Source organism: Ambystoma mexicanum, chromosome 7q (genome assembly GCF_040938575.1).
Source record: "Ambystoma mexicanum isolate Mex_15411 chromosome 7q, UKY_AmexF1_1, whole genome shotgun sequence".
In the NCBI taxonomy this organism is placed as follows: domain Eukaryota; kingdom Metazoa; phylum Chordata; class Amphibia; order Caudata; family Ambystomatidae; genus Ambystoma; species Ambystoma mexicanum.
The window spans coordinates 436,600,717-436,672,805 of NC_090941.1; positions in this window are offsets into that span (position 1 = coordinate 436,600,717).

Below are 72,089 nucleotides of genomic sequence, written 5' to 3' on the forward strand. Positions count from 1 at the left end.
GGAGGTGGGGAGGGAAGAAGGGAGACACGGGGCATGAACGGGGGGTGGGGGAAGAAGGGAGACACGGGGCATGAGCAAGGGGTGGGGGAAGAAGGGAGACACGGGGCATGAGTGGGGGGTGGGGGGAAGAAGGGAGGCACGGGGTATGAACGGGGGGTGGGGGGAAGAAGGGAGACACGGGGCATGAGCGGGGGGTGGGGGTGTAAGAAGGGAGACACGGGGCAGGAGCGGGGGTGGGGGGGAAGAAAGAAGACACAGGGCATGAGCGGGGGTGGGAGGGAAGAAGGGAGACACGGGGCATGAGTGGGGGTGGGGGAAAGAAGGGAGACACGGGGCATGAGTGGGGGGTGGGGGGGAGAAGGGAGACACGGGGCATGAGCAGGGGGTGGGGAGGGGAAAGAAGGAAGACACAGGGCATGAGCGGGGGTGGGGGGAAGAAGGGAGACACAGGGCATGAGCAGGGGGTGGGAGTAAGATGGGAAACACGGGGCATGAGCAGGGGTGAGGGGGAAAGGAATGAGACACGGGGCATGAGCGGGGGGTTGGGGGAACACAACAGTGACACGGGGCATGAGTGGGGGGTGGGGGGAAACAGGGCACACACGTGGCATGAGCAAAGGGGTGGGGGGAACAGGGCACACACGGGGCATGAGCGGGGGGTCGGGGGGGAACAGGGCACACACGGGGCATGAGCGGGGGGTGCGGGGAACGGGAGGAACACACAGAGCATCAGCGGGGGGTGGGGAGAACAGGGGAGACACAGGGCATGAGGGGGGTGGGAGGGAACAGGGCACACACGGGGCATGAGCGGATGAGCAGGGGGTGGGGGTGGGTAAGGAGGGAGACACGGGACATGAGCAGGGGGTGGGGGGGAAAGGAGGGAGACACAAGACATGAGCGGGGGTGGGGAGGACAGAGGAGACAGACAAAAACACAGACATGAGTTTGTGTGCAGGCGGCAGATCTAGCTCCTCGGCCCTCCGCTGGCCAACGTGTGCCAATGGCGTGAGCGGGGGCTGGAGGAACAGGGGAGACACGGAGCATGAGCGGGGTGGGGGAAGAAGGGAGACACAGGGCATGAACGGGGGGTGGGGGGAAGAAGGGAGACACAGGGCATGAGCGGGGGGTGGGGGAAAGATGGGTGACACCTGGCATGAGCGGGGGTTGGGGGGAAAGGAGGGAGACACGGGGCATGAGCAGGGGGTGGGGGGAACGCAAGGGAGACACGAGGCATGAGCGGGGCTGGGGGGGAAACAGGGCACCCACGGGGCATGAGAGGGGGGTGGGGGGAACAGGGCACACACGGGGCATGAGCGGGGGGGTGGGGGGAACAGGGCACACACGGGTCATGAGCGGGGGGTGCGAAGAACGGGAGGAACACATGGAGCATCAACGGGGGTGGGGGGAACAGGGGAGACACAGGGCATGAGCTGGGGAATTGGGGAGGAAACAGGGCACACATGGGGCATGAGTGGGGGGTGAGGGGGAAAGGAGGGAGACACAGGGCATGAGCAGGGGTGGGGGGAAGGGGAGAGACACACGGGGCATGAGCGGAAGATGGGGGAAGGGGAGAGACACACGGGGCATGAGCGGGGGGTGGGCGGAAGGGGAGAGACACACGGGGCATGAGCGGGGGTGGGAGGAAGGGGAGAGACACACGGGGCATGAGCGGAGGTTTGGGGGACAGAGGAGACAGACATAAGCACGGACATGAGTTCATGTGCAGGCGACAGATCCCACTCCTCGGCCCTCCGCTGGCCACCTTGTGCTGATGGCGTGAGTGGGGGCTGGAGGAACAGGGGAGACACGGGGCATGAGCAAGGGGTGGGGGGGAGAAGGGAGACATGGGGCATGAGCAGGGGGTGGGGGGAAGAAGGGAGACACTGGGCATGAGCGGGGGGTGGGGAGAAGAAGGGAGACACGGGGCATGAACGGGGGTGGGGGGAAGAAGGGAGACACGGGGCATGAGCGGGGGGTGGGGCCCACACCCCCGATCATGCCCCGTGTCTGCCCTGTTCCAACAGGACAGACACGGGCATGAGCGGGGTGGGGGGAAGAAGGGAGACATGGGGCATGAACGGGGGTGGGGGAGGAAGAAAGGAGACACAGGGCATGAGCAGGGGGTGGGGGGGAAGAAGGAAGACACAGGGCATGAACGGGGGGTAGGGAGGAAGAAGGAATACACGGGGCATGAGCAGGGGGTGGGGCGAAGAAGGAAGACATGGGGCATGAGCGGGGGTGGGGGGAAGAAGGGAGACGCGGGGGTGGGGAGAGAAAGAAGGGAGACATGGGGCATGAGCGGGGTGGGGGGAAGAAGGGAGACACAGGGCATGAGCGGGGGTGGGGGTAAGAAGGGAGACACGGGGCATGAGCGGGGGGTGGGGTTGAAGAAGGGAGACACGGGGCATGAGCGGGGGGTGGGGGAAAGATGGGAGACACGGGGCATCAGCAGGTGGTGTGGGGGAAGAAGGGAGACATGGGGCATGAGCCGGGGACGGGGGGGAGGGGAGAGACACACGGGGCATGAGCGGGTGGTGGGGTGAGGGGAGAGACACACGGGCATGAGCAGGGGTTGGGGGAGGGGAGAGACACACGGGGCATGAGCGGGGGTGGGGGGAGGGGAGAGACACACGGGGCATGAGCAGGGGGTGGGTGGGAAGGGGAGAGAGACACGGGGCATGAGCAGGGGGTGGGGGGAAGGGGAGAGACACACGGGCATGAGCAGGGGGTGGAGGGAAGGGGAGAGACACACAGGGCATGAGCGGGGGTGGGGGAAGGGGAGACAGACAAAAACACAGACATGAGTTTGTGTGCAGGTGGCAGATCCCGCTCCTCGGCCCTCCGCTGGCCACCGTGTGCCGATGGCGTGAGCGGGGGCTGGAGGAACAGGGGAATCATGGAGAATGAGCAGGGGGTGGGGGGAAGGGGAGAGACACACGGGGCATGAGTGGGGGTGGGGGGAAGGGGAGAGACACACGGGGCATGAGCAGGGGGTGGGGGGACAGAGGAGACAGACAAAAACACGGACATGAGTTTGTGTGCAGGCGGCAGATCCCGCTCCTCGGCCCTCCGCTGGCCACCATGTGCCGATGACGTGAGCGGGGGCTGGAGGAACAGGGGAGACACGGAGCATGAGTGGGGGTGGGGCAGAATAGGGCAGACACGGGGCATGAGTGGGGGGTGGGGGGAACAGGAGACAGACACGGGCATCAGATGGGGTGGGAGACTTACTGTACAAGCTGCAGATCCCGCTCCTGCTGACCTGACAAAACCTAAAGCCTCTCATGCGAGAAAGAAAGATGGCGGGCATCTCTGAAGCCACGACGTACTGCACGCTTTCAACGCATCCAATGAGAGAGCATGTCAGATGTCCACGGACATCACGCATCCCGCTTGCCCAATCCCTGTCCTGTCCGCGGAGCGAACAGGGAAGTGTGTCCGCGAAGCGAACACAGATATCACAAATTTTTTTTGACCTACTTTTTGGTCATTATTTAAAAAACTACTGGACGGATTTTCACCAAATTTGCAAAAGCACACTTTCGGGACCAAGCCCCCGCTCCTGCCGCAAATTTGGTGCAAATCCGTCCAGCGGTTTGGGCTGTAGGCATGCGCAAAGTTTTTTCCCATTATGTCTATGGGAAAAAACAAAAGTTTTGGGACTCCCCCCATAACTTTGCCCCCCTGGACCAAACCTCACCAAACTTTGCAACAAAATTCAGAGTGGGCTATATACTTTTCTTCCAAAGTTTGGTGAGGAATCATCCAGGGGGAGCAAAGTTATAAGCCGCCCAAAAAGTGCTCTTCCTATGGAAACAGCAACTTAACATAATGGGAAAAAACTTTGCGCACGCCTACAGCCCAAACCGCTGTTCGGATTTCCACCAAATTTACGGCAGGAGTGGGGGCTTGGTCCCGAAAGCGTACTTTTGCAAATTTGGTGTAAATCCGTCCAGTAGTTTTTTTTTAAAATGACCAAAATGTAAGGCAAAACAATTAGTGATATCTCCATTCGCTCTGCGGACAGACTTCCCTGTTCGCTCCGCGGACAGCACCCCAATTGGCCAAGCGCCTTGCGTGATTTCCGCGGACATGCGACATGTTCGCTGATTGGACGGCGTGGTGCGTGAAGCGCATCAGATTTTTTGTGGCACCCGCCATCTTGCATTCGCCGACGACCGTGGACAGCGCAGTGGTACTTGGATTAAAAATTGTATTTAGTGGAGTGTGTTGGTGTGTAAGAGTGTTTGGGGAGGGTTGGGGAGTATGACATAATTTCAATGTTTTGTTTTTTTTATGTGCTAGACGCTTTTGTTGTGTTCGATTTGTCTGCGGAGAACAAGGCTGTTCTGAAATGTTCTATTATAAACTTAAATGTTGGTACATAAACAAAATGGGGGTGTACTGAGGACGCTGTCCGTATTGTACTCTGGCAAGTTGAATGTGTTCTAAGAACACTTGCGGTGCTGAAATGTTTGGAATTAAACAAAATGGGGGTGTTCTGAGAACGCTGTTCGTATTGTTCGTTTACAATTTCCTTTGGGCCTTACCAGACTTTTTGTCCACTAAACAAACTATAAATCAGGCTGCTGTGCGCCGACATTATGTGATAATCCTATCACTTGCCCCATCGACCTGCTGACCTGTTTTTGCGACACTAAATCATATCTCCCGCCCCTAAGCCTGACATTATCAAAGCATTCATATTCCCCGTCTCTCTCCGTGACATTACAGGGTGCGTTGCCAAATGCGCCCAGTCGTCTCCAGTCCTACGCGACTTTACACAGAACCCGGAAAACAACACACATCATCTCACAACACAGCGCGCCACAATTCAGTATATGAAACTGTGATTTAAAAGCAAACAGCAAGATTGTACATTTCGTAAAGTACATTTATTTGACATCAAATGTTTAGAGAATATTCAGCGATTTGCATTTGTCTTTGCTGTCGATCCGCAAAAGTTCATCTTGACTCACGCGCTGTTCCTTTGCGCTACACAGGGTGTTGGTTTATGATAAAAGAAGCACTATGGGCGCACTGATAATCGGAAGGCTGTTCCAACAACGAGGCATTATGGATTATAAAATACTAGCATGTTAAAAATGGCAATACACGTTTAAGAAGCGACAACAGAACAACCAAATCATTGTTGGGTTTATTTAAATACTAGTGCATTTGCATGTGAATGTATGCATATGGATGTAATGAGTTTGCATCTGTGCATTCGCAAACTTTCATTACAAAAAAGGGGTGAGCTCAATGAGCGGCTATAACAACCATGCCGTCGGCAATCACCCATCATGCACCTGGTGAATTATGCAAATTAGGTTATGACGTCATTTAGCTACTTCTAGCTACTTTTATGACGGCCAATAGCTACTTTTCTTACTAAGGAGTTGCCAACACTGCTCCTACGCGACTTCATACAGAATCCAGAAAACAACAAAGATCATCTCGCAACACAGCGCGCCACAATTCGGAATATGAAACTGCGATTTACAAGCAAAGAGCAAGATTGTACATTTCGTAAAGTACATTTATTTGACATCAAATGTTTAGAGAATATTCAGCGATTTGCATTTGTCTTTGCTGTCGATCTGCAAAAGTTCATCTTGTGTCACGCGCTGTTCCTTTGCGTTACACAGGTTTTTGGTTTATGATAAAAGAAGGACTGTGGTCGCACTGATAATCGGAAGGCTGTTCCAACAACGAGGCATTAGACCACCATAACGGTTGGTATGTTGCTTCTAGCCGCTAGTACCGCATAAGGGCATATTTGTCCTTGGCGATTGTCCCATAAAATGGTGAGGGTCATGAAGTTGTTTACTCGGAGCTGCATTTGGCAGTTAAAAAATGCGTCGGCGGGGGTCTGAAAATCGTGGCATTGACAGTAGGGAAGGATGTACCTGGGGGATTGGGGGGATGGGGGCCCCACCCCCTCGCTCATGCCCCGTGTCTCCCTACTTTCCCCCCACCCCCCGCTCATGCACCGTGTCTCCCTTCTTCCCCCATCCCCCGCTCATGCCCTGTGTCTCCCTTCTTTCCCCCCACCCCCGCTCATGCACCGTGTCTCCCTTCTTCCCGCCACCCCCGCTCATGCCCTGTGTCTCCCTCCTTTCCCCCCACCCTCCGCTCATGCCCCATGTCTCCCTTCTTTCGACCCACCTCCCGCTCATGCACTGTGTCTCCCTTCTTCCCCCATCCCCCGCTCATGCCCTGTGTCTCCCTTCTCCCCCCAACCCCTACTCATGCCCTGTGTCTCCCTCCTGTACCCCCCCACCCCCTGCTAATGCCCCGTGTCTCCCTACTGTACCCCCACCCCCCGCTCATGCCCTGTGTCTCCCTTCTTTCCACCCCCCACCCCCTGCTCATGACCCGTGTCTTCCCTCTCCCCCACCACCCGCTCATGCCCTGTGTCTCCCTTCTTTCCTCCCCACCCCCCGCTCAGGCACCGTGTCTCCCTTCTTCCCCCCCACCCCCCGCTCATGCCCTGTGTCTCCCTTCTTTCCCCCTTACCCCCTGCTCATGCCCCGTGTCTCCCTTCTTCCCCCCACCCCCCCGCTCATGCACCGCTTCTCCCTTCTTTCCCCCCACCCCCCGCTCATGCCCTGTGTCTCCCTTCTCCCCCCCAACACCTGCCCATGCCCTGTGTCTCCCTTCTTCCTCCCCCACCCCCGCTCATGCCCCGTGTCTCCCTCCTGTACCCCCCCACCCCCGGTCATGCCCCGTGTCTCCCTCCTGTACCCCCCACCCCCCGCTCATGCCATGTGTCTTCCTTTCTCCCCACTCCCCACTCATGCCCCGTGTCTCCCTTCTTCCCCCCCACCCCCCTCTCATGCCCGTGTCAGCACTGTTGGAACAGGGCAGACACGGGGCATGAGCGGGGTTGGGGGCCCCACCTTGCCCGGTGTCTCCCTTATTTCCCCCCACCCCCTGCTCATGCCCCGTGTCTCCCTTCTTTACACCCCCCGCTCATGCCCCGTGTCTCCCTTCTTTCCCTCCCACCCCCGCTCATGCCCCGTGTCTCCCTTCTTCCCCCACCCCCGCTGATGCCCCGTGTCTCCCTTCTTTCCCCTCTACCCCCCGCTCATGACCCGTGTCTCCCTTCTTTCCCCCCACCCCCCGCTCATGCCCCATGTCTTCCTTTTGCCCACCCCCCGCGCATGCCCCGTGTCTCCCTCGTGTTACCCCCCACCCCCGCTCATGCCCAGTGTCTCCCTCGTGTTACCCCCCACTCATGCCCCGTGTCTCTCTCCTGGTCTTCCCGACCCCCCGCCGATGCCCTGTTGTGTTCTCTTTCTACACCCCGCCTTCCCTTTCCATGGTGTCCATCTTGGTAAAAGATTTTCCTTCCTACACCGGGACGCCTGCCTGCGGCGTCCCGGTTTGGGAAGAAAAATCTTTTTTTTACCACCCCGGGTTCCCACTTTGAGAACCTAGGATGCTAGTGGTCTTCGTCCATTGAAAAGGACGTTATGGTTACGTTGCACTAATAAAAAACTATGAAATTTGAAATTCAGTTAAATAAAATGTGTTAAAGTGACTTTATGGTTAAGTTGCACTCATAAAAACCTATGAAATTCAGTAAAATAACTTTGTTAAAGGGACGTTATGGTTAAGTTGCACTACTAAAAACCTATGAAATTAAGTAAAAACACTTAGTTAAAGGGACGTTATGGTTAAGTTGCGCTACTAAAAACCTATGAAATTCAGTAAAAAAATGTTGTTAAGTAAATGCACATGTGATGTCATCAGTGATGTCATCAATGACATTGTTGATGTCATATTTGATGTCCTGGGTGTTAGTGTTAGCAGTGCACGGTGGCGCGAGTTATGGTTGCTTATCTTACCATAACTGCCGAATTTCTGTGGTTTTTCGGTTTTACTTTGAACCATAACGTCCCTTTAACAAAGTTTTTTTACTGAATTTGATAGGTTTTTAGTAGTGCAACTTAACCATAACGTCCCTTTTAACACATTTTATTCATTGAATTTCATAGGTTTTTATTAGCGCAACTTAACCAAAACGTCCCGTTAACAAAGTGTTTTTACTGAATTTCATAGGTTTTTAGTAGCGCAAGTTAACCATAAACTCCCTTTAACAAACTTTTTTCATTAGCACGCAGACAATATACAAAGATGGAGTGTAAAAAGCAATTTCTCAGGGATGGCTTTACACAGAATGTTGCAAAGTAAGAATTTATGCTCGTTCACAGTTAAGGTCAGCTACTTTCATTTTTTGCTCGCGGGCCGGAGTGGCCCACAACTCGCACTATAAGGTTCTATTGTTTTTTGACCTTGACAGACAGAGATCGTGCCAAAAGACTTCTTTTGAAGGAGGGGTGCAAAAATGTAAGAGACGATAACGATGAAATTTCTGAAACGAAACCGCTTTTATATATTATATCACTATGAGAAAGATCGTTGGCACAGACGGAGTCGTATTTAGGGACTGAATTATGCGTAGACAATGGAAAATGCCAATATAATGTAAGTAGCCCTTTAAATTATTTTATACCGGAATATAAAAACAATAGCGTGGCATTAAAGCCCGGTTAAATTGTATTTGTTCGTTCAATGTGGCATATTGTTTTGTACCGTGCACTATCACCGCCGAAGTGGTCCGCTGGCGCTCAGACGGCTCTGAAAAAGGCAGAGGAGAGAGGGGGGGGTTAGTGGGAATAAGTTAACAAACTCTGTTGCACTATCATCGCTAGCAAATAGTTTCACGCCCTAATAAATAAAATGAATATTTTTAATGAAGATCGGCTTGTGAGACTAAAACAGATACATCCTTCCCTACTTTCAATGTCATGATTTTCAGACCCCGGCCGACGCATTTTTCAACTGCCAGGTGCAGCTCCGTTATGGTGGTCTAATGCCTCGTTGTTGGAACAGCCTTCCGATTATCAGTGCGACCATAGTGCTTCTTTTATCATAAACCAACACCCTGTGTAGCACAAGGGAACAGCGCGTGAGTCAAGATGAACTTTTGCGGATCGACAGCAAAGACAAATGCAAATCGCTGAATATTCTCTAAACATTTGATGTCAAATAAATGTACTTTACGAAATGTACAATCTTGCTGTTTGCTTTTAAATCACAGTTTCATATTCCGAATTGTGGCACGCTGTGTTGTGAAATGATCTGTGTTGTTTTCCGGATTCTGTATGAAGTTGCGTAGGAGCAGTGTTGGCAACTCCTTAATAAGAAAAGTAACTATTGGCCGTCATAAAAGTAGCTAGAAGTAGCTAAATGACGTCATAACCTAATTTGCATAATTCACCAGGTGCATGATGGGTGATTGCCGAGGGCATGGTTGTTATAGCCTCTCATTGAGCTCACCCCTTTTTTGTAATGAAAGTCGCGAATGCACAGATGCAAACTCATTACATCCATATGCATACATTCACATGCAAATGCACTACTATTTAAATAAACCCCACAAAGATTACGTTGTTCTGTTGACGCTTCTTAAACGTGTACTGCCACTTTTAATATGCTAGTATTTTATAATCCATAATCCTTGTTGTTGGAACAGCCTTCCAATAATCAGTTAGGTTATGAATTGTTTGTGCTACTACGTGTGCTTTTTTGCTAAATTCACTTTCCCTGTATATACCTATATTGGTATGTGTTCTTGTCTCTTTGTGTTTTGTCTATAGTAATGCAATTATGTAATACATGGGTTTTATTAGCTACTTATTACATATTTCACAGTACACAAAAATCTATTAAGAAAACGATTATCATTTCATTATTCAACATATTAACATTACGAATATTATACCTTCATCTTGTACGCTGCACAAAATGCTATGTTTCTGCATTAGTAGCTTAGTATACTAGATAGAACCCCATAATAGAATGCTATTTATATCAATGCATCGTTCAATGCACTAATTAGGGTATGATATTTATTGCAATGATCCTTGACACTTTTTTCACAACATTATAATAAGAATCCCTTGTACACATATTTCATGAAAAGTACATACACATGTGATGTCATCAGTGATGTCATCAATGACATTTGTGATGTCATATTTGATGTCGTGGGTGTTAGTCTTAGCAGTGCACGGTGGTGGCGTGAGTTATGGTTGTTTAGCTTACCATAACTGGCGAATTTCAAGGGTTTTTCGGTTTTACTTGGAACCATAACGTCCCTTTAACAAAGTTTTGTCACTGAATTTCATAGGTTTTTAGTAGCGCAACTTAACCATAACGTCCATTTAACAAAGTTTCTTTACTTAATATATTACATGGACGTGGTAGTTATGGTTAAGTTTGTGTTTCCATAGGAAGAGCATTTTTTGGGTGGCTTATAACTTCGCTCCCTCTGGACGAATCCTCACCAAACTTTGCAAAAAAAAGTATATGGCCCACTCTGCAAAATTTGGAGAGGTTTGGTCCAGGGGGGGCAAAGTTATAGGGGGGTCCCAAAACTTTTGTTTTTTCCCAGACATAATGGGAAAAAACCTTGCTCACGCCTACAGCCCAAACCGCTGGACAGATTTACACCATATGTGTGGCAGGGGCAGCGACTTGGTCCCGAAAGCGTGCTTTTGTTAATTTGGTGTAAATCCGTCCAGTAGTTTTCTTTAAAATGACCAAAACGTAAGGTGCAAAAATTTGTGTTATCGATGTCCGCTTCACAGACACACTTCCCTGTTCGCTCTGACGGACAAGATACCGATTGGCTAAGGGACTGCTGTAATGACCGCGGACACATGATGTCTTTGCCGATTGGCTGCAGTGAGACGTGTTCTGCGTCAGATTGTTTGGATGCGCCCGACATCTTGGATCCGCCGACAGCGCAGCGGCCACCAGCAGGCAACATGCTATTTCGAAAACTATTTTGTTGTGTGAGAGTGCTTGGGGAGGTTCAGACAGTAAGAGATGGGTGAAAAACTGTATTTTTTCAGGTGGTAGGTATTAATGATGTATTCCCTATGCCCGCCTTGTTTGGGATGTTTGTTAGTACAGAAAATGAGGGGTCTCATAAGGGTAGTATTTCAGTCCATGCTGTGCGCAGGCAACTTGAAATTGTTCTAACAACACGCATGGTGTTAGCGAACATTGAAATTGAGTACATGCTGTAATGAAATTATGTTTTCCCTATGAGTGTACTATTCATTTGTACGCCGCCATGGGTGTGACATGCTGCGTTTGTTGTGGCCAAGGCATACAGCCATGGGTGTGACATGCTGTGGTGTTTGTGGCCAGGGTATATTGTCTTAGATGTATGGCGTAGAAGTCCATACTTCTAAGACTGTACGCCCTGGCCACTACCACTGCCGCATGTCACAGCAATGGATACACCTGTAGTATTGCTTATCGATCAGATGGTTGTGGGGAGTGTGTAGAGTCTTGGGCACTGGAGGTATAAGCCACTGCACACACAAACATTGTAATATCTGGGGACATGCAGCTAAGAGTGTAGCCTCTGGCCACAACCACTGAAGCATACCGCACTTATAGATACACCCATACTACCGGACATCACTCAGGTGGTTGTGGGGAGGGCCTGCAGTCTTGGGTGCATGTTGGTTGTGGGCAGGTTTCCTGCCACCAAATTCATACGGTAAAGTGGAAGTTGGTGCTCAATGTACGGCGAGCAATGCCTGCATCTGTGTTGCAGATTAATATTGAAGTCGGACTGGCGTCCTATGTTTTGAAATCTGAGGCGGCCACCTGGAGTCTTTGATGGGGATTTTCATCTGTTGTTGCAAAGTGAGAATGTATGTGCCTTCTGAGTGAAGGTCAGTTAATTTGCTTTTTTGGTTGCAAGCTCAGTAGGCCCACGCATTCAAGTGAATTCATAAGGGGGTATTGTTTTTTGACATTGAGCAAAAGTGAAACTTTAAAAGCTACGCAATGAATCAAAGTTTGAAAAAAAATACTATTTGATAAGGTTATCATTTAAAAACGCTTGTAAGGAACATGAAATCAGTTCACGAATATTCTTTGATGCAAAGAGTTTGCTGTGTGACTTTGCCAAAAATAATGGAGGCTGTGAAGATGATATAAGTTTAATGTTGACGACTGTCCACTAATTGTGACAATGTAACTGAAGTATTATATTTTTGTGGAGTTGTAATTTTCCTCCAATACCAGATAAGGTACAATGTTTGCGTTTGCAAGCTAAGAATAGAGTCACGGTTGGCGAACGTTATTTCTTTTTCTTTGAAATGTTATAATGCCCACATAGCTTTATATGTATCAGTTTGCACGTTCTTTTGGTCTTGTTACAGTTTGCACGTTCTTTTGGTCTTGTGTAACATTACGACATGTCATTTTTTCTTGCTTGTCCATTCATGCTGCATCCATAACCGAATTACCATGTCACTTTGTAGTTGTCCTTTTTTTAACCCTTAAGGCGAGTGCTGTTTATCTGCGTTTGTAGGATGTCATTACATGTCCCCATGGTGAACTCTAATACTTCTTTAAAATGTCATGTTTGGCCACTTACATTTGTGTAGTATTTTCCACAATCTTTGTGTCTGTTTTGGAAATTTTTCCTAAACGTTGGGTATTGACACACATTTTGTCTTCCGTTTTCCGTCTAGCCACATTTTGCCATACTGTGAGTGCCACGGTTTACAGATGTCTGGTGACGGCTTCTTTCCACACGAGATGCAACTGCTGGTGATCGGGTGCCTGTCCATTATAATGTTATGGGATGACAGGCCAGGGCCGCTCTTTCCCTACGCTGAACTAGTGACAAGGAGCGACTTATTATTATTTATGGTGGTGTAAAGCAACAGTGATGCCGCCGTGTTGGAATTACCTGTGCAAACAAATGGAGTGCTTCAACAGAAACGCATACTTTGCGTATATGTAATTAACTGCATGTGTCTCTCCATGAAAATTTTCACTGTTGGCCCTTGGAGTCATTGCTACAAATTATTTGCAAATGCAATTTGTCTGTTCATCTCTGACATGTTGTTAAATAAAAGTACTTTCCAAATTCTAAAATGTAACTGTTTTCTTTTAAAATCACGTGCATCATTTTGAAATGTAAAGTACCACGTTATACCTCGCTGTATATTTATTTACAGGTTCTGTGTAACGGTAAATACTGTTGCTTTTTATTTGCTGTCATGGAAAGCGAAGAGGGGCTATTTATAGAACAACCGCCTTTCCTTTCGATGGTGGCCATCTTGAAAAAAAGATTTTGTGTATCCAGAAATCCTATTTTTCCATAGTAAACGTTAATACTTTGCACATCTATACTCTTCCATATTCTAAAATGTTACTGTTTTGTTTTAAAATCATGTGTATCACTTCAAAATGCAATGTAGCACGTTATACGTCACTGTATGTTTATTTACAGGTTCTGCGTCACGGTACATACTGTTGCTTTTTCCTTGCTGTCATGGAAAGCGAAGAGGGGCTATGTATGGAACAACCGCCTTTCCTTTCGATGGTGGCGATCTTGAAAAAGGATTTTGTTTAACCAGAAATCCCTTTTTTCCGTAGCACATGCTAATGGTTTGCACATCTATACTATCATTGGCAAATCTTATTGCGTCTATGTCCTGTACTGTGAAAGGTGGTTCTTAACGCAAGATTTACTTTGTTAACGGATGGCTTTCTTTTTTGGTAGGACAGCTGATAAGGCCATTTGCGAACGGAAATTAGAAAACACGTACCAAACAGTGATATGGGGGAGTGGGTAGGTGGTGCAAAAATATTGTGTGTTTGGTATTTCTAAGGTTGGGGCAGTGTTTGTCATGCTCCTTTATTACAGTAGTGCTGTTGTTTCTTGGGGAGGATGGATGGCCTTAGCTGATGTCATTTTCAGATAACTAAAACTTTTGCTGAAAGTATGCAATGTGCACTACATTGTTAAGGGATAACAGCCAATACATGTTGGCGCTGTGCAAGGCACAAGTTGCAGGTGGATGTTCCTATATCAATATGAAATCTGTTTGCACATTGTCCACAGTACAAACATCTTACTGCTAAGTGCTTACGGATTCTGGGACATGTTACCGTGCTGTACACCAGCATATTGTCAAGTGGTATTCTCTGCAAGATGTTTAAATAAGTCAGAAATTGCTTTACAATACAGTTACGTGGCACTACTGTAAACTGATCATCTTTAGAAAAAAAACTTTGCAAGAGGGACGGTATGGTTAAGTTGCTCTGCTGAAAACCTGCGAAATTCAGTAAAAAAACAAATTTGTTAAAGGGACGTTATGGTTAAGTTGCCCTACCAAAGTCCTGTGCACTTCACTAAAAAAACTTTTCAAACGTGCCATTATGGTTCAAAGCAAAACCGAAAAACCCCTGAAATTCACCAGTTATGGTAGGCTAAGCGACCATAACTGCCCGTACCACTGTCTTCTGCTAACACTAACACGCAGGACATGAAAGATGGCATCACAAATGTCATTAATATCATCACTGATGACATCACATGTTATGGTAAGCTAAGCAACCATAACTCGTGCCACAACCGTGCACTGCTAAGACTAACACCCAGGAAATCAAAGATGACATCAAAAATGCCATTGATGACATCACTGATGACATCACATGTCTAGCTCCCTCTTTTTTTGTTCACTGACATATCTAAGCCAGGTGGCTTTCTTCACTGTCCGTGAGGAATTAAAAAAGTAAAAAGTACTATATTTTTAGACCTTACCCTTCTCATATGTTCTTACAAAACTTTCCTTAGGATACAGTTACATCATATGATACATATGCACGGGAGAAGAAGGAATCCTGAAACACAAGAATCTTTTCTGTGCATGAAGTTAATTAGTGTGGTTATGAACACTTTCTGGTAATACTGAAGTTTTTTTTTGCTTACTATACATTCCCTGTAAATGCTTCTATTTGTATGCATTGTGGTCTCTTTATGTTTTGTGTGTAATAGTACAATTATGCAGTAAGGGAAGCATTCGCGGATATTTATGTTTCACAGAATGCAAAATTCTGCAATGGAAGAATTTATCAATTTAGTATCCAACATGGGAAGATTTCGAATATTGCACCTTGATAGCGCATGCTGCAGACAATGCCTACGTTTCTTCATGAGTGCGTTAATATAATGAAAGAACTCAGTAATGCAATGGCATTTTTTTGCAATGGATTGCTTAAGGAATTATTTGACATATGAAAGTTCTTCAATGATCTGTGATACATTTCTGCCAATATTGTAATGACAATCCCTTGTGGAGGCTGTGCATGAAAACTAAATGCATATGTGATATCATCAGTGATGTCATCAATGACATTTGTGATGTCATCTTTGATTTCCTGGGAGTTAGTCTTAGCAGTGCATGGTGGTGGCGCGAGCTATGGTTGATTAGCTTACCATAACATGTGATGTCATCAGTGATGTCATTAATGACATTTGTGATGCCAACTTTCATGTCCTGGGTGTTAGTGTTAGCAGAGGACAGTGGTGCGGGCAGTTATGGTCGCTTAGCCTACAATAACTGGCGAATTTCAGGGTTTTTTCGGTTTCACTTTGAACCATAATGGCACGTTTGAAAAGTTTTTTTAGTGAAGGTCACAGGTTTTTGGTAGGGCAACTTAACCATAACGCCCCCTTTACAAAGTCTTTTTTTTAGTGAATATATATATATATATTCAGTAAAAAAATCTTTGTTAAAGGGACGTTATGGTTAAGTTGCCTGACTAAAAACCTATGAAATGCAGTAAAAAAACTTTGCTAAAGGAATGTTAGGGTTCCAAGTAAAACCGAAAAACCCCTGAAATTTGCCAGTTATGGTAAGTTAAACAACCATAACTCACGCCACCACTGGAGAGCGGTCGCCGGTGGCCTGAGGGGATCAGCAGGCCTGGAAAGCCCTGCCTGGGCCTCCGTGAGTTCTGTGCTTTGTGTTTTTTGAACAGGAAGAAAAAGAAAGTAGAATTGTTTGTTCGCGCTCCTAGCGCGGTGTTTTTGGCCTCCTCCTGCTCCCCCCTCCCACTTCCTGGTCTTCCTCTCCCTCCCCGCCTCCCTGCCCGCCCACACCCCCCCCCCTCCTCTCCCTCTGCCTATAACCTCCCCCCTTCTGGGCAGCCCTCTGCCCGGCAGCCCCTGCGGCTAAGGGCCCCAGGCCAAGGGCGACTGTGTGTCTGCAGGTGTCCGCAGGGGACGCCAGGCGCCAGTTCCACCTGTTCTCCGGCCCACCCCTCCTCACCTTGCTCACCTCATCCGCATGATGCCTCGCCCCCCTATTCCATTTTATTGTTAAACTAGGGTGCTTTTCTCCCCTCGCAGGATTCTCAAACTTAGGTGGCCTTGACCTACTACGCATTACTGTTTGCTCTGCATTGTGGTAAACTAGTGCCCTCCACTCACTTCCTGTCTGCATACTCGTGTCATCCGCCTCCCCTCCTTCTCCATGGTGCTCTCTATCTCGCCTATCTACTCTAACTGCTTCTCTATTGACTATCCTGCTCTCCTCACTAAATCTGGTAGGAAAAAGTTTAAAAAGGACATCCTGGTCTCCAACCCAGGCCTCCCTATCGCTGACACCTACACGAGCGCCTGCTCCAGGGAAACTCTTACTGACATTCTCTTTTTCGTGCCTTCACCTGACCTATGGACCCCTCACATGGTCGCTGTGCTCTCTCCTTTCTCCTCCTCTCCCATTAATGGTGGCACCCGTTGGGATGTCCTCTTGGCCCCTTTCCACTCCTCTAAGGCCATCATTAATGTCTATGCTAACGGGACCGTCTTGGTCCAAGGCCCGCAGGCCAACCTTCACCTCTTTGATAGACGCTTCCCACGCCTCATCAACTTCCTCTCCGCTCCCGCTGTCCCCCCTCCTCTGTCCTCGGCTACCTTGCCTCTCCCCTCCCTCCCTGCCCCTTCTCTTGCTCCCTCTTCAACTCCTTCTCTAACACCTCCGCAGGGCGTACCTCTGATCTGTACCCCTCCCCGGAAGTTTTTCAAGGGTGGCAACCTTCTCCACATTGCCACTCTAAATTCTCGCTCTGCCATCAAGCACTCCTCTGATATCTGTCGCCTTCTTGAGGAACTGGACCTCGACGTCCTCGGTCTCACTGAGACATGGTTCACTGCCAGCTCTGCCACCAGCTTCGACACACTCCTACCTGACGGCTACAAGATCCTCTCCATGCCTAGGCCAAACCGCTCAGGGGGTGGTGTTGCCCTTATCTTCCCTGAGTGGATTCCTGCCACTGTCACTCCTACGCAGACCTACTCCTCTTTTGAATGTCTTGTCTGCCGACTCTCTCTCTCTCCTAGCCATTCCCTTACCGTGGCTACTATCTATCGGCCACCTGGTCAAATTTCATCCTTCCTCTCTGAGTGGGCTGACCTCTCCTCCTCACTCCTGTCCTCAACCACCCAACTCCTCTTTCTCGGTGACTTCAACATCCACCTCGATGCCTCCTGTCCCCCCACTGGTCTCTTTCGCGAACTCTGCAACTCTCTCTCACTCTCTATCCTCCCCTCTGGGCCTACTCACTCTGCAGGGCACACTCTGGATGCTCTGATCTCTTCTGACCTTCCCCTCTCCCTCCCTCTCTCCACTCCTCTCTCCTGGAGTGATCACTTTCTCCTATCCTCCCACCTCTCCCTCCCTACCCCACAGGCAAAGCCACCCTCGTCATTGCCACCCACCTTCTCGGTCATCCGACCCATGAAGCGCGTGTCAGTTGAGGCTTTCGCTGCTACCTTCTCGCCCCCTCCTCCCCCCTCGGCTGACTCCCACCCTGACACAGCCCTCTCCATCCTCTATTCCTCTATATCTGATACTCTCGATATCCTTGCCCCCGTCATGAGAATCCGCCTGAAGCCCAAAGCCAAATGTAACTCCTGGTATGACTCGGATCTCGTCACCCTAAAACGCAAGTGCAGGGTGGCAGAGAGGAAATGGCGTGCTTCATGCTCATCCTCTGACAAACTGGCCTGCCGCCTGCTCCAAAGGCAATACCGGCTCTCCGTTCTCACCAAGAAGAGAGCCCTTATCCAAGCCCGCATCTCTGAGGCATCTAACAACTCGGCCGAACTCTTTAAAATCTGCAAGGAGCTGGCCAACCCTGCTGCAGTCTCTACCTCTCCTGTCCCCTCCCAGGCCCTCTGCACCGCACTGGCCTCGCACTTCATCTCAAAAACTCAGGACATCCTGTCCTCGCTCTCCTCCTCTCTCCTCCCTCCCTCTCTTCCCGGCCCTTCCTCTTGCTCTCTTGCAGCCTCCCCTCCGCCCTCCTTCTCTGCTTTTCCACCTTTTTCTGCTGATGAGGTTTCCAGACAAGTCCGATCTATGAAAGCCTCGTCTAAACAGGTTCACCCCTGTTCCTCCAAAACCATCAAGGACCACATCGACTCCCTGGCTCCTGCCTTGGCTGCCTTTTGCAACCACTCATTCGCCTCTGGAGTCTTCCCATCCCCCCTCAAGCACTCCCTTGTGCACCCCCTCCTCAAGAAACCCTCCTCCGACCCCTCCTGCCCGGCCAACTATCGCCCAATCTCCATCACTCCCTTCCTGGGCAAGCTCCTGGAGAAACTGGCCATCTCCCAGCTTAACCTCCATGCTGAATCTGTTGGTAATCTTCATGACCATCAATCCGGCTTCAGAGCGGCCCGAAGCACGGAAACTGCTCTCCTGAACATCCGTGAGGACCTGCTCCTGAACCTCGATTCCAACACTCCCTGTGTTCTCATTCTGCTCGATCTCTCCTCTGCCTTTGACACTGTCAACCATGCCATCCTGCTCAACCGTCTCCGTGATAACCTGGGTATCACTGGTCAGGCTCTGGCATGGCTGACCTCTTTCCTTTCCGGTCGACCCTCCCAGGTCCAAATGGGCTCCTTCCTCTCTGACATCTTTTTCTCCACCTGTGGTGTCCCCCAGGGATCCAACCTCTCTCCCTGGCTTTTCAACCAGTATCTGGCACTCCTTGCCCACCGCATCGCCGCTCTCTGCCCCTACTTCCAGTGCTATGCGGACGATACCCAGCTCATTTTCAGGCTACCCTCGGCCTCCTCCTCTCCTTCCCTCATCTCCGACTGTCTGTCTGCTATCCAGGAATGGTGTGCCGCCAATGACCTCTGCCTTAACGCCAGTAAGACTGAGATTCTACTCATCGGCACACCCACTCCCTCCTTCCCTGCAGCTCTCTGGCCGGCCTCCCTTGGCCCCCTTCCTGCCCCTACCTGCAAGGCTAAAAACCTTGGGGTCATCTTCGACTCCACACTCTCCTTCTCTCCTCATATATCTGACGTCTCTAAGAAGTCACACTACCAGCTGCACCTCCTCAGAGGTATTCTTCCCTTCCTCTCCTTCCCCCAGAAGCTCACTGTCTCCCGAGCCCTGGTTCTCTCAAGGCTGGACTACTGTAACAGCCTCTATCTTAATCTGCCTGCCTCCACTCTCCGCCCTCTGCAACTTATCCAGAACAGAACTGCGAGACTTGTCCTTGGCCTCAAGCCCAGGGACCGTATCTCTCCAGGACTGAAATCTCTTCACTGGCTCCCAGTGGCTGCGAGGATTAAGTTCAAAACCCTCTGCATTGTCCACAAGGCCTTCTGGGGCCTGGGGCCTAAATACCTTCAACTCTCTCTTCCTAAATATCTTCCTTCACGAGCCCTTCGCTCATCCTTCTCCAACTCCCTCATGGTCAGCCGCTTCTCGAAGCAACGAGCTGGGGGTAGATCTCTCTCCGCAGCAGGGGCCTCCCTCTGGAACAGCCTTCCTGCCTCCCTGAAACTTGAGGAGAACCATCTCCGGTTCCGGAAGCACCTCAAAACCTTCCTCTTCGCTTCTGCCTTCTCTCTCCCTCTCCCCTGCTAAACCTGCTTAACTCCCCACTGAATTCTGCACTAAACCTGCATCTGAGCCACTCTCAGCGACCTCGGTCCAGGTCCCAGCCACTCTCCACTTGCACTGCCTCCCTGGCTCCCCCTGCACTGTGGGACTGTCACTGCATCCCTACAGCCCCCTTCCCAGCACTTGCTCTGCACTTACCTCGCACTTTGCCACCAGCTGGCCCTTTTATTTATTATTTATTATTTATTTATTTTTACGCTACTTACCTTGTACCGCACTTCCCCCCCACCTCCTCCCCCTGCACTTTCTCCTTTTCCCCTTACCTCTGCACTTGCGCGATCTGAATGACACCTGGCCTAGTAGGATCGTTTGTCTGTCTTCCCCTTGTTTCCCTCCCTCCCTGCCTCGTCGCGCCTTGAAACACTTGTGTATAGGCGCGTTACAAATATCATATCATATCACTGTGCACTTCTAAGACTAACACCCAGGACATCAAAGATGACATCACAAATGTCAGGGGTTTTTCGGATTTACTTGGAACCCTAACATCCTTTTAGCAAAGTTTTTTTTACTGAATTTCATAGATTTTTTGTGGCACAATTTAACCATAACGTCCCTTTAACAAAGTTTTTTTACTGAATTTCATAGGTTTTTCGTAGCACAATTTAACCATAGTGTCCCTTTAACAAAGTTTTTTTACTAACTTTCATAGGTTTTTAGTAGTACAGCTTAATAATAATATCCCTGACTTTATATACATGTAACATAGAACATACTGAACCCCCGCTACTGAATTTTATGACTCTTCGTATGTCCGCAGACAGACACGGACAACAGCAGCACTACCCAGAAAGTCAGGGGGTATCTTAAATTGTTATATCATAACATATGAACACTGCACAAGTTCACAAACCAGCACACATACACATTATATGTAGTAATAAATAAGAAGTGTAACCTATATATGTAACACACGAACCATTAATTTAAATACAATATGTTCTAAAATGGAATATACCAAAAGAAGAAAGACAGGCTTCCAAAACAATTACCTCACAGAAACTTCACAACTAGGATCAACAGCAGAGCTACAAACCAGCAAGAACACAACTTACCAGAAGCTAGTAATTGAACTTCATTTTAATCATACATTTCTAAAATTTCTGTATTAGATACAAAAAAAGTGATATAATTTTCTTTTCTCACAGAAATGTCCAGTACTTTGGAGTGGCTTGAGGTGAATTTCCCATGTGAGGAAATGTCTGAAGATAGTGAACCTAATGCTAGACACTTTTCTATATAAACCAATTAATAAGTATTACTTTATATACACTTAACATATAAATCTTTTTTTGTACAGCCCAATCAAGCATTGAAAATAGTACACCAAAAGAAATATTGCATAAGACTCTCCAGCGCATGCAAGAAAAAATTGACATGATCATGGCAAATTTCAACAATTTGAAAAACTTTGTGGAGGATCACTTGAAAGAAAAAAACTAGATACCATTGCCCCACATGTACCTGTCCCCTCTCACCATATCCCAGTCAATTATCCCCAAAACCTCTCCATGAACAAAAACGTTTTGATGAGACTTCCATCCCTTCTTCACCTCACATATATCCTCTTGAAACCCCCAATTCTCCTGTGTTTGTCTCAGTTTCTGCTTCACCTTCTCTTTCATAAATTTTACATCCATATATAATAAAGTAAAATTATTATATGTGTCCTAATTCATTTCTTGTTTTTTTTCTTTTTTTAAAAGAAGTTGAGGTGTCTGTGGACAGCGCGGGTGTCCGTAATGTCCATAATTAAATGAAAATGGGGGCGTCCTAAGGACCCTATACCTGTCCGTACTGTTCACAGGCAAGTTGAAACTGTTCTAAGAACAAACAAGGTGTCCGGGATGTCCGCAATTAACCAAAATGGAGATGTTCTAAGAACATTATGCCTGTCCGTAATGTTCGCAAGCAAGTCCAAACTGTTCTAAGAACACATTCGGTGTCCGGGATGTCCGGAATCAAACGAAAATGGCGGTGTCCTAAGGACACCACACCTGTCCGTACTGTTCACAGGCAAGTTGAAACTGTTCTTAGAACACACGAGGTGTCCGCAATGTCCGTAATTAATCAAAATGGAGGTGTCCTAAGGACGCTATACCTGTCCGTACTGTTCGAAGGCAAGTTGAAACTGTTCTAAGAACACACTCGGTATCCGGGATGTCCAATTAACCAAAATGTAGGTGTTCTAAGAACACTATACCTGTCCATACTGCCTAAAGAACATCTACGCACATGCGCACCACACCCGTAAGTTCTCTGAACATTGCGCCTATCCGTTAGTGTTCGCGTCACTTGTGTCACTCTTTTAATTAATTTCAGGACCCGAACACTGTCCGTAGAACACACGCGTGCATGCGCACAACCGTTCCCGTGCATCTGATGCCCTGCGAACACCTCTTCTGTTCGCGGACATTTTCGCGGCGCCATCATGTGACTGCACCCATGCTGAGCATGTGTCCTGAATTGTGGACACTGTCCGGGTCCCTGAACATTTTAAAAGTACCTTTTCGGGCAATCCACAGTATTTTATACTAAAAATGCACCATAGCACATGTCCCAGACAATAACCCTGAGTTTCCACATATTTCTTAGAACTTTTGAGCCCTTTTGGGGTGTTTGTTCTGTCCACGGACAGCACAGCTGTCCACGAACACTGTACCAGCACCCCTATAAAAGGCCACACCCCAGAGTTCATCCTCATTGTGTTTCTGGCTACCTTACAGAACACAGTGCATTTTGCTGCCAATTTTTGAAAATGTTCTTCTGAATCCTGATGGCATCCATGGCTCCTCTACTGCCACCTTGTGCTACATCTGCCTCAGCACCACCCCCACCCCCTCCACCACCACCACCTCCCCAAGGGCCTGAAGAGGGGAACAGGTGCGAGGATGCAGAGGAGGACAAAGAGCATGATGAGAATGAGGTAGTGGAAGTCCCTAATACCAGCACTCACCGTGATTCTTGGGTGTGGCGGTTATTAACCATTCATGGTAACGTATCCAAGGCACGTGCAAAGTCACCTGCAACAAGTGCAAAATGATACTGAGGCCTGGTTTGTACAGCTTTGGTGCGACTACTATGAAGCATCACCTAAAGTCATTCCAAGGTAGGGCCATTCGTAAGGTTGTACCTTGCAACGAGCGTAGTAGGTTGAGTTCCTCTACTTAATCCTCTGTTTCCACTCCTCTCACCACAAGAGACACTCCTGTGGGAGAGTGCATTCCTTCAGCTGCCTCACAGGCCATTCACAATGCTGATGACCCTTACCTTTCAAGGGTCACAGTTTTGTGTATGTACTGCGACGCAGTACTCTTGAGGGGGGAGAGACTTCGAAGTGCCTTTGAGGCTCTGGTCTCAGAGCACGAGAAGACCTTCTCACTACCTAAGTAAGGCCCACCCTACATCTTCCTCTCTCCACCCACCCTTTCTTATCCCTGTGGTTGGTGTCCCCCCTTACCCTCCTTTCCCCTCCTCTACTAATGTGTTGTGTGTAAAAAAAAACAAAAAATACAAAACAACAAAAAATAAAAAAGGCTCTTTTCAGAGCCACCTTTCACAGTCAAAATATAGAAGTGGGAAATAAATTGAGCAGGCTACTGATTTTTTTTTTTAGAAGTCCGCGGACAGTTCACAAACATCCAAAAAAATTGGAGTGTTGCCCTATCAAAATGATTGCACTTTTATCTGGGAGGAAGTCGTGGCTCTGAAAAGAGCCTTTTGTGGTTTTTTTTGTATTTAAAAAAAATTAAAAAATCAACACCTACTGCAAAAAAAATGGCTGTAATTTCACAAAAGGACGCAATGCATCTTGTACTTTTCTCAGAAAAATCTTATTACCAGCATAAGTAAGATGGACTCCATCTCTACCAAAAATGTTTGTGCTACGAAGCATAATATTTTCATTGTGAAAAGAGGACATGCCAACATCTCTTAGAAAGGCACACACAGCCTTATTGACATTACGCCTCGCTTTCTCCATTTGTGGACCAAATGAAGAAGAACGCAGCCATATTTGTCTTTGCGCAATAGGAGAAAAAATTACTTGGGAATTTGGAAACATATTCATGACCTTCCCAAGTTCTTCTTTCATCACAAATTGCAAAGCAATTCCTGACACATGTCCCAAACTGTTCCCTCCACAATGAATTAGAATTATGTCTGGATGATGCTCTGTCTGCAAACTAGCACAGAGAGGTAGAAAGTCTAGCGACTTCATTCCGCGTACTCCATGCCAGTGCACTTCCACAAGAGGGAATCCAAGATCTACAGCTACACCACAGTGTTGTGCATGCACCTCCAACCAATGTATCCATGAGTCTCACAAAATCCAGACAGTCTGTTTTCTGAAACACACAGCCATAGCTAACTGTTCTTCTCTCAGGAAAAAAACCTTCTGACAAACTGTCTTCTTACACAACACACCCACCAAATTTTACTGACCAATCAATTCCTCTGCTCATTCTCATTTGCATGCCTCTCCACCCCAAAATCCCTATATGTGATTTGCGGTGTCTGCGGATTTCCGTTATGTCCACAGAAATATCGTAACCTAGACAGTCCTTCTACCATTTCCACTTCACTCTCTGTGCCATTCCCTCATTGGATACAGGTAAACAGTCACACAACCATCCACCAATCACATTCAAGACCTCTACATCTAACTGCATCATCAGAGTTCAGCACTTCAAATGTACTGTAGATTACTCTGAGTACAAGTCTCATATCATTGGAAAGCACCTACTACAAAAACTACTGTACAAGTCTCCAAGATTTCTACTTGCAGCTGCATGCATATCCACATGCATGAATACAAACTAAAGGTATGCATTGTTTCTGCACAGTACAAATACAAATCTTATGAATGCATATAAACAGAGTAACTGTCACCTAATCTGTATAACCTATAAAATAAACTTACTGTCATGTTTCCCATCTACTATAATCAACTGTCACTTCCAAACCTGTCTGCTATCTAAACAATTTTTTACACACACAGCTATCGACAAAAATAACACACAGTCAGTACAAGGTCAAGCACCTTCAATCACCAGTCAAGCACCAGATAAACACTTCAATCAAGCACCAGATAAACACTAACATTGAAAAACTCCCAACTGCTGTACTGCAGTAACACCACTACCTGTACATCATATCCTTCTGATTTATTACCCACACATTCACAAATGCATACATTCCATGCTTTTCTGTAAAGTATCTGCCATTTACCTTACACAAAATTGCAAAATAAATATATCATTATTTCTTCTGTCTCCTAACATCCAATAACACAGCCTTAAGAAACCAAGCATGTTTCATACACTTTCTATTCTATTTATTTGCATAGCATGTTGAACTCCATAATGTAAATAAAATATGAAGGCTGAACATAGTCAAAGGAAACTACATCCTATATACACACAGAATTACTAACTTCTTTCCTTTAAAATTACAGTGAAGAGCACTCTCCTGAAAAGCAGCAGAATGTGAAGTACAAACAACAACTCAGAAGAAACCTCTACAGGGTAATTCATAGAATTTCGCACAAAAGTGGCACACGTGGCTGGCACACAGTGTCCCCGTGCGATACACTGCGCCAGCCACGTGCGATAAAATCCTTTTCATCGCACAGCTTATTCATGGATTTTAGCCTCAAAAACCAGCCGTGGCGCAGAGTGGTGCAGCGACCCTGCAGGAGCGCCAGTTACGCCTGGAAGAACGCCCTCGCGCAAGGAAAAGCCTTCAAAATTTCCCAAATCATCGCAATGTGCTGCGCTAACCCTGGACTAGTTCACAGGGCAACCAAAGGGCAAACGCCAAGCGGAGAACGTGTATTTCAGTGGTTTGCGGGAAGTTTCACACGCGATTGTCCTGGGTACGTGTACATCAGGGGTGCGCGGGAAGTAACACACGCGATTCCATCAGGGTACGTTTATTCCAGGGGTGTGCGGGAAGTATCACACGCAAAAGCAGCAGGGTACGTGTATTTCAGGGGTGCGCAGGAAGTATCACACGCAATTCCATCAGGGTACGTGTATTTCAGTGGTGCAAAATCAGCAGGGTACGTTCATTTCAGGGGTGCGCGGGAAGTATCACACGCGATTTCATAAGGGTATGTGTATTTCAGTGGTGCGCGGGAAGTATCACACGCAAAATCAGCAGGGTACGTGCATTTCAGGGGTGTGCGGGAAGTATCACACGTGATTCCATCAGGGCACGTGTATTTCAGGGGTGCACGGGGAGCACTACACGTGAATTGCCCGTGTGGGTCCTCCCAGGTGTTCCCTCTACATCCTCCACGGCCCCTGCTGGCGGCCCACACCACAGGGGACTACCCTGCACATGTGCCGCAGGCAGCCCATCCAACATGCCCCCCAGCCAACCCACATGTCACCTTGCACTACTGCCCACCAACGCATGTCCCCCTGCACCCCTACCCCCCAGCACTTTGGTGCTCCCTCCACCAGGCCCCCACTCATGCCTCCCTGCACCCTCACCCCCCAGCATCCAGGGGCACCCTCCACCAGCCCCCCATTCATGTCCCCCTGCACCCCCACCCCCCAGCATCCAGGGGCACCCTCCACCAGGCCCCCACTCATGTCTCCCAGCACCCCCACCCCCCAGCATTCAGGGGCACCCTCCACCAGGCCCCCACTCATGTCCCCCTGCACCCCCACCCCCCAGCATCCAGGGGGACCCTCCAGCAGGCCCCCACTCATGTCCAACTCATGTCTCCCAGCACCCCCACCCCCAGCATCCAGGGGCACCCTCCACCAGGCCCCCACTCATGTCTCCCAGCACCCCCACCAGCCAGCACTGTGGGGCACCCTCCACCAGGCCCCCACTCATGTCTCCCAGCACCCCCACCCCCCAGCACTTTGGTGTACCCTCCACCAGGCCCCCACTCATGTCCCCCTGCACCCCCACCCCCCAGCATCCAGGGGCACCCTCCACCAGGCCCCCACTCATGCCCCCCTGCACCCCCACCCCCCAGCATCCAGGGGCACCCTCCACCAGGCCCCCACTCATGTCTCCCTGCACCCCCACCCCCCAACAGTCAAGGGCACCCTCCACCAGGCCCCCACTCATGTCCAACTCATGTCTCCCAGCACCCCCACCCCCCAGCACTGTGGGGCACCCTCCACCAGGCCCCCACTCATGTCTCCCAGCACCCCCACCCCCAGCATCCAGGGGCACCCTCCACCAGGCCCCCACTCATGCCTCCCTGCACCCCCACCCCTCACCAGTCAGGGGCACCCTCCACCAGGCCCCCACTCATGTCTGCCAGCACCCCCACCCCCCAGCATCCAAGGGCACCCTCCAATAGGCCCCCACTCATGTCCCCCTGCACCCCCACCCCCCAGCATCCGGGGGCACCCTCCACCAGGCCCCCACTCATGTCTCCCAGCACCCCCACCCCCCTGCATCCAGAGGCACCCTCCCCCCAGGCCCCCACTCATGTCCCCCTGCACCCCCACCCCCCACCAATCAGGGGCACCCTCTACCAGGCCCCCACTCATGTCCCTCTGCACCCCCACCACCCAGCAGTGCAGGGCACCCCCACCAGTCAGGGGCACCTTCCACCAGACCCCCACTCATGTCCCCCTGCACCCCCACCACCCAGCAGTGTAGGACACCCTCCACCAGGCCCCCACTTATGTCCCCCTGCACCTCCACCACCCAGCAGTGCAAGGCACCCTCCACTAGGCCCCCACTCATCTCCCCCTGCACCCCCACACCCCAGCACTGTGGGGCACCTGCCAGCAGGCCCCCACCCATGTCCTACTCATCTCTCCCAGCACCCCCAACCCCCTGCATCCAGGGACACCCTCCACCAGGCCCCCACTCATGTCCCCCTGCACCCCCACCCCCCACCAGTCAGGCGCACCCTCCACCAGGCCCCCACTCATGTCCCCCTGCACCCCCACCACCCAGCAGTGCAGGGCACCCTCCAACTGGCCCCCACTCATCTCCCCCTGCACCACCCCAGCACTGTGGGGCACCTGCCAGTAGGCCCCCACTCATGTCCAACTCATGTCTCCCAGCACCCCCACCCCCCTGCATCCAGGGGCACCCCCCACCAGGCCCCCACCCATGTCCCCCTGCACCCCCAACCCCCACCAGTCAGGGGCACCCTCCAACAGGCCCCCACTCATGTCCCCCTGCAACCCCACCACCCAGCAGTGCAGGGCACCCTCCACCAGGCCCCCACTCATGTCCCCCTGCACCACCACCACCAAGCACTGTGGGGCACTTGCCAGCAGGCCCCCACTCATGTCCAACTCATGTCCCCCAGCACCCCCACTCACCAGCACTGTGGGGCACCCTCCACCAGGCCCCCACACATCTCCCCCTGCACCCGCACCCCCCAGCACTGTGGGGCACCCTCCACCAGGCCCCCACTCATGTCTCCCAGCACCCCCACCCCTCTGCATCCAGGGGCACCCTCCCCCCAGGCCCCCACTCATGTCCCCCTGCACCCCCACCCTCCACCAATCAGGGGCACCCTCCACCAGGCCCCCACTCATGTCCCCCTGCACACCCCCCAACCCAGCAGTGCAGGGCACCCCCACCAGTCAGGGGCACCATCCACCAGGCCCCCACTCATGTCCCCCTGCACCCCCACCACCCAGCAGTGTAGGGCACCCTCCACCAGGCCCCCACTTATGTCCCCCTGCACCTCCACCACCCAGCAGTGAAAGGCACCCTCCACTAGGCCCCCAGTCATCTCCCCCTGCACCCCCACACCCCAGCACTGTGTGGCACCTGCCAGCAGGCCCCCACTCATGTCCTACTCATCTCTCCCAGCACCCCCAACCCCCTGCATCCAGGGACACCCTCCACCAGGCCCCCGCTCATGTCCCCCTGCACCCCCACCACCCAGCAGTGTAGGGCACCCTCCACCAGGTCCCCACTTATGTCCCCCTGCACCTCCACCACCCAGCAGTGCAAGGCACCCTCCACTAGGCCCCCACTCATCTCCCCCTGCACCCCCACACCCCAGCACTGTGGGGCACCTGCCAGCAGGCCCCCACTCATGTCCTACTCATCTCTCCCAGCACCCCCAACCCCCTGCATCCAGGGACACCCCCCACCAGGCCCCCACTCATGTCCCCCTGCACCCCCACCCCCCACCAGTCAGGGGCACCCTCCACAAGGCCCCCACTCATGTCCCCCTGCACCCCCACCACCCAGCAGTGCAGGGCACCCTCCACCAGGCCCCCACTCATCTCGTCCTGCACCACCCCAGCACTGTGGGGCACCTGCCAGCAGCCCCCCACTCATGTCCAACTCATGTCTCCCAGCACCCCCACCCCACTGCATCCAGGGGCACCTCCCACCAGGCCCCCACTCATGTCCCCCTGCACTCCCAACCCCCACCAGTCAGGGGCGCCCTCCAACAGGCCCCCACTCATGTCCCACTCATGTCCCCCTGCACCCCCACCACCCAGCAGTGCAGGGCACCCTCCACCAGGCCCCCACTCATGTCCCCCTGCACCACCACCACCAAGCAGTGCAGGGCACCCTCCACCAGGACCCCACTCATCTCCCCCTGCACCCGCACCCCCCAGCACTGTGGAGCACCTGCCAGCATGCCCCCACTCATGTCCAACTCATGTCCCCCAGCACCCCCACCCCCCAGCAGTGCAGAGCACCCTCCACCAGGCCCCCATTCATCTCCCTCTGTACCCCCACCCCCCAGCACTGTGGGGCACCTGCCAGCAGGCCCCCACTCATGTCCAGTCCAACTCATGTCCCCCAGCACCCCCACCCCCCAGCACTGTGGGGCACCCTCCACCAGGCCCCCACACATGTCCCCCAGCCAACATGTCATCACAATCTAGATCCCTGGCCCTTATGGTCAGCCTCCAAATGCCAAACACCCACCTGAGTATTGCATCCACCCCCTTAGAAATGGCAATAACATGATAGAACCCCAATTGCAAGTTTTGAAATTAACACATGTCCCTCACATACACCCAATGGGTGTCAGTGAATGTCAAAACCCATATCATGATATGCATGAAACAAATTAGATGATACTACACATTGAAGGTTGAACAAAAAATATGTATTAAAAGCAACATAAATTGAATCAAAAATAAACAAACAAAAATGGGAATATAAAAAAAAAACAGCATGTCCGTGAAATAATGCAAAACCACAAATCAAAATCCAAAGGAAAATTAAGATTGAAAACCATTGCTCCATGGGTAAATTATAAAAAAAAATTGAAAATCCAACAGCCAACTATATACAGATAAACAATCCAGGGTCCATGATCCCAACAGAAGAAATCAAACCTATCTAATAACACTACCTAATAAAAAAAAACTGTATACAAAAATGTGGCCCATTGTCCAAAAGGTCCAAAAAAAATGCAAAACCAAAGGAAACCTAACTCTAACTACAGAACTATTTACAAGGGCAGCGGGCTAGTCCGACGGCTCACTTCGGATGTTCCGGGCAAGGGCATCATCAAACTCCTGCTCAATGTCCCGGAGGCGGTCCTCCTCCATGGCCCCGAGGGTCCGCAGGGCCGTCGACATGTTCACCTCCAACTCCCTGCGGATTGCCTTGAGGCACTCGGCCCGCCTCAGGGCCCTCCGCATGGAGTTCTCCACCCTGACCATCATGAGCCGTGCCTCTTCCGCCCGCTGCCGCTCCACATCTATGGCGTGGCCCAACTGCTGCCGCACGGAAGACACTTCCCGTCCTGGGTCCTCCTGTTCTCCAGACGATGCCTGCCCCTCCGATGTCGAAGGCCCCGAGCCATCATGGCTCCCACCTCGTTGCTGCTGCTGCTGTGCCTCTGCCCGTGCACTGCCTCCTGCTGCCTGCACATCCTCCACTGGCTGGGGTGCAGTCGTTGATGTGGCCACCCCTGCTGAACGTCCGATCCCGACTGTGGCAGGGATGCCTCCTCCACCAGCCTGGCCGCACCGTCAGAGGCAGCTCCACAGGGCAAATAGGTGACTAATGGGTGGGAAGATGGCACGGAGGACGACTGGCGCATAGGGGGTTCATTTGAGGAGGGGGTCTGAGCAAGCCCCATCAAATGGAGGAATCCAGCCTGGGTGACCTGTCCCAGTAGGCCGACGCGGTCAACGAGCCATTCGAGATGACGTGCAGTCTCCTCATGAAAAGACTGCAGGTCAACTCGCATGGCCCGTTGATGCAACACCACACCTGTCAGGACAGGCTCAACCTGGACCCGGATAGCCACGTCCACAGGCAGAAGAAGGCCAGTTGTTATGAGCTCATCCCCTGCATGAAAACGGGTCTGTACGTAGGCAACCCTGCTGGTGCAAGATGATGCAGTGGAAGGTTCAGGGACAGGATTGCACACATGCACCTCCGCGGCAGCCTGTGCTGCCTCCTGTCCCTGGTCCTGCACTGCACCACTAGCACCAGTGGAATCCCCACCTCCAGACCCCGTCTCTGTTGCTTGAACGGCCTCCTCCTCCACCAAACCCCCCACCAACCTGGATGACTCTGCGCCATCTTCCCCCGTTGGGCCCTGTGGGGTCCCAGCTGCCCCTTCTGCTGCCGAGGAGTCCAACTCCAACATCCGCCTCTTGGACCTCCCCCCGAGAGCTGCGGCCTGGGACGCGGCACCGGACTCCTCACTCCCCGACAAGATCACAACCTGTCTCTGGCTGGCAGTGCGATCCCCGCCGCTGTGCTCCACAGCACCTTCTCCACCCTCTTCATCAGTTGACTCTGCAGACAGGGAGAAATAAAACACAGGCATCAGGGCACTGTACAATGGACACATACACACATGACAATTGTACATGAGTGGCATTGGCAAACCTCAGACATGGCATCACAATCGCTAACACACATGTCATTTCAACTTGCACACATGAGCCATACCACAGCCATATCGCAACTGCCAGCACCATCGATACACATACAACAGCATGAGCAGGCAAAGGTGAGCCAGACATCACATGCAACACAGGGAGTGCACTACACATGCACACACAGCACCACACTTGCATGCATGTGTACACCTCTGCCAACTGTCGCAGTGTTCAGATGGGAATCCATGTCACATCTGCCAATCAGGCTTCCACATCCCGCTGTCACATGTATCCATGTTGCATCACTGTTGCGCCCTTGTCAAATACACACACATACACATGTACACAGTCCTGATACATGCAGCTGAAAACAACATACATGCGTGACATCACGAACATGCCTACTTACATACACATTCATCCAAACATGTGTGCCCAAATAACTGAATTTGGCATGCAAGCCTACACACACAAGCACCATCCATGTCTCACACATGACAGCCCTCTAATGTGTTAGCCTCACGGCCCTGTACACCCCCACCCATACTCAGCCCAAAACTAACAGATGTGCAACCTGCACACTACTGGCACATCACCACATGCACAGCTTGCAATCATGATGCATGTACACTTACCGCTCGACTCCAGACGGGTCTGCCTCTCAAGAACCTGGACGTGGAGCGCTGGGGATATGCGTTCCAGGACCCTCATCTGATCTTCCGACAAGTGGCCCCGGGGCCCCTTAGCATTCGCTGCCTTCAAGAGGAGCCGGGCCTTGATGAGGGCCCTGGACCGGAAGTCCTCCCAGCGCTTCTTGACATGTTGGAAGTCGCGGACTGCCACCCCCTCCGCGTTGCTGGCAGTCACGATGTCCGTCCAGATCCGAGTCCGTCCTTCCTTGTCGGCGCAGGAACTTCCGAAGAGGGCATCATACTGCCCCAGGACTTGCTCCACCAGGACACCAACTTCGGTGGCAGTGAAGCTGGTGCCCCTCTGCCTCTCTGGCCAGGGGTTGTCAGTGGTGCCAGATGTTGCAGTGCCCTACATGACAACCCCAGAGGCAGGAGTGGGTGGGCAACTGGGTCCTGGGGCTGGGCTGCGGAGCGATGGAATCCCAGTCGGGAGTCTTCGGTTCCAGCAGGGGTGGTCACAGCAACAGCACCCCTGGCTGATGTGCAGGCAGCAAATGGCAGGGCACGTGGGCAGCAGGCAATCAGGCAGCAGCAGATGGCAGGTGGGAGCATGCTGGGGGCTCTGGGGGGCAGTAATTCAGCCTTCTGGGCAGGAGCGTGGTCTTCCGTGTGCTTACGCGTGGCCAGCTTGTTACGGAGTGATTTGGCACGTGAAAATCCAGCACGTCTGCGTGTAATTCGAGGAAAGGGCCTTAGCACGTAAGCGCGTCAACACACGTACGCGAATTCATTGGCCCAAAGGCCAACAGCGCGTATGCGCGTCTGCGACATGCGTGCACGGGCGTTTCCCTGTACTCTGGTGTATGTTACACGTCCAATGACTGCACGTCAGAGTGTCAGCGCGTGTAATTGGAGGATGGGGCCTTAGCGCGTACACACGGAAGTGACGCTGGACGTGTGGGCATGTTTAAAAGGTACATGTAGAACGCCATTTCCTTGTACGTGCTTTTCGTGAAGAGCGAGTGGGTGAAATCTGTACTTCTTGTCGGTTCACACGCGATTTACTTCACAGCGTTCCAAGTTCGTACTCCCTGTTACCTCTGACAGCTTTTTCTCTTTTTGTCTTTTTCCTGGGCTGTTTCCTCAAACAGCGTTCACTTCTCCTGTTGTCCTGTCTCCTCAGACAGCGTACAGTTCTTCTTTTGGCGGGGGTGTTGCCAACGCGCATACGCGCATATTTTACACGCGATTTTTCCTGGCGGACGGTGAGTTGTGCACGTATTTGACATCTGTGCTTGCCCCGTGTGTTACCTACCCCTTCAGAGGTCAGTCTAGGCTGCGTGTGACACGCATACGTTCATTTTTATGTTTCTGGGTGCCACAGCGTAGTGCAGGTTTCTTTTTTCCACGCACGTGGTCTAGAAGGGGTTGCGTGCACATTATCTACCTTTTTCGGGGTGCCTGTGCGTTGCGTGACCTGTCATCTTCTCCCAGGGGTCACATACAGCCTTGCTAGAGCACTAGGGTACAAATTCCATCTAGTACCCCACCCCTTTGACCCCCAATTGCCCAGGACAATAGTTTACTGCAACTCCCATATGCACAACAACATAAGTGCCATGGTTGGGAGGCGAGCACGCGGTAAGGGTGCAAAGGTGGGCGAGCCACAAGAGGTAGCCGTGGTGGATACGGTAGGGGACGTGGCAGGACTTGCAGGGTGCCCCTAGCCCCCCATGTGTGGGTGACCAGTCAGGGACACCAATGCCCCCACCCTGGTTGAGGGTAACGTGGCTGACACCATCCCTACTCAGCCATTGTTGGACAAGCCCATTGTGGCACCAGACCTGGCACTGGATGACCCCATTGCTGACTTCCAGGTCAGCAGGTCTAGGCCACGTGTGGCGGTGCACGTTGGTGTCACCAGCCCACGTGGATCAGGGTCAGCTATTCATCTGCTGCCCCGAGTAGGCAGGGTGGGGAGGCTGCAGGGGCAGCTGCGGCTCCATCCACCCCAGCTCTGAGTGTCCCAGCCAGGACAGTGTCGGTCCTAGTCCATCCTGCTGACGTTCCCCCTGACCACATCACACTTCAGCTAATGCCTGCACCAACTCCCATTGTGAGTGTTCATTCCCACACTCCTAGTCCACAGTCCACCGGGGCTCCTGCCCCTAGTGTCCAGAGCGGCGTAGGACACTCAGTACCACCACCACCTTCCAAGCGGAAGAGGAAGAGTGCTCGTCCAGTACAGGCTGATGCCCCAGACACGGCTACACAGTCTGGCTCACCAAGGAAGCCCTGCTTCAATCGGGTCGACCTTCATGCACTTGTGGAGTATGTGTCCGCACATGACACCGAAATGGTGATTACTGCAGGATGCAAGACCACACCTGCACACCGTCAGGCACACTGGCAGACCATTGCGGAACTCATAAGTGACCTTGGATTCGTGAGGCGCACAGCTAATGGTTGCTACAATGCTGGAATGACCTTAAGCGCAGTGCAAAGGAAAATGCTGGCCTCAAGTCATGCCGCAACTCTAGTGACTGGAGGTGGGTCTCCGGCAGAGGACATAGAACTCACTCCACATGAGTATGTTGCTGGGACCTACGTCACGGAGGAACAGATCCAAGGCGTGGGAGACCTCCCAGATTAAGAGGCATTGTCCGGTGAGTGCACATGCATGTGTGTGTCATCCATGTGCATGGCGTGTGTGTGAGTGCTTCTGATTGAGTGCCAGGTGAGGGGGTGTGTGCCTGAGTGGTTTGGGTCACCCATGTGCTTCATCCAGAACATTCTGCGCACCAAGATTTGGGTGTTGCAGTATCCCTTCTGGCAACAGTAGACATTCAGCCCAACCTCACGCCAGTTGCCCTTGAATTGTCATCTTGCCACAACATAGTTGCATGTTATTCTGTGTTCATTCAGGCTGATTGTCTGCATTCCACCACTTTCACTAGGCATTCCTCAGTCCTATTGTCACATATGTGACATGGCTAGGGTACATGCCATCTGTGTGATGGCATGTGTCATGTATGTGTATTGGACATGCCAATCACAGGCCAAACTGTGATGGCACTGCTAGGCAGCATGCAGCAAATTTGTTGGTCTTCCATCTTGGTGTCATCAATGTGTGCCATTTGCCTCCCCTTCATATGCAGTGACAGTGCATGCATGGAAGGGTTATAGTCATGTGGGACATGTGTCAATGAAGTACTGTTTCTGTTGCTTCTCCGCCCTAATTGTGTTCCATGTTGCTAATGCCTGTTCCCATTTCTTTTCTTTCATGTCTTTGCAGGGGATGACGCAATTGATACTGCTGGGGTTGTGGAGATGGTGCAGACCCAGGAGGGTTCTCAGGCCCGACAGGGCACCAGTGAGGGACGTGGTGTGGTGGTGGGTGAGAACCCACACTTGCTGCAGGCCGTTATCTCAAGGGGTTTCTCTGGGTGCACCTCCCCCCAGCTCTATTCAGGTGTTGATTCGGATGATGAGACCTATGTGCCGTCACAGGTAAGTGTCTCTGGGAGGGATTCTGTACTGTCCAACCCACCTGCACCAGGGGTCGAACCCTCAATGGGGATGTCAGTGTTGGTAGGTCAGCCTTTGGTGGTTACGGATGCAGGGTCACACTCCGCTACATCTGATCCTGTTCCTGGGCCAGCAGATCAGAGGGGGAATGCAGTCCTGCAGCCTCAGGCAGTGCCAGCACAGCAAGCCACAGTTCGCCTTGCCCCAGACACGTGTGGTGCCCGCCGACGCGGTGGCCGTACGCCACCAGGCAATACTGCATGGGAGCAATCCATATACGGTATGGCAAACCAACAGGCAGCATCAACTGAGATGATGGCTCAGCCCATGGATAGGGTGGCCACTTCCATTGTCCCCCAAGAAAGGCTAATTGAACAACTACAGCAGGCAACAGACTCCATTAGCCAGTCACACAGGGAGGACATGTTGGCATCCAACAGGGACAGGCGGGCGGCACTGGAGACTCTGCAGGAAGCCATTTCTATTGAGTCCCAGGGCCACAGGGAAGCCCTGAGGGTGGAACTCCGTCAGCTCAGGGCAACTCTGGTTGAGCTTGAGGCTTCAGCTAACACGAGGACAGAACAGCAGCTGGAGCGGCTCACACGTATGCTCTCAGCTGAGATGCAGGCAACTAGGGCGGAGGTCCGGGCATCCCGTGAGTTGTTGCATGGGGACCTCCGCACAATTATCCTCCAGAACCAGACCTTCCATGCCCGCATGCTTGCTGCCATGGAGGACCAGACTAGGGCTTTGCGTGGGCTGCCTCCCATAGTGCCACCACCTCCTGATGCAGCTGCAGATGGTGAGGAGAGCGACAGCAGCGAATCTCTCACAATAGGGTAGCCGTGCAGGCCATGAGCCCAAGGAGGTGTTTTTTTTTTCGCAAGATCCACACAGGTGGGTTTTGGTGTGCACCCTGTCCTCGAACCTCCTGGGTGGCCTCCCCCACCCCCCCCCCCCCATTCATGGCCATTTTTCTTTTTTTTTTTTTTTTTTGATTTTTGATTTTTGATTTTTTGGACAGTGTGTTGCCTTGTGTGGCTCCCGTGGGCATACGCTGTATTGTGGCTGGGCACATGCAGGCTTGTCCTGAATTTGGGTCAGATGCTTGGGTTTGTGTGACACACACCCCTCCTGCTTCCCATTTCCATGGGCTTACAAAGGGTGTGCCCAAGTGACATTGATGTACACAATGGCGTTGGACTCCCATTTGATGTGTGGGCAGTCTGTAGTCAATACTGTGTATACATTCCTTGTGCATATTGTTGTTGTATTGTACACTGCATGGTGTATTGATATGTGCCTCTGCTTCCATCTCATCCTCCTAATTTGCAGGTCCATTTCTCATGTCTTCACAAGGCGGTCTACTTTGGGACTGGAGTCCATGTTGTAAGCAGTGAACCTACACTCTTGCGTGGCGCTAACACTGTATACTTGGAAGTGTTCGAAGTGCTGGCATGATCAGGTAGTGAGGCTACCAATGTTTTAAGTCTGTACTGTCATGTTTATGGTAGGTTGGAGGTTGTGTAGGTGATTGGTATTTTTGGTAAGTATTTGGTAATGTGTGTTGTTGGTCCTGCATTACTGTGAGCATTTCATGTGTTGCCAGTTTCCATTAGGGACACTGTAGTTGGTGACACTTGGGGCATGTTGTGGGGATTAATTTGTTTGCTCTCACATTGCATGACATGCCATGGTGTGTTGTGTGTCCGTGCTGGGGAGGGGTTGGGTGACATGGCACTGTTCTCATGTTGTATTTTGCAAGTGGGTATTCATTTTTGCTGCATAGAAGTGTGTCTTTTGATGACACTGCATTGGTGGTGTTTGTGTAGGTAGGGATGCACACATTGTGACACTTCCAGATGTACAATCTCAGGCTGCTATGGTTCTGACAGTTGACTGTCCCTTTGTTCATCATAATTGTCAGATTGAGTCATCATTGATTGTCAGATGGTATGTGCCAGGGCTGTGTGCACTCCACAGGGGTGTGCTTTCTATGTGAAGTAATTAGCCACCAGCTGCGTACGGGCTGCCTCACCCCGTGCCCTTTCCCCTCCCATGCGCAGCGGGCATGCATGTCGTTGGGGATGTGGGGGCACCACCATGTCCACAGCCAGGCCCCGGCTTGTTGCAACATTGTGCAGGACACATGCTGCCACTATGATCATGCACACTACTGGGGGAGCGTATAACAGCTGCCCGCCAGAACGGTCAAGGGAGCGAAAGCGTGACTTGAGCACTTCGAATGTGCGCTCCACTATGCCCCGTGTTGCAATATGGACTGTGTTGTATCTTACCTCGGGAGGCGTGATGGGGTTCCGAATTGACGTCATCATGTGTGTGCTCAGATGGTAGGCACTGTCCCCTGGGGAGGTGGTGATGGGGATCATTAGTGGGGTATTGGCATTACTATGTATCTGTCATGCATGCGTGTGCTGTGGCATTTCTACTCACCAAGCAGCCATGCATGGCCATGCCGCCCAGCTTCCATGTCCCGGTTTAGGGTTGACATCCTGTAAATGAAGCTGTCGTGGGTGGACACTGGATAGTTGGAATATACTGAGGTGATGATTCCCTTGGCATCACATACTACCTGGACGTTGATGGAATGCCAGTGCTTGCGGTTTCTATAGATGTGCTCAGATGCCCTGGGGGGACGTAGAGCCACATGGGTCCAATCAATGGCACCAAGCACTTTGGGGAATTGTGCCACCCTGTAGAAATCCTGGCTGACAGCCTGCCTTTCTGCAGGTGTTCTGGGTAGGTATATGTGCCTGCGGACTGATGGGGTGCAGTGATGATGGCCAACACCTGGTGTAGGCACCGTGACTGCGTGGCCTGTGACACCCCCCCACTATGGTACTTGTCTGCTGAAATGATCCGGTAGCCAAGAAGTGCAGTACATTGAGGACCTTCTCCAGGGGGCTGAGTGCTTGGGAGCACAGGGTGGGTGATGTGAGGTCATCCTCCCACTCACTGACCAGGTCGAGTATTATGTGTGGTGGAAACGGTTACCTCCCATACACCTGGTCATCTGGCATACCAAATAGGCTGGTTTTGGGTGTGAAGATTCTGGCCCTGACTATCCTTCTCCTCCTCCTGCGGTATCCCACGGCCAATTCTGCTAGGAACGGTATATTCATCCTGGCGTCTGAGCTTGTTTGTTGTTTGCGCACTCTTTTATGCTGCGCGGGACGTGCGCCTGCTTAATGCTGGCGTACGTGTTTCAGGATTGGTCCTTTTATTTTTTGGCGCGTTGTGGGCGAGCGTGTAAATCTTCCCGCCCACCTCAGGAATACATGTAACACGCTCTCCCAGGCCCAGTCGCAAGTAAATAATCCCGCCCACCCTGGAATACACGTACCCCACTCTCACAGGCACAGTCGCGTGTGTAACTTCACGCGCACACACTGAAATACACGTACCCTGCTGAAATCGCGTGTGGAACTTCCCGCGCACCCCGAAATACACGTACCCTGCTGAAATTGCGTGTGGAACTTCCCGCGAACCCCATAATACGCGTACCCTGCTGACATCGCATGTCAGACTACACGCGCAACCCTGATATACACGTACACAGGCGATTCGCACTGCTGGGGGGTGGTAGGAAGGAGTGGGGGGCTGGTGGAGGGTGCCCCAGAGTGCTGGGGGGTGGGGTTGCTGGGAGATATGAGTGGGGGCCTGGTGGAGGGTGCCCCTGACTGGTGGGGGGTGGGGGTGCTGGGAGACATGAGTGGGGGCCTGGTGGAGGGTGCCCCACAGTGCTGGGGGGTGGGGGTGCTGGGAGACATGAGTGGGGGCCTGGTGAAGGGTGTCCCTGACTGGTGGGGTGTGGGGGTGCTGGGAGACATGAGTGGGGGCCTGGTGGAGGGTGCCCCACAGTGTTGGGGGTTGGGGGTGCTGGGAGACATGAGTGGGGGCCTGGTGGAGGGTGCCCCTGGATGCAGGGGGGTGGGGGTGCAGGGAGACATGAGTTGGACATGAGTGGGGGCCTGGTGGAGGGTGCCCCTGACTAGGAGGGGTTGCGTGCACCTTATCTACCTTTTTCGGGGTGCCTGTGCGTTGCGTGACCCGTCATCTTCTCCCAGGGGTCACATACAGCCTTGCTAGAGCACTAGGGTACGAATTCCATCTAGTACCCTACCCCTTTGACCCCCAATTGCCCAGGACAATAGTTTACTGCAACTCCCATATGCACAACAACATCAGTGCCATGGTTGGGAGGCGAGCACGCGGTAAGGGTGCAAAGGTGGGCGAGCCACAAGAGGTAGCCGTGGTGGATACGGTAGGGGACGTGGCAGGACTTGCAGGGTGCCCCTAGCCCCCCATGTGTGGGTGACCAGTCAGGGACACCCATGCCCCCACCCTGGTTGAGGGTAACGTGGCTGACACCATCCCTACTCAGCCATTGTTGGACCATCCCATTGTGGCACCAGACCTGGCACTGGATGACTCCATTGCTGACTTCCAGGTCAGCAGGTCTAGGCCACGTGTGGCGGTGCACGTTGGTGTCACCAGCCCACGTGGATCTGGGGCAGCTATGTCATCTGCTGCCCCGAGTAGGCAGGGTGGGGAGGCTGCAGGGGCAGCTGCGGCTCCATCCACCCCAGCTCTGAGTGTCCCAGCCAGGACAGTGTCGGTCCTAGTCCATCCTGCTGACGTTCCCCCTGACCACATCACACTTCAGCTAATGCCTGCACCAACTCCCATTGTGAGTGTTCATTCCCACACTCCTAGTCCACAGTCCACCGGGGCTCCTGCCCCTAGTGTCCAGAGCGGCGTAGGACACTCAGTACCACCACCACCTTCCAAGCGGAAGAGGAAGAGTGCTCGTTCAGTACAGGCTGATGCCCCAGACACGGCTACACAGTCCGGCTCACCAAGGAAGCCCTGCTTCAATCGGGTCGACCTTCATGCACTTGTGGAGTATGTGTCCGCACATGACACCGAAATGGTGATTACTGCAGGATGCAAGACCACACCTGCACACCGTCAGGCACACTGGCAGACCATTGCGGAACTCATAAGTGACCTTGGATTCGTGAGGCGCACAGCTAATGATTGCTACAAGTGCTGGAATGACCTTAAGCGCAGTGCAAAGGAAAATGCTGGCCTCAAGTCATGCCGCAACTCTAGTGACTGGAGGTGGGTCTCGGGCAGAGGACATAGAACTCACTCCACATGAGTATGTTGCTGGGACCTACGTCACGGAGGAACAGATCCAAGGCGTGGGAGACCTCCCAGATTACGAGGCATTGTCCGGTGAGTGCACATGCATGTGTGTGTCATCCATGTGCATGGCGTGTGTGTGAGTGCTTCTGATTGAGTGCCAGGTGAGGGGGTGTGTGCCTGAGTGGTTTGGATCACCCATGTGCTTCATCCAAAACATTCTGCGCACCAAGATTTGGGTGTTGCAGTATCCCTTCTGGCAACAGTAGACATTCAGCCCAACCTCACGCCAGTTGCCCTTGAATTGTCATCTTGCCACAACATAGTTGCATGTTATTCTGTGTTCATTCAGGCTGATTGTCTGCATTCCACCACTTTCACTAGGCATTTCTCAGTCCTATTGTCACATGTGTGACATGGCTAGGGTACATGCCATCTGTGTGATGGCATGTGTCATGTATGTGTATTGGACATGCCAATCACAGGCCAATGTGTGATGGCACTGCTAGGCAGCATGCAGCAAATTTGTTGGTCTTCCATCTTGGTGTCATCAATGTGTGCCATTTGCCTCCCCTTCATATGCAGTGACAGTGCATGCATGGGAGGGTTATAGTCATGTGGGACATGTGTCAATGAAGTACTGTTTCTGTTGCTTCTCCGCCCTAATTGTGTTCCATGTTGCTAATGCCTGTTCCCATTTCTTTTCTTTCATGTCTTTGCAGGGGATGACGCAATTGATACTGCTGGGGTTGTGGAGATGTTGCAGACCTAGGAGGGGTCTCAGGCCCGACCGGGCACCAGTAAGGGACGTGGTGTGGTGGTGGGTGAGAACCCACACTTGCTGCAGGCCGTTATCTCAAACGGTTTCTCTGGGTGTACCTCCCCCGACCTCTATTCAGGTGTCGATTCGGATGATGAGACCTATGTGCCATCACAGGTAAGGGTCTCTGGGAGGGATTCTGTACTGTCCAACCCACCTGCACCAGGGTTCGAACCCTCAATGGGGATGTCAGTGTTGGTAGGTCAGCCTTTGGTGGTTACGGATGCAGGGTCACACTCCGCTACATCTGATCCTGTTCCTGGGCCAACAGATCAGAGGGGGAATGCAGTCCTGCAGCCTCAGGCAGTGCCGGCACAGCAAGCCGCAGTTCGCCTTGCCCCAGACACGTGTGGTGCCCGCCGACGCGGTGGCCGTACGCCACCAGGCAATACTGCATGGGAGCAATCCATATACGGTATGGCAAACCAACAGACAGCATCAACTGAGATGATGGCTCAGCCCATGGATAGGGTGGCCACTTCCATTGTCCCCCAAGAAAGGCTAATTGAACAACTACAGCAGGCATCAGACTCCATTAGCCAGTCACACAGGGAGGACATGTTGGCATCCAACAGGGACAGGCGGGCGGCACTGGAGACTCTGCAGGAAGCCATTTCTATTGAGTCCCAGGGCCACAGGGAAGCCCTGAGGGTGGAACTCCGTCAGCTCAGGGCAACTCTGGTTGAGCTTGAGGCTTCAGCTAACATGAGGACAGAACATCAGCTGGAGCGGCTCACACGTATGCTCTCAGCTGAGATGCAGGCAACTAGGGCGGAGGTCCGGGCATCCCGTGAGTTGTTGCATGGGGACCTCCGCACAATTATCCTCCAGAACCAGACCTTCCATGCCCGCATGCTTGCTGCCATGGAGGACCAGACTAGGGCTTTGCGTGGGCTGCCTCCCATAGTGCCACCACCTCCTGATGCAGCTGCAGATGGTGAGGAGAGCGACAGCAGCGAATCTCTCACAATAGGGTAGCCGTGCAGGCCATGAGCCCAAGGAGGTGTTTTTTTTTCGCAAGATCCACACAGGTGGGTTTTGGTGTACACCCTGTCCTCGAACCTCCTGGGTGGCCTCCCCCACCCCCCCGCCCCATTCATGGCCATTTTTGATATTTTTTTTTTTTGATTTTTGATTTTTGATTTTTTGGACAGTGTGTTGCCTTGTGTGGCTCCCGTGGGCATACGCTGTATTGTGGCTGGGCACATGCAGGCTTGTCCTGAATTTGGGTCAGATGCTTGGGTTTGTGTGACACACACCCCTCCTGCTTCCCGTTTCCATGGGCTTGCAAAGGGTGTGCCCAAGTGACATTGACGTACATAGTGACGTTGGACTCCCATTTGATGTGTGGGCAGTCTGTAGTCAACTGTGTATACATTCCTTGTGCATATTGTTGTTGTATTGTACACTGCATGGTGTATTGATATGTGCCTCTGCATCCATCTCATCCTCCTAATTTCCAGGTCCATTTCTCATGTCTTCACAAGGCGGTCTACTTTGGGACTGGAGTCCATGTTGTAAGCAGTGAACCTACACTCTTGCGTGGCGCTAACACTGTATACTTGGAAGTGTTCGAAGTGCTGGCATTATCAGGTAGTGAGGCTACCAATTTTTTAAGTCTGTACTGTCATGTTTATGGTAGGTTGGAGGTTGTGTAGGTGATTGGTATTTTTGGTAAGTATTTGGTAATGTGTGTTGTTGGTCCTGCATTACTGTGAGCATTTCATGTGTGGCCAGTTTCCATTAGGGACACTGTAGTTGGTGACACTTGGGGCATGTTGTGGGGATTAATTTGTTTGCTCTCACATTGCATGACATGCCATGGTGTGTTGTGTGGCCGTGCTGGGGAGGGGTTGGGTGACATGGCACTGTTAACATGTTGTATTTTGCAAGTGGGTATTCATTTTTGCTGCATCGAAGTGTGTCTTTTGATGACACTGCATTGGTGGTGTTTGTGTAGGTAGGGATGCACACATTGTGACACTTCCAGATGAACAATCTCAGGCTGCTATGGTTCTGACAGTTGACTGTCCCTTTGTTCATCATAATTGTCAGATTGAGTCATCATTGATTGTCAGATGGTATGTGCCAGGGCTGTGTGCACTCCACAGGGGTGTGCTTTCTATGTGAAGTAATTAGCCACCACCTGCGTATGGGCTGCCTCACCCCGTGCCCTTTCCCCTCCCATGCGCAGCGGGCATGCATGTCGTTGGGGATGTGGGGGCACCACCATGTCCACAGCCAGGCCCCGGCTTGTTGCAACATTGTGCAGGACACATGCTGCCACTATGATCATGCACACTACTGGGGGAGCGTATAACAGCTGCCCGCCAGAACGGTCAAGGGAGCGAAAGCGTGACTTGAGCACTTCGAATGTGCGCTCCACTATGCCCCGTGTTGCAATATGGACTGTGTTGTATCTTACCTCGGGAGGCGTGATGGGGTTCCGAATTGACGTCATCATGTGTGTGCTCAGAGGGTAGGCACTGTCCCCTGGGGAGGTGGTGATGGGGATCATTACTGGGGTATTGGCATTACTATGTATCTGTCATGCATGCGTGTGCTGTGGCATTTCTACTCACCAAGCAGCCATGCATGGCCATGCCGCCCAGCTTCCATGTCCCGGTTTAGGGTTGACATCCTGTAAATGAAGCTGTCGTGGGTGGACCCTGGATAGTTGGAATATACTGAGGTGATGATTCCCTTGGCATCACATACTACCTGGACGTTGATGGAATGCCAGTGCTTACGGTTTCTATAGATGTGCTCAGATGCCCTGGGGGGACGTAGAGCCACATGGGTCCAATCAATGGCACCAAGCACTTTGGGGAATTGTGCCACCCTGTAGAAATCCTGGCTGACAGCCTGCCTTTCTGCAGGTGTTCTGGGTAGGTATATGTGCATGCGGACTGATGGGGTGCAGTGATGATGGCCAACACCTGGTGTAGGCACCGTGACTGCGTGGCCTGTGACACCCCCCCCACTATGGTACTTGTCTGCTGAAATGATCCGGTAGCCAAGGAGTGCAGTACATTGAGGACCTTCTCCAGGGGGCTGAGTGCTTGGGAGCACAGGGTGGGTGATGTGAGGTCATCCTCCCACTCACTGACCAGGTCGAGTATTATGTGTGGTGGAAACAGTTACCTCCCATACACCTGGTCATCTGGCATACCAAATAGGCTGGTTCTGGGTGTGAAGATTCTGGCCTTGACTATCCTTCTCCTCCTCCTGCGGTATCCCACGGCCAATGCTGCTAGGAACGGTATATTCATCCTGGCGTCTGAGCTTGTTTGTTGTTTGCGCACTCTTTTATGCTGCGCGTGACGTGCGCCTGCTTCATGCTGGCGTACGTGTTTCAGGATTGGTCCTTTTATTTTTTGGCGCGTTGTGGGCGAGCGTGTAAATCTTCCCGCCCACCCCAGGAATACATGTAACACGCTCTCCCAGGCCCAGTCGCATGTAAATAATCCCGCCCACCCCTGGAATACACGTACCCCACTCTCACAGGCACAGTCGTGTGTGTAACTTCACGCGCACACACCGAAATACATGTACCCTGCTGAAATCGCGTGTGGAACTTCCTGCGCACCCCAAAATACACGTACCCTGCTGAAATCAAGTGTGGAACTTCCCGCGCACCCCGAAATACACGTACCCTGCTGAAATTGCATGTGGAACTTCCCGCGAACCCCATAATACGCGTACCCTGCTGATATCGCATGTCAGACTACACGCGCAACCCTGATATACACGTACACAGGCAATTCGCACTGCTGGGGGGTGGTAGGAAGGAGTGGGGGCCTGGTGGAGGATGACCCAGAGTGCTGGGGGGTGGGGGTGCTGGGAGATATGAGTGGGGGCCTGGTGGAGGGTGCCCCTGACTGGTGGGGGGTGGGGGTGCTGGGAGACATGAGTGGGGGCCTGGTGGAGGGTGCCCCACAGTGCTGGGGGGTGGGGGTGCTGGGAGACATGAGTGGGGGCCTGGTGGAGGGTGCCCCTGACTGGTGGGGGGTGGGCGTGCTGGGAGACATGAGTGGGGGCCTGGTGGAGGGTGCCCCTGACCGGTGGGGGGTGTGGGTGTTGGGGGACATGAGTGGGGGCCTGGTGGAGGGTGCCTCACAGTGTTGGGGGTTGGGGGTGCTGGGAGACATGAGTGGGGGCCTGGTGGAGGGTGCCCCTGGATGCAGGGGGGTGGGGGTGCAGGGAGACATGAGTTGGACATGAGTGGGGGCCTGGTGGAGGGTGCCCCTGACTAGGAGGGGTTGCATGCACATTATCTACCTTTTTCGGGGTGCCTGTGCCTTGCGTGACCCGTCATCTTTCCTCAGGGGTCACATACAGCCTTGCTAGAGCACTAGGGTACGAATTCCATCTAGTACCCTACCCCTTTGACCCCCAATTGCCCAGGACAATAGTTTACTGCAACTCCCATACGCACAACAACCTCAGTGCCATGGTTGGGAGGCGAGCACGCGGTAAGGGTGCAAAAGTTGGGCGAGCCACAAGAGGTAGCCGTGGTGGATACGGTAGGGGACGTGGCCAGGACTTGCAGGGTGCCCCTAGCCCCCCATGTGTGGGTGACCAATCAGGGACACCCATGCCCCCACCCTGGTTGAGGGTAACGTGGCTGACACCATCCCTACTCAGCCCTTGTTGGACCAGCCCATTGTGGCACCAGACCTGGCACTGGATGACTCCATGGCTGACTTCCAAGTCAGCAGGTCTAGGCCACGTGTGGCGGTGCACGTTGGTGTCACCAGCCCATGTGGATCAGGGGCAGCTATGTCATCTGCTGCCCCGAGTAGGCAGGGTGGGGAGGCTGCAGGGGCAGCTGCGGCTCCATCTACCCCAGCGCTGAGTGTACCAGCCAGGACAGTGTCGGTCCTCGTCCATCCTGCTGATGTTCCCCCTGACCACATCACACTTCAGCTAATGCCTGCACCAACTCCCATGTGAGTGTTCATTCCCACACTCCTAGTCCACAGTCCACCGGGGCTCCTGCCCCTAGTGTCCAGAGCGGCAAAGGACACTCAGTACCACCACCACCTTCCAAGCGGAAGAGGAAGAGTGCTCGTCCAGTACAGGCTGATGCCCCAGACACGGCTACACAGTCCGGCTCACCAAGGAAGCCCTGCTTCAATCCGGTCGAACTTCATGCACTTGTGGAGTATGTGTCCGCACATGACACCGAAATGGTGATTACTGCAGGATGCAAGACCAGACCTGCACAACGTCAGGCACACTTGCAGACCATTGCGGAACTCATAAGTGCCCTTGGATTCGTGAGGCGCACAGCTAATGATTGCTACAAGTGCTGGAATGACCTTAGCGGAGGGCAAAGAAAAAGCTGGCCTCAAGTCATGCCGCAACTCTACTGACTGGAGGTGGGTCTCCGGCAGAGGACATAGAACTCACTCCACATGAGTATGTTGCTGGGACCTACGTCACGGAGGAACAGATCCAAGGCATGGGAGACCTGCCAGATTACGAGGCATTGTCCGGTGAGTGCACATGCATGTGTGTGTCATCCATGTGCATGGCGTGTGTGTGAGTGCTTCTGATTGAGTGCCAGGTGAGGGGGTGTGTGCCTGAATGGACTGGGTACCCATGTGCTTCATCCAAAACATTCTGGGCACCAAGATTTGGGTGTTGCAGTATCCCTTCTGGCAACAGTAGACATTCAGCCCAACCTCACGCCAGTTGCCCTTGAATTGTCATCTTGCCACAACATAGTTGCATGTTATTCTGTGTTCATTCAGGCTGATTGTCTGCATTCCACCACTTTCACTAGGCACTTCTCAGTCCTATTGTCACATGTGTGACATGGCTAGGGTACATGCCATCTGTGTGATGGCATGTGTCATGTATGTGTATTGGACATGCCAATCACAGGCCAATGTGTGATGGCACTGCTAGGCAGCATGCAGCAAATTTGTTGGTCTTCCATCTTGGTGTCATCAATGTGTGCCATTTGCCTCCCCTTCATACGCAGTGACAGTGCATGCATGGGAGGGTTATAGTCATGTGGGGCATGTGTCAATGAAGTACTGTTTCTGTTGCTTCTCAGCCCTAATTGTGTTCCATATTGCTAATACCTGTTCCCATTTCTTTTCTTTCATGTCTTTGCAGGGGATGACGCACTTGATACTGCTGGGGTTGTGGAGATGGTGCAGACACAGGAGGGGTCTCAGGCCCCACCGGGCACCAGTGAGGGACGTGGTGTGGTGGTGGGTGAAAACCGAACACTTGCTGCAGGCCGTTATCTCAAGGGGTGTCTCTGGGTGCACCTCACCAAGCTCTATTCAGGTGTCGATTCGGGTGATGAGACCTATGTGCCGTCGCAGGTAAGTGTCTCTGGGAGGGATTCTCTACTGTCCAACCCACCTGCACCAGGGGTCGAACCCTCAATGGGGATGTCAGTGTTGGTAGGTCAGCCTTTGGTGGTTAAGGATGCAGGGTCACACTCCGCTACATCTGATCCTGTTCCTGGGCCAGCAGATCAGAGGGGGAATGCAGTCCTGCAGCCTCAGGCAGTGCCGGCACAGCAAGGGGCAGTTTGCCTTGCCCCAGACACGCGTGGTGCCCACCGACGCGGTGGCCGTACGCCACCAGGCAATACTGCATGGGAGCAATCCATATACGGTATGGTAAACCAACAGGCAGCATCAACTGAGATGATGGCTCAGCCCATGGATAGTGTGGCCACTTCCATTGTCCCCCAAGAAAGGCTAATTGAACAACTACAGCAGGCAACAGACTCCATTAGCCAGTCACACAGGGAGGACATGTTGGCATCCAACAGAGACAGGGGGGCGGCACTGGAGACTCTGCGGGAAGCCATTTCTATTGAGTCCCAGGGCCACAGGGAAGCCCTGAGGGTGGAACTCCGTCAGCTCAGGGCAACTCTGGTTGAGCTTGAGGCTTCAGCTAACACGAGGACAGAACAGCAGCTGGAGCGGCTCACACATACGCTCTCAGCTGAGATGCAGGCAACTAGGGCGGAGGTCCGGGCATCTCGTGAGTTGTTGCATGGGGACCTCCGCACAATTATCCTCCAGAACCAGACCTTCCACACCCGCATGCTTGCTTCCATGGAGGACCACACTAGGGCTTTGCGTGGGCTGCCTCCCATAGTGCCACCACCTCCTGATTCAGCTGCAGAGGGTGAGGAGAGCGACAGCAGCGAATCTCTCACAATAGGGTAGCCGTGCAGGCCATGAGCCCAAGGAGGAGTTTTTTTTTCTGCAAGATCCACACAGGTGGGTTTTCGTGTGCACCCTGTCCTCAAACCTCCTGGGTGGCCTCCCCAACCCCCCCCCCATTCATGGCCATTTTTGATTATTTTTCTTTTTTTGATTTTTGATTTTTGATTTTTGGGCCATTGTTGCCTTGTGTGGCTCCCGTGGGCATACACTGTATTGTGGCTGGGCACATGCAGGCTTGTCCTGAATTTGGGTCAGATGCTTGGGTTTGTGTGACACACACCCCTCCCGCTTCGCGTTTCCATGGGCTTGCAAAGGGTGTACCCAAGTGACATTGACGTACACGGTGAAGTTGGACTCCCATTTGATGTGTTGGCAGTCTGTAGTCAATACTGTGTATACATTCCTAGTGCATATTGTTGTTGTATTGTACACTGCATGGTGTATTGATATGTGCCTCTGCATCCATCTCATCCTCCTAATTTGCAGGTCCATTTCTCATGTCTTCACAAGGCGGTCTACTTTGGGACTGGAGTCCATGTTGTAAGCAGTGAACCTACACTCTTGCGTGGCGCTAACACTGTTCGAAGTGCTGGCATTATCAGGTAGTGAGGCTACCAATTTTTTAAGTCTGTACTGTCATGTTTATGGTAGGTTGGAGGTTGTGTAGGTGATTGGTATTCTTGGTAAGTATTTGGTAATGTGTGTTGTTGGTCCTGCATTACTGTGAGCATTTCATGTGTGGCCAGTTTCCATTAGGGACACTGTAGTTGGTGACACTTGGGGCATGTTTTGGGGATTAATTTGTTTGCTCTCACATTGCATGACATGCCATGGTGCGTTGTGTTGCCGTGCTGGGGAGGGGTTGGGTGACATGGCACTGTTCTCATGTTGTATTTTGCAAGTGGGTATTCATTTTTGCTGCATGGAAGTGTGTCTTTTGATGACACTGCATTGGTGGTGTTTGTGTAGGTAGGGATGCACACATTGTCACACTTCCAGATGAACAATCTCAGGCTGCTATGGTTCTGACTGTTGACTGTCCCTTTGTTCATCATAATTGTCAGATTGAGTCATCATTGATTGTCAGATGGTATGTGCCAGGGCTGTGTGCAATCCACAGGGGTGTGCTTTCTATGTGAAGTAATTAGCCATCAGCTGCGTACGGGCTGCCTCACCCCGTGCCCTTTCCCCTCCCATGCGCAGAGGGCAGCCATGTCGTTGGGGATGTGGGGGCACCACCATGTCCACAGCCAGGCCCCAGCTTGTTGCAACATTGTGCAGGACACATGCTGCCACTATGATCATGCACACTACTGGGGGAGCGTATAACAGCTGCCCACCAGAACGGTCAAGGGAGCGAAAGCGTGACTTGAGCACTCCAAATGTGTACTCCACTATGCCCCGTATTGCAATATGGGCTGTGTTGTATCTTACCTCGGGAGGCGTGATGGGGTTCCGAATTGGCGTCATCATGTGTGTGCTCAGAGGGTAGGCACTGTCCCCTGGGTAGGTGGTGATGGGGATCATTAGTGGGGTATTGGCATTACTATGTATCTGTCATGCATGCGTGTGCTGTGTCATTTCTACTCACCAAGCAGCCATGCATCGCCATGCCGCCCAGCTTCCATGTCCCGGTTTAGGGTTGACATCCTGTAAATGAAGCTGTCGTGGGTGGACCCTGGATAGTTGGAATATACTGAGATGATGATTCCCTTGGCTTCACATACTACCTGGATGTTGATGGAATGCCAGTGCTTACGGTTTCTATAGATGTGCTCAGATGCCCTGGGGGGACGTAGAGCCACATGGGTGCAATCAATGGCACCAAGCACTTTGGGGAAATTTGCCACCCTGTAGAAATCCTGGCTGACAGCCTGCCTTTCTGCAGGTGTTCTGGGCAGGTATATGTGCCTGCGGACTGATGGGCGTGCAGTGATGATGGCCAACACCTGGTGTAGGCACTGTGACTGCGTGGCCTGTGACACCCCCCACTATGGTACTTGTCCGCTGAAATGATCCAGTAGCCAAGAAGTGCAGTACATTGAGGACCTTCTCCAGAGGGCTGAGTGCTTGGGAGCACAGGGTGGGTGATGTGAGGTCATCCTCCCACTCACTGACCAGGTCGAGTATTATGTGTGGTGGAAACCGTTACCTCCCATACACCTGGTCATCTGGCATACCAAATAGGCTGGTTCTGGGTGTGAAGATTCTGGCCCTGACTATCCTTCTCCTCCTCCTGCGGTATCCCACGGCCAATGCTGCTAGGAATGGTATATTCATCCTGGTGTCTGAGCTTGTTTGTTGTTTGCGCACTCTTTTATGCTGCGCGGGACGTGCGCCTGCTTCATGCTGGCGTACGTGTTTCAGGATTGGTCCTTTTATTTTTTGGCACGTTGTAGGCGAGCGTGTAAATCTTCCCGCCCACCCCAGGAATACATGTAACACGCTCTCCCAGGCCCAGTCGCAAGTAAATAATCCCGCCCACCCCTGGAATACACGTACCCCACTCTCACAGGCACAGTCGCGCGTGTAACTTCACACGCACACACCGAAATACATGTACCCTGCTGAAATCGCGTGTGGAACTTCCTGCGCACCCCGAAATACACATACCCTGCTGAAATCGAGTGTGGAACTTCCCGCGCACCCCTAAATACACGTACCCTGCTGAAATCGCGTGTGGAACTTCCCGCGAACCCCATAATACGCGTACCCTGCTGATATTGCGTGTCAGACTACACGCGCAACACTGATATACACGTACACAGGCGATTCGCACTGCTGGGGGGTGGGGGGGGTGGTAGGAAGGAGTGGGGGCCTGGTGGAGGGTGCCCCACAGTGCTGGGGGGTGGGGTTGCTGGGAGACATGAGTGGGGGCCTGGTGGAGGGTGCCCCTGACTGGTGGGGGGTGGGGGAGCTGGGAGACATGAGTGGGAGCCTGGTGGAGGGTGCCCCACAGTGCTGGGGGCTGGGGGTGCTGGGAGACATGAGTGGGGGCCTGGTGGAGGGTGCCCCTGACTGGTGGGGGGTGGGGGTGCTGGGAGACATGAGTGGGGGCCTGGTGGAGGGTGCCCCTGACTGGTGGGGTGTGGGGGTGCTGGGAGACATGAGTGGGGGCCTGGTGGAGGTTGCCCCACAGTGCTGGGGGTCGGGGGTGCTGGGAGACATGAGTGGGGGCCTGGTGGAGGGTGCCCCTGGATGCAGGGGGGTGGGGGTGCAAGGAGACATGAGTTGGACATGAGTGGGGGCCTGGTGGAGGGTGCCCCTGACTAGGAGGGGTTGCGTGCACATTATCTACCTTTTTCGGGGTGTCTGTGCGTTGCGTGACCCGTCATCTTCCCTCAGGGGTCACATACAGCCTTGCTAGAGCACTAGGATACAAATTCCATCTAGTACCCTACCCCTTTGACCCCCAATTGCCCAGGACAATAGTTTAATGCAACTCCCATACGCACAACAACATCAGTGCCATGGTTGGGAGGCGAGCACGTGGTAAGGGTGCAAAGGTGGGCGAGCCACAAGAGGTAGCCGTGGTGGATACGGTAGGGGACGTGGCCAGGACTTGCAGGGTGCCCCTAGCCCCCCATGTGTGAGTGACCAGTCAGGGACACCCATGCCCCCACCCTGTTTGAGGGTAACATGGCTGACACCATCCCTACTCAGCCCTTGTTGGACCAGCCCATTGTGACACCAGACATGGCACTGGATGACTCCATGGCTGACTTCCAGGTCAGCAGGTCTAGGCCACGTGTGGCGGTGCACGTTGGTGTCACCAGCCCACGTGGATCAGGGGCAGCTATGTCATCTTCTGTCCTGAGTAGGCAGGGTGAGGAGGCTGCAGGGGCAGCTGCGGCTCCATCCACCCCAGCTCTGAGTGTCCCAGCCAGGACAGTGTCGGTCCTAGTCCATCCTGCTGACGTTCCCCCTGACCACATCACACTTCAGCTAATGCCTGCACCAACTCCCGTGGTGAGTGTTCATTCCCACACTCCTAGTCCACAGTCCACCGGGGCTCCTGCCCCTAGTGTCCAGAGCGGCGTAGGACACTCAGTACCACCACCACCTTCCAAGCGGAAGAGGAAGAGTGCTCGTCCAGTACAGGCTGATGCCCCAGACACGGCTACACAGTCCGGCTCACCAAGGAAGCCCTGCTTCAATCCGGTCGAACTTCATGCACTTGTGGAGTATGTGTCCGCACATGACACCGAAATGGTGATTACTGCAGGATGCAAGACCATACCTGCACAGCGTCAGGCACACTGGCAGACCATTGCGGAACTCATAAGTGCCCTTGGATTCGTGAGGCGCACAGCTAATGATTGCTACAAGTGCTGGAATGACCTTAGCGGAGGGCAAAGAAAAAGCTGGCGCCAAGTCATGCCGCAACTCTAGTGATTGGAGGTGGGTCTCCAGCAGAGGACATAGAACTCACTCCACATGAGTATGTTGCTGGGACCTACGTCACGGAGGAACAGATCCAAGGCGTGGGAGACCTGCCAGATTACGAGGCATTGTCCGGTGAGTGCACATGCATGTGTGTGTCATCCATGTGCATGGCGTGTGTGTGAGTGCTTCTGATTGAGTGCCAGGTGAGGGGGTGTGTGCCTGAGTGGACTGGGTCACCCATGTGCTTCATCCAAAACATTCTGCGCACCAAGATTTGGGTGTTGCAGTATCCCTTCTGGCAACAGTAGACATTCCGCCCAACATCACGCCAGTTGCCCTTGAATTGTCATCTTGCCACAACATAGTTGCATGTTATTCTGTGTTCATTCAGGCTCATTGTCAGCATTCCACCACTTTCACTAGGCATTTCTCAGTACTATTGTCACATGTGTGACATGGCTGGGGTACATGCCATCTGTGTGATGGCATGTGTCATGTATGTGTATTGGACATGCCAATCACAGGCCAATGTGTGAGGGCACTGCTAGGCAGCATGCAACAAATTTGTTGGTCTTCCATCTTGGTGTCATCAATGTGTGCCATTTGCCTCCCCTTCATACGCAGTGACAGTGCATGCATGGGAGGGTTATAGTCATGTGGGACATGTGTCAATGAAGTACTGTTTCTGTTGCTTCTCAGCCCTAATTGTGCTCCATGTTGCTAATGCCTGTTCCATTTCTTTTCTTTCATGTCTTTGCAGGGGATGACGCACTTGATACTGCTGGGGTTGTGGAGATGGTGCAGACCCAGGAGGGGTCTCAAGCCCGACCGGGCACCAGTGAGGGACGTGGTGCGGTGGTGGGTGAGAACCCACACTTGCTGCAGGCCGTTATCTCAAGGGGTGTCTCTGGGTGCACCTCCCCTGAGCTCTATTCAGGTGTCGATTCGGATGATGAGACCTATGTGCTGTCGCAGGTAAGTGTCTCTGTGCGGGATTCTGTACTGTCCAACCCACCTGCACCAGGGGTCGAACCCTCAATTGGGATGTCAGTGTTGGTAGGTCAGCCTTTGGTGGTTACGGATGCAGGGTCACACTCCGCTACATCTGATCCTGTTCCTGGGCCAGCAGATCAGAGGGGGAATGCAGTCCTGCAGCCTCAGGCAGTGCCGGCACAGCAAGGCGCAGTTCGCCTTGCCCCAGACAGGTGTGGTACCCGCCGACGCGGTGGCCGTACGCCACCAGGCAATACTGCATGGGAGCAATCTATATACGGTATGGCAAACCAACAGGCAGCCTCAACTGAGATGATGGCTCAGCCCATGGATAGGGTGGCCACTTCCATTGTCCCCCAAGAAAGAGTAATTGGACAACTACAGCAGGCAACAGACTCCATTAGCCAGTCACACAGAGAGGACATGTTGGCACCAACAGGGACAGGCGGGCGGCACTGGAGACTCTGCAGGAAGCCATTTCTATTGAGTCCCAGGGCCACAGGGAAGCCCTGAGGGTGGAACTCCATCAGCTCAGGGCAACTCTGGTTGAGCTTGAGGCTTCAGCTAACACGAGGACAGAACAGCAGCTGCAGCGGCTCACATGTACGCTCTCAGCTGAGATGCAGGCAACTAGGGCAGACGTCCGGGCATCCCTTGAGTTGTTGTATGGGGACCTCCGCACAATTATCCTCCAGAACCAGACCTTCCACACCCGCATGCTTGCTGCCATGGAGGACCAGACTAGGGCTTTGCGTGGGCTGCCTCCCATAGTGCCACCACCTCCTGAAGCAGCTGCAGAGGGTGAGGAGAGCGACAGCAGCAAATCTCTCACGTAGGGTAGCCGTGCAGGCCATGAGCCCAAGGAGGTGTTTTTATTTCACAATATCCACACAGGTCGGTTTTGGTGTGCACCCTGTCCTCGAACCTCCTTGGCGGCCTACCTTCCCCCATTCATGGGCATTTTTTAATTTTTTTTTTATTTTTTTTTTTTTGATTTTTGATTTTTTGGACAGTGTGTTGCCTTGTGTGGCTCCCGTGGGCATACACTGTATTGTGGCTGGGCACATGCAGGCTTGTCCTGAATTTGGGTCAGATGCTTGGGTTTGTGTGACACACACCCCTCCTGCTTCCCGTTTCCATGGGCTTGCAAAGGGTGTGCCCAAGTGACATTGATGTACACAGTGACGTTGGACTCCCATTTGATGTGTGGGCAGTCTGTAGTCAATACTGTGTATACATTCCTAGTGCATATTGTTGTTGTATTGTACACTGCATGGTGTATTGATATGTGCCTCTGCATCCATCTCACCCTCCTAATTTGCAGGTCCACTTCTCATGTCTTCACAAGGTGGTCTACTTTGGGACTGGAGTCCATGTTGTAAGCAGTGCGCCTACACTCTTGCGTGGCGCTAACACTGTATACTTGGAAGTGTTCGAAGTGCTGGCATTATCAGGTAGTGAGGCTACCAATTTTTTAAGTCTGTACTGTCATGTTTATGGTAGGTTGGAGGTTGTGTAGGTGGTTGGTGTTCTTGGTAAGTATTTGGTAATGTGTGTTGTTGGTCCTGCATTACTGTGAGCATTTCATGTGTGGCCAGTTTCCATTAGGGACACTGTAGTTGGTGACACTTGGGGCATGTTGTGGGGATTCATTTGTTTGCTCTCACATTGCATGACATGCCATGGTGTGTTGTGTGGCCGTGCCGGGGAGGGGTTGGGTGACATGGCACTGTTCTCATGTTGTATTTTGCAAGTGGCTATTCATTTTTGCTGCCTGGAAGTGTGTCTTTTGATGACACTGCATTGGTGGTGTTTGTGTAGGTAGGGATGCACACATTGTGACACTTCCAGATGAACAATCTCAGGCTGCTATGGTTCTGACAGTTGACTGTCCCTTTGTTCATCATAATTGTCAGATTGAGTCATCATTGATTGTCAGATGGTATGTGCCAGGGCTGTGTGCACTCCACAGGAGTGTGCTTTCTATGTGAAGTAATTAGCCACAAGCTGCGTACGGGCTGCCTCACCCCGTGCCCTTTCCCCTCCCATGCGCAGCGGGCGTGCATGTGGTTGGGGATGTGGGGGCACCACCATGTCCACAGCCAGGCCCCGGCGTGTTGCAACATTGTGCAGGACACATGCTGCCATTATGATCCTGCACACTACTGGGGGAGCGTATAACAGCTGCCCGCCAGAACGGTCAAGGGAGCGAAAGCGTGACTTGAGCACTCCGAATGTGCGCTCCACTATTCCCCGTGTTGCAATATGGGCTGTGTTGTATCTTACCTCGGGAAGCGTGATGGGGTTCCGAATTGGCGTCATAATGTGTGTGCTCAGAGGGTAGGCACTGTCCCCTTGGGAGGTGGTGATGGGGATCATTAGTGGGGTATTGGCATTACTATGTATCTGTCATGCATGCGTGTGCTGTGGCATTTCTACTCACCAAGCAGCCATGCATCGCCATGCCGCCCAGCTTCCATGTCCCGGTTTAGGGTTGACATCCTGTAAATGAAGCTGTCGTGGGTGGACCCTGGATAGTTGGAATATACTGAGATGATGATTCCCTTGGCTTCACATACTACCTGGATGTTGATGGAATGCCAGTGCTTGCGGTTTCTATAGATGTGCTCAGATGCCCTGGGGGACGTAGAGCCACATGGGTGCAATCAATGGCACCAAGCACTTTGGGGAATTGTGCCACCCTGTAGAAATCCTGGCTGACAGCCTGCCTTTCTGCAGGTGTTCTGGGCAGGTATATGTGCCTGCGGACTGATGGGCGTGCAGTGATTATGGCCAACACCTGGTGTAGGCACTGTGACTGCGTGGCCTGTGACACCCCCCCACTATGGTACTTGTCCGCTGAAATGATCCCGTAGCCAAGAAGTGCAGTACATTGAGGACCTTCTCCATGGGGCTGAGTGCTTGGGAGCACAGGGTGGGTGATGTGAGGTCATCCTCCCACTCACTGACCAGGTCGAGTATTATGTGTGGTGGAAACCGTTACCTCCCATACACCTGGTCATCTGGCATACCAAATAGGCTGGTTCTAGGTGTGAAGATTCTGGCCCTGACTATCCTTCTCCTCCTCCTGCGGTATCCCACGGCCAATGTTGCTAGGAATGGTATATTCATCCTGGCGTCTGAGCTTGTTTGTTGTTTGCGCACTCTTTTATGCTGCGTGGGACGTGCGCCTGCTTCATGCTGACGTACGTGTTTCAGGATTGGTCCTTTTATTTTTTGGCGCTTTGTAGGCGAGCGTATAAATCTTCCCGCCCACCCCAGGAATACATGTAACATGCTCTCCAGGCCCAGTCGCAAGTAAATAATCCCGCCCACCCCTGGAATACACGTACCCCACTCTCACAGGCACAGTCGCGTGTGTAATTCACGCACACACACCGAAATACATGTACCCTGCTGAAATCGGGTGTGGAACTTCCTGCGTATCCGAAATACACGTACCCTGCTGAAATCGAGTGTGGAACTTCCCGCGCACCCCGAAAAACATGTATCCTGCTGAAATTGCATGTGGAACTTCCCGCGAACCCCATAATACGCTTACCCTGCTGATATTGCGTGTCAGACTACACGCGCAACCCTGATATACACGTACACTGGCGATTCGCACTGCTGGGGGGTGGGGGGGTGGTAGGAAGGGTGGGGGCCTGGTGGAGGGTGCCCCACAGTGCTGGGGGTGGGGGTGCTGGGAGACATGAGTGGGGGCCTGGTGGAGGGTGCCCCTGACTGGTGGGGGGTGGGGGTGCTGGGAGACATGAGTAGGGGCCTGGTGGAGGGTGCCCCACAGTGCTGGGGGGTGGGGGTGCTGGGAGACATGAGTGGGGGCCTGGTGGAGGGTGCCCCTGACTGGTGGGGGGTGGGGGTGCTGGGAGACATGAGTGGGGGCCTGGTGGAGGGTGCCCCTGACTGGTGGGGGATGGGGGTGCTGGGAGACATGAGTGGGGGCCTGGTGCAGGGTGCCCCACAGTGCTGGGGGTTGGGGGTGCTGGGAGACATGAGTGGGGGCCTGGTGGAGGGTGCCCCTGGATGCAGGGGGGTGTGGGTGTAGGGAGACATGAGTTGGATATGAGTGGGGCCTGGTGGAGGGTGCCCTGACTGGTGAGGGGTGGGGGTGCTGGGAGACATGAGTGGGGGCCTGGTGGAGGGTGCCCCTGACTGGTGGGGGGTGGGGGTGCTGGGAGACATGAGTGGGGGCCTGGTGGAGCATGCCCCACAGTGCTGGGGGTGGGGGTATTGGGTGACATGAGTTGGGGCCTGGTGGGGAGTGCCCCTGACTGGTGGGGAGTGGGGGTGCTGGGAGACATGAGTGGGGGCCTGGTGGAGGGTGCCCCTGACTAGGAGGGGTTGCGTGCACATTATCTACCTTTTTCGGGGTGTCTGTGCGTTGCGTGACCCGTCATCTTCCCTCAGGGGTCACATACAGCCTTGCTAGAGCACTAGGATACAAATTCCATCTAGTACCCTACCCCTTTGACCCCCAATTGCCCAGGACAATAGTTTAATGCAACTCCCATACGCACAACAACATCAGTGCCATGGTTGGGAGGCGAGCACGTGGTAAGGGTGCAAAGGTGGGCGAGCCACAAGAGGTAGCCGTGGTGGATACGGTAGGGGACGTGGCCAGGACTTGCAGGGTGCCCCTAGCCCCCCATGTGTGAGTGACCAGTCAGGGACACCCATGCCCCCACCCTGTTTGAGGGTAACATGGCTGACACCATCCCTACTCAGCCCTTGTTGGACCAGCCCATTGTGACACCAGACATGGCACTGGATGACTCCATGGCTGACTTCCAGGTCAGCAGGTCTAGGCCACGTGTGGCGGTGCACGTTGGTGTCACCAGCCCACGTGGTTCAGGGGCAGCTATGTCATCTTCTGTCCTGAGTAGGCAGGGTGAGGAGGCTGCAGGGGCAGCTGCGGCTCCATCCACCCCAGCTCTGAGTGTCCCAGCCAGGACAGTGTCGGTCCTAGTCCATCCTGCTGACGTTCCCCCTGACCACATCACACTTCAGCTAATGCCTGCACCAACTCCCGTGGTGAGTGTTCATTCCCACACTCCTAGTCCACAGTCCACCGGGGCTCCTGCCCCTAGTGTCCAGAGCGGCGTAGGACACTCAGTACCACCACCACCTTCCAAGCGGAAGAGGAAGAGTGCTCGTCCAGTACAGGCTGATGCCCCAGACACGGCTACACAGTCCGGCTCACCAAGGAAGCCCTGCTTCAATCCGGTCGAACTTCATGCACTTGTGGAGTATGTGTCCGCACATGACACCGAAATGGTGATTACTGCAGGATGCAAGACCATACCTGCACAGCGTCAGGCACACTGGCAGACCATTGCGGAACTCATAAGTGCCCTTGGATTCGTGAGGCGCACAGCTAATGATTGCTACAAGTGCTGGAATGACCTTAGCGGAGGGCAAAGAAAAAGCTGGCGCCAAGTCATGCCGCAACTCTAGTGATTGGAGGTGGGTCTCCAGCAGAGGACATAGAACTCACTCCACATGAGTATGTTGCTGGGACCTACGTCACGGAGGAACAGATCCAAGGCGTGGGAGACCTGCCAGATTACGAGGCATTGTCCGGTGAGTGCACATGCATGTGTGTGTCATCCATGTGCATGGCGTGTGTGTGAGTGCTTCTGATTGAGTGCCAGGTGAGGGGGTGTGTGCCTGAGTGGACTGGGTCACCCATGTGCTTCATCCAAAACATTCTGCGCACCAAGATTTGGGTGTTGCAGTATCCCTTCTGGCAACAGTAGACATTCCGCCCAACATCACGCCAGTTGCCCTTGAATTGTCATCTTGCCACAACATAGTTGCATGTTATTCTGTGTTCATTCAGGCTCATTGTCAGCATTCCACCACTTTCACTAGGCATTTCTCAGTACTATTGTCACATGTGTGACATGGCTGGGGTACATGCCATCTGTGTGATGGCATGTGTCATGTATGTGTATTGGACATGCCAATCACAGGCCAATGTGTGAGGGCACTGCTAGGCAGCATGCAACAAATTTGTTGGTCTTCCATCTTGGTGTCATCAATGTGTGCCATTTGCCTCCCCTTCATACGCAGTGACAGTGCATGCATGGGAGGGTTATAGTCATGTGGGACATGTGTCAATGAAGTACTGTTTCTGTTGCTTCTCAGCCCTAATTGTGCTCCATGTTGCTAATGCCTGTTCCATTTCTTTTCTTTCATGTCTTTGCAGGGGATGACGCACTTGATACTGCTGGGGTTGTGGAGATGGTGCAGACCCAGGAGGGGTCTCAAGCCCGACCGGGCACCAGTGAGGGACGTGGTGCGGTGGTGGGTGAGAACCCACACTTGCTGCAGGCCGTTATCTCAAGGGGTGTCTCTGGGTGCACCTCCCCTGAGCTCTATTCAGGTGTCGATTCGGATGATGAGACCTATGTGCTGTCGCAGGTAAGTGTCTCTGTGCGGGATTCTGTACTGTCCAACCCACCTGCACCAGGGGTCGAACCCTCAATTGGGATGTCAGTGTTGGTAGGTCAGCCTTTGGTGGTTACGGATGCAGGGTCACACTCCGCTACATCTGATCCTGTTCCTGGGCCAGCAGATCAGAGGGGGAATGCAGTCCTGCAGCCTCAGGCAGTGCCGGCACAGCAAGGCGCAGTTCGCCTTGCCCCAGACAGGTGTGGTACCCGCCGACGCGGTGGCCGTACGCCACCAGGCAATACTGCATGGGAGCAATCTATATACGGTATGGCAAACCAACAGGCAGCCTCAACTGAGATGATGGCTCAGCCCATGGATAGGGTGGCCACTTCCATTGTCCCCCAAGAAAGAGTAATTGGACAACTACAGCAGGCAACAGACTCCATTAGCCAGTCACACAGAGAGGACATGTTGGCACCAACAGGGACAGGCGGGCGGCACTGGAGACTCTGCAGGAAGCCATTTCTATTGAGTCCCAGGGCCACAGGGAAGCCCTGAGGGTGGAACTCCATCAGCTCAGGGCAACTCTGGTTGAGCTTGAGGCTTCAGCTAACACGAGGACAGAACAGCAGCTGCAGCGGCTCACATGTACGCTCTCAGCTGAGATGCAGGCAACTAGGGCAGACGTCCGGGCATCCCTTGAGTTGTTGTATGGGGACCTCCGCACAATTATCCTCCAGAACCAGACCTTCCACACCCGCATGCTTGCTGCCATGGAGGACCAGACTAGGGCTTTGCGTGGGCTGCCTCCCATAGTGCCACCACCTCCTGAAGCAGCTGCAGAGGGTGAGGAGAGCGACAGCAGCAAATCTCTCACGTAGGGTAGCCGTGCAGGCCATGAGCCCAAGGAGGTGTTTTTATTTCACAATATCCACACAGGTCGGTTTTGGTGTGCACCCTGTCCTCGAACCTCCTTGGCGGCCTACCTTCCCCCATTCATGGGCATTTTTTAATTTTTTTTTTATTTTTTTATTTTTGATTTTTGATTTTTTGGACAGTGTGTTGCCTTGTGTGGCTCCCGTGGGCATACACTGTATTGTGGCTGGGCACATGCAGGCTTGTCCTGAATTTGGGTCAGATGCTTGGGTTTGTGTGACACACACCCCTCCTGCTTCCCGTTTCCATGGGCTTGCAAAGGGTGTGCCCAAGTGACATTGATGTACACAGTGACGTTGGACTCCCATTTGATGTGTGGGCAGTCTGTAGTCAATACTGTGTATACATTCCTAGTGCATATTGTTGTTGTATTGTACACTGCATGGTGTATTGATATGTGCCTCTGCATCCATCTCACCCTCCTAATTTGCAGGTCCACTTCTCATGTCTTCACAAGGTGGTCTACTTTGGGACTGGAGTCCATGTTGTAAGCAGTGCGCCTACACTCTTGCGTGGCGCTAACACTGTATACTTGGAAGTGTTCGAAGTGCTGGCATTATCAGGTAGTGAGGCTACCAATTTTTTAAGTCTGTACTGTCATGTTTATGGTAGGTTGGAGGTTGTGTAGGTGGTTGGTGTTCTTGGTAAGTATTTGGTAATGTGTGTTGTTGGTCCTGCATTACTGTGAGCATTTCATGTGTGGCCAGTTTCCATTAGGGACACTGTAGTTGGTGACACTTGGGGCATGTTGTGGGGATTCATTTGTTTGCTCTCACATTGCATGACATGCCATGGTGTGTTGTGTGGCCGTGCCGGGGAGGGGTTGGGTGACATGGCACTGTTCTCATGTTGTATTTTGCAAGTGGCTATTCATTTTTGCTGCCTGGAAGTGTGTCTTTTGATGACACTGCATTGGTGGTGTTTGTGTAGGTAGGGATGCACACATTGTGACACTTCCAGATGAACAATCTCAGGCTGCTATGGTTCTGACAGTTGACTGTCCCTTTGTTCATCATAATTGTCAGATTGAGTCATCATTGATTGTCAGATGGTATGTGCCAGGGCTGTGTGCACCCCACAGGAGTGTGCTTTCTATGTGAAGTAATTAGCCACAAGCTGCGTACGGGCTGCCTCACCCCGTGCCCTTTCCCCTCCCATGCGCAGCGGGCGTGCATGTGGTTGGGGATGTGGGGGCACCACCATGTCCACAGCCAGGCCCCGGCGTGTTGCAACATTGTGCAGGACACATGCTGCCATTATGATCCTGCACACTACTGGGGGAGCGTATAACAGCTGCCCGCCAGAACGGTCAAGGGAGCGAAAGCGTGACTTGAGCACTCCGAATGTGCGCTCCACTATTCCCCGTGTTGCAATATGGGCTGTGTTGTATCTTACCTCGGGAAGCGTGATGGGGTTCCGAATTGGCGTCATAATGTGTGTGCTCAGAGGGTAGGCACTGTCCCCTTGGGAGGTGGTGATGGGGATCATTAGTGGGGTATTGGCATTACTATGTATCTGTCATGCATGCGTGTGCTGTGGCATTTCTACTCACCAAGCAGCCATGCATCGCCATGCCGCCCAGCTTCCATGTCCCGGTTTAGGGTTGACATCCTGTAAATGAAGCTGTCGTGGGTGGACCCTGGATAGTTGGAATATACTGAGATGATGATTCCCTTGGCTTCACATACTACCTGGATGTTGATGGAATGCCAGTGCTTGCGGTTTCTATAGATGTGCTCAGATGCCCTGGGGGACGTAGAGCCACATGGGTGCAATCAATGGCACCAAGCACTTTGGGGAATTGTGCCACCCTGTAGAAATCCTGGCTGACAGCCTGCCTTTCTGCAGGTGTTCTGGGCAGGTATATGTGCCTGCGGACTGATGGGCGTGCAGTGATTATGGCCAACACCTGGTGTAGGCACTGTGACTGCGTGGCCTGTGACACCCCCCCACTATGGTACTTGTCCGCTGAAATGATCCCGTAGCCAAGAAGTGCAGTACATTGAGGACCTTCTCCATGGGGCTGAGTGCTTGGGAGCACAGGGTGGGTGATGTGAGGTCATCCTCCCACTCACTGACCAGGTCGAGTATTATGTGTGGTGGAAACCGTTACCTCCCATACACCTGGTCATCTGGCATACCAAATAGGCTGGTTCTAGGTGTGAAGATTCTGGCCCTGACTATCCTTCTCCTCCTCCTGCGGTATCCCACGGCCAATGTTGCTAGGAATGGTATATTCATCCTGGCGTCTGAGCTTGTTTGTTGTTTGCGCACTCTTTTATGCTGCGTGGGACGTGCGCCTGCTTCATGCTGACGTACGTGTTTCAGGATTGGTCCTTTTATTTTTTGGCGCTTTGTAGGCGAGCGTATAAATCTTCCCGCCCACCCCAGGAATACATGTAACATGCTCTCCAGGCCCAGTCGCAAGTAAATAATCCCGCCCACCCCTGGAATACACGTACCCCACTCTCACAGGCACAGTCGCGTGTGTAATTCACGCACACACACCGAAATACATGTACCCTGCTGAAATCGGGTGTGGAACTTCCTGCGTATCCGAAATACACGTACCCTGCTGAAATCGAGTGTGGAACTTCCCGCGCACCCCGAAAAACATGTATCCTGCTGAAATTGCATGTGGAACTTCCCGCGAACCCCATAATACGCTTACCCTGCTGATATTGCGTGTCAGACTACACGCGCAACCCTGATATACACGTACACTGGCGATTCGCACTGCTGGGGGGTGGGGGGGTGGTAGGAAGGGTGGGGGCCTGGTGGAGGGTGCCCCACAGTGCTGGGGGTGGGGGTGCTGGGAGACATGAGTGGGGGCCTGGTGGAGGGTGCCCCTGACTGGTGGGGGGTGGGGGTGCTGGGAGACATGAGTGGGGGCCTGGTGGAGGGTGCCCCACAGTGCTGGGGGGTGGGGGTGCTGGGAGACATGAGTGGGGGCCTGGTGGAGGGTGCCCCTGACTGGTGGGGGGTGGGGGTGCTGGGAGACATGAGTGGGGGCCTGGTGGAGGGTGCCCCTGACTGGTGGGGGATGGGGGTGCTGGGAGACATGAGTGGGGGCCTGGTGCAGGGTGCCCCGCAGTGCTGGGGGTTGGGGGTGCTGGGAGACATGAGTGGGGGCCTGGTGGAGGGTGCCCCTGGATGCAGGGGGGTGTGGGTGTAGGGAGACATGAGTTGGATATGAGTGGGGCCTGGTGGAGGGTGCCCTGACTGGTGAGGGGTGGGGGTGCTGGGAGACATGAGTGGGGGCCTGGTGGAGGGTGCCCCTGACTGGTGGGGGGTGGGGGTGCTGGGAGACATGAGTGGGGGCCTGGTGGAGCATGCCCCACAGTGCTGGGGGTGGGGGTGTTGGGTGACATGAGTTGGGGCCTGGTGGGGAGTGCCCCTGACTGGTGGGGAGTGGGGGTGCTGGGAGACATGAGTGGGGGCCTTGTGGAGGGTGCCCCTCACTGGTGGGGGGTGGGGGTGCTGGGAGACATGAGTGGGGGCCTGGTGGAGGGTGCCCCTGACTGGTGGGGGGTGGGGGTGCTGGGAGACATGAGTGGGGGCCTGGTGGAGGGTGCCCCTGACTGGTGGGGGGTGGGGGTGCTGGGAGACATGAGTGGGGCCTGGTGGAGGGTGCCCCACAGTGCTGGGGGGTGGGGGTGCTGGGAGACATGAGTGGGGGCCTGGTGGAGAGTGCCCCTGACTTGTGGGGGGTGGGGTGCTGGGAGACATGAGTGGGGGCCTGGTGGAGGGTGCCCCTGACTGGTGGGGGGTGGGGGTGCTGGGAGACATGAGTGGGGGCCTGGTGGAGGGTGCCCCACAGTGCTGGGGGGTGGGGGTGCTGGGAGACATGAGTGGGGGCCTGGTGGAGGGTGCCCCTGGATGCAGGGGCGTGGGGGTGCAGGGAGACATTAGTTGGACATGAGTGGGGGCCTGGTGGAGGGTGCCCCACAGTGCTGGGGGGTGGGGGTGCTGGGCGACATGAGTGGGGGCCTGGTGGCGGGTGCCCCACAGTGCTGCGGAGTGGGGGTGCTGGGAGACATGAGTGGGGGCCTGGTGCAGGGTGCCCCTGATTGGTGGGGGGTGGGGGTGCTGGGAGGCATGAGTGGGGGCCTGGTGGAGGGTGCCCCACAGTGCTGGGGGATGGGTGTGCTGGGAGACATGAGCGGGGGCCTGGTGGAGGGTGCCCCTGGATTCAGGGGGGTGGGGGTGCTGGGGACATGAGTGGGGGCCTGGTGGAGGGTGCCCCTGACTGGTGGGTGGTGGGGGTGCTAGGAGACATGAGTGGGGTTCTGGTGGAGGGTGCCCCTGGATGTTGGGGGTAGGGTTTCTGGGAGACATGAGTGGGGGCCTGGTTGAGGGTGCCCGTGGATACAGGGGGGTCGGGGTGCTGGGAGACATGAGTGGAGGCCTGGTGGAGGGTGCCCCTGACTTGGGGGGTGGGGGTGCTGGGAGACATGAGTGGGGGCCTGGTGGAGGGTGCCCCACAGTGCTGGGGGTTGGGGGAGCTGTGAGACATGAGTGGGGGCCTGGTGGAGGGTGCCCCTGACTGGTGGGGGTGGGGGTGCTGGGAGACATGAGTGGGGGCCTGGTGGAGGGTGCCCCACAGTGCTGGGGGGTGGGGGTGCTAGGAGACATGAGCGGGGGCCTGGTGGAGGGTGCCCCTGACTGGTGGGGGCTGGGAGTGCTGGGAGACATGAGTGGGGGCCTGGTGGAGGGTGCCCCACAGTGCTGGGGGGTGGGGGTGCTGGGAGACATGAGTGGGGGCCTGGTGGAGGCTGCCCCACAGTGCTGGGGGGTGGGGGTGCTCGGAGACATGAGTGGGGGCCTGGTGGAGGGTGCACCTGACTGGTGGGCGGTGGGGGTGCTGGGAGACATGAGTGGGGGCCTGGTGGAGGGTGCCCCACAGTGCTGGGGGGTGGGGGTGCTGGGAGACATGAGTGGGGGCCTGGTGGAGGGTGCCCCACAGTGCTGGGGGGTGGGGGTGCTAGGAGACATGAGTGTGGGCCTGGTGGAGGGTGCCCCACAGTGCTGGGGTGTGGGGGTGCTGGGAGACATGAGTCGGGGCCTGGTGGAGGTTGCCCCTGACTGGTAGGGGGTGGGGGTGCTGGGAGACATGCGTTGGTGGGCAGTAGTGCAAGGTGACATATGGGTTGGCTGGGGGGCATGGCCATGGTGGATGGGCTGCCTGCGGGACATGTGCAGGGGTGCAGGGTAGTCCCCTGTGGTGTGGGCTACCTGCAGGGGCCGTGGAGGGTGTAGAGGGAACAGCTGGTAGGACCCACACAGCCAATTCATGTGTGGGACTCCCCGGCACCCCAGAAATACACGTAGGCTGCTGGATACGCGTGTGGAATTTGCGGCACCTGGAGTACACGTGCCCTGCTAATTCGCGTGTGAAACTTCCCCCGCACACCGAAATACACGTACCCTGCTAATTCACGTGTGAAACTTCCCACGCACCCCGAAATACACGGACCCAGGGCAATCGCTTGTGGAACTTCCCGCGAACCCGGTAATACACGTACCCTGCAAATTTGCGTGTGAAACTTCCCGCGAACCCTGTAATACACGTACCCTGCAAATTCACGTGTGAAACTTCCGGCACACTCCGGAATACACGTGCCCAGGCCAATCGCGTGTGGAACGTCCCGCGAACCCCTTAATACACGCACACGCTAATTTTCACACAGCGGGTGTCCGTGTTTGTCGGTACCCCTTTGCACCTCATTTGTCCTAGAGGGCCACCTTATGGACCATTCATCATGGCTGTATATGGGTGCTTTTTGTTAGCCCACTTTTTGGCGCACATTTATTTCAGGCGCAGGGACGCTACCGCCTGCTTTCTTGTGGCGTACTTGTTTGGCCCTGTGTGCGTCTTTCACCGTGCGCTGGTTTGCGCTATTCAATTCCATGAACAAGGGTTGTAGGCGAGCGTGTGGGCGTTCCGCGCACTTGCCTCCTGTACTTCCCCCGTGACGCCCATATTTTCACGCGTTGTTCCCCATTCCGAGTGTTACGCCCCATGTTCCGCCTACTTTTGTGATGTGGGCCGCACTATGTGCGATTTCGCAGTGGCCATGGCGCACGCCGTTGGATGACCTGTGCGCCGGCGTGCGCCGCACACTTTTTCAGCGCACATCCAATGTTTTTCTTGGGCACGGACTTCCATGAATCGATGTGCGCTGGTTTCCCTACGATTTTCGCAGTTGCACTGCGATTTTCGCACTTTTACTGCGGGAATTTTCGGCGCACATTAATTCCGTGAATCGACTCCTTAATCTTTCCACACAAGAAAAGTAAGTACAATACTACCATAATATTCTTACTGTTACTCAAACACGCTGTGCGTTTGATTCATGGTATTTGTGCACCAATAAAAAAGATTAGTGCACCATTCTGCCCACAAATACCCATTTGTTAAACAGGAATTTGCAAGCAGAATGCTGCACAAATCCCCGTTTTTCGGCGCACAAATGACATAACTTAGCCTCTAGAATGTTATTATTGCAGAACAAAGAATTGTTTTAATTCTATACCATTAGATTTAGTATTTGTGCTTCTCCTCACCACTAGCTTACTTTCTACTGTCATTTGAACCCCAGTATAGTAACACACAAATAGAAGAATAGCCTCCACACACCATCACATACATCTCTACCATCGTACTCAGATACTCAGGCACACAGCACACAAGCATCGCAAAACAACCCAACCCATACCTTCTTAATTATTTTCAACAGACCCCAAAGAATGCGTACCAAAAAGAAAGTCCATAGAAAACAATGTAGAAGTAGAGCAAATGAAAAAAGAATTATCCAAAATAAGCATCCATCTCTAGCAGAATTTGTACAACAAGTTCAAACAAAACAGCTAATACAGTCATTTAGCAAAACTAAACATTTTTCAAGTACAGAAACGTTGCCTCCTCTATCGAAATGTATAACGAAACAGAAAACGATTATCAAGAATTCAGCTACCACTACTGCTAAAACTACTCCTATAAATCTTGATATAATGGCAAGTAAAAATACCAAAATATTATTTTAGCAAAAATGTTCCGCCACAGAGTCCTTCAAAATCTCATAAAAACAGGAGGGAAATCATACATAACGCTTAAAACCTACGGTAGAAAATCAATATTAGAAGCATTTATAGACAGTGCAATCCTAGTCAAAAGAAAATGGTTTATTTTAGTGTTAAAAACAATGAAACCACTAACATAACTAATTAGTAAATTACAAAAAAGACTTCTCAATAAACGGAATTTCAACAAAAATAACTTCTTAAATATCTGTGGAGGTGAATGGAGTCACACCACAAACACAGAACCATATTTTAATGAACAAGCATACAAACATAAGCAAACAAATACAATTGCTATACATAGCAGTGGACGAGGTTATGAACAAATTAATAATACCATAATGGAACAAAAAATACTGCTCACAAAAATATCCCCTGAAAACTCAGAATTACCTCTCCATTCTACTGGACGAAAACAATCAGTATACAAATGGTCATGTACGTCAATGTGTAACATTCCCAAAAAATCTTTCAAATCTTTATACCAATTTCTCAATCAATATGTGAAAGGCAAAGACAAAAACAAAATGAAACTGCTGCAAAATATGGATACCTGTCCAGTGCGTAAATACACAGGGCTACAAGGACATTCATTAGCCTGCATTTCAGGACCAATTTGCAAAAGCACCTTTCATCATATCAAAATGATAACAACTCATCATCCAAAAATCTAGTCTATAAACTGTACTATGCTAAAAGTCCTGCTTTAGCACTAGCCAATTTAAATAACAATATTCTACATGGTACAGCCAAAGAACTTCTTGAAGAAATTGACCATATCCAGAAAAAATATTTTGGAAGTGAAAGCCACTTAAAAAACGCAATACCTTTACAACAAACTACCAACTATTGTACACATGGAAACCTTCTACTACACACATACAAAAAAGAAATACTAAAATGTAAAAGTACATCCGCTGAAATACCAAACCATGTGTGTGTGTGTGTTGCCACAGAACCTTTTATAAAACTAACACAAAAATTATAGACATAACATACAAAATAGACGACAATGAAGATTCTAAATGGTTTGAATTAGCTCTTTACCTTATAGCAGCAAACAAATATGAAATAACTGACCCTTTAATACTTTGCAGTTACTGCACTACAAAACTTGACAAAAACCAAACTCCTTCATGTGCTATCACAAATAATTTGGAATTATTTCCACTACCAAAACCCCTGCAACATCGCAATTTATATGAGAGCATCATAATTCAAACAGTACACCCATTTCAATCAGAAATACGTCTTCAACCAAAAACTGCAAAATTACCTCCATCTGAATTGGTGAAAGGTATTCGTGGCAAAGTAGTTTATTTACCATTAAATCTGACAGAAAATGTACACACTCTATTAGTGCAACGTCCAATAGAACAATCTTTAATTATCTTAGTAAATGGTGTACCAACAAAAGACAAAAATATTTGGCAACAACTCGTCGACTTACATAAAGTTAGACACGCCTTGCAATATTTAATAGATAACAATGAGTACTACAAAGAAATAAATATTGAAGAAAACTTAAGGGGAACAACTAAAATAATTCAAGAGTCATGAGAAACTGGTCAATTTGAACTTCTAGGTACAGATGCAGTATCCAATATTTTAGGCCATTATACAATTCATCCATTGCACTCTAAAGACAACATAGATGATGCACTAGAAACAATATAAATGCGACAAACCAAAGAATCACCAATGAGCATATGGGAAAAAAGTATAGAAGCACATGCTTTTCCTCTACTATTTCCTACTGGCAAAGGAGAAAGATACGATGACAGACCCACTCAAATAACAGCAGAAGAATACCGCTCATTACGAATGTATTCTGAAGATCCCAGATTTAGACAAAATGTTGAATACTTATTCCACATACTCTTTGAAAGTGAACTAGCAACTCTATGTTACGGAGTTGCACACATATTGAAATCGGGAACACAGTTTCAAAATATGTCGGCTACACAATTAATACAAAAAGTGCAAGAAAAAAATGAGGTTTTAAAATCAAGTATTACAAATCTATTTGCAAACATGCGTGGTGCAAAAGAATACTGTTTCCGTTGTCACGGAGATGTACATTGTATGATCAGAAACCTTGGACAACCCACTTGGTTTGTTACATTAAGTTGTGCAGAATATGCATAGGAAGATTTACATGATTTCCTACACATATCAAACAAAAACAAAACAAACATAGATATACTAACACCTGGAGAACTTTGCTCTCTAGATCCTGTTAATGTTTCAAGATATTTCCATCATCGTTTCATTGCTATGCTACACTTTATTTGTAAAAAAAACTGTTCCTCAACTCGGAGAAGTGGAACACTTCTTTTGGAGAAAAGAATATCAAGCCAGAGGAGCGCCACATATCCACATGCGTTTATGGATTAAAGATGCTCCGAAATTTGGCCAGGACAGTGATACCACTGTTTTGCAGTTCATCCAAAAATATGTCGCTTGTGAAATCCCTTCACAAACGACAAATAGTGACCTTCATGCACACATTGTACAATTTCAAAGACACAAATGTGGCCAATATTGTCGTTACAAATACAAAAAGATAGGGAAATAGTACACCAAATGCCGGTTTGGTTTCCCTAGACCAGTTACAGAAACAGGTGAAGTAAACAACTTTATGTCTTCAGTTAGACATAATGTTAAAGGTAAATCACCTAAGAACACATATTACATAAAAAGAACAGAAGAATCAGAATATATCAATGATTACAATGTAATCAGTGCCCACTTATGGAATGCAAACATAGATGTGCAGTACATTGCAGACAATTCCACTGCAGTTGCACGATATGTTACAGCACACTTAACAAAAGCAGAAAAAACAGAGCTTCAAGACCTCTGGAATAACCTATCATCAAACAAAACACTATCTCAGAAATTGTACAGCTTAGGCATAAAAATACTCTCTCATAGAGAATGTGGTGCCTACGAAGCTGCAGATAGTTTAACCGATACTGCTTTGTATGGAAAATCTGAAAATATAGTATGGCTAAATCTTGGTCCTGCTAAATCTAGAAAAAGAGTTCTCAAATCATATGACAACATAGAAACAATAGCCAAAAATGATCCAAACAGCCAAGACATTTTGAAAAACAATTTACTAGACGCACACTACCCGAACAGGAGTACCACTTTGGAAAAAATGTGTCTATACCACATAGCCCAAAACTTTGCATACAAAAATAATATAAAACCTGATGAAAGCAAAGGTAGATATACAGTGACAGATTGTGAAGGCAGCTTAGTAAAACTTACCAAGC